Source organism: Carettochelys insculpta, chromosome 32 (assembly GCF_033958435.1).
Source record: "Carettochelys insculpta isolate YL-2023 chromosome 32, ASM3395843v1, whole genome shotgun sequence".
Taxonomy (NCBI): Eukaryota; Metazoa; Chordata; order Testudines; family Carettochelyidae; genus Carettochelys; species Carettochelys insculpta.
The window spans coordinates 8,396,845-8,468,933 of NC_134168.1; positions in this window are offsets into that span (position 1 = coordinate 8,396,845).

Consider the following 72,089-nt stretch of genomic DNA (forward strand, 5'->3'; position numbering starts at 1 on the left):
ATTTCCAGAGAAGATATGTGGACAGAGCTGGCAGCGGGCTTTGTTGCAGGGAAAGTTTCCAGGACTGGTGTTCCCGGGGTATAGACTGTGGCTCTTTGTGAGGATACTCATGAGGTTGTCAGGTTGTCTGTAGGAGAGAACAAGCATGTCACCCAGGGCCTTCTGGAGTGTGGCATCCTGATTAAGGATAGGTTGTAGGTCTTTAATAATTCGTTGCAGTGGTCTGAGTTGGGGGCTGTAGGTGATGAGCAGTGGTGTTCTGTTCTGGGCTTTTTTGGGCCGATCTTGGAGGAGCTGGTCTCTGGGTATTTGTCTGGCTCTGTCAATTTGTTTTTTTACCTCTCCTAGTGGGTAATTCAGGTTTATGAATATTTGGTAAAGTTCTTGTCGTTTACCTAGAGAGTTACCAAGAGAGTTGATGGAACCTCGATATCAAAAAATTTTTAAGTCACCGCTTTAAAAGTCCTGGCTGGGATGATTTAGTTGCTGTTGATCCTGCTTTAGGCAGGGGGCTGGACTCAATGACTTCCTGGGTTCTCTTCCAGTCCTGGCGTTCTACAATTTGCTCATCACTGAGAATAAGGTCCGGGGAGATTCCTGTCATTGAAAGCTCAGTGGTAATTTCAGTGCTCTTCAGGTCACCCAGACAGCCCCTTTAGAAACAGGAGACCATGAAATAAATTAACAAAGCACACATTGTGTAATGAAAGGGCTCAGATAAATTCAGCTGAGAGAGACCACCTCTAAATTAGTGGGCTTCACCTGTGGAGCATGTGCCATGGTCGTATTCAGGAGTGGATATTCTCATGAGAAGAGATCAGATGGAGCCCACCCAGCCAACTGTGGTCAAATTCAGAAACAGCACACACCTTACGAAAGAGCAGTTACACTCAGAGTCAGTGGATAATGAGGAGGAGGAGGAGGAGGAAGGCTGGGGAGCAGAGTGGAGAAAAGATGAAAGATGTGAGAAGAAAAAACACCAAGAACACAACAACAAAAAGAATCAAGTGTCGGGGGGAGGAGGAGGTGTGGGGCTCATCTGTCACTCTGCTGGGCGCTATGGAATGAGGGGACCAGAACTTCACCAAGTGCCAATGACCCCCATGCCCTGAAATCCAGCGCTTGGCCCCACCCCAGATAGCTACATTAGCTAAATTCTGAATGCAAGATGGACAGACAGACAGACACTCAGGCTCTCCACACACACATCGAAAATTCAGATGAAGGAACCAGTGAGGTGATTTGGCTCCCGTTGCAGAGTGGGGCACAACACTGAGGGTTGCAGTGGGAGGACGGCCGGGGGCTGAAGGCTCCTTTTCCCTACCTTGTTCAGGATGGGCGGTTCCACCTCCCAGCTGCTGCTGGTGCTGGACGTGCTGAAGGAAACAGGTGTGTTTATTACATTCACTGGCTTCTGGGACCAAGTCCCTCAGGCCAAATTTCTTGCCGTATTCCCCAGAGGAAAACAACACTGCCTCAGGCTGCAACAAACAATAGTCACTCAGAGAATCGGTTTGTAGGAAGTTGTACCATCGTCATCCTCATCTTCACCTGTATTTTCTAAATTAAAATCATTCTGAGATTCGCTCTCCTGGTAAATTATTTGACCTGTTTTGCCTACAAGGAGGACTGATTTGTCCCAGGAAGACACCCCAGAGTCAGGGCAGGGACAACCCCCAGGGCTCACGGCTGCAGTTTCCTGATGCTCAGACTCTTGTCTCAGAGCCATGATGAGAGCCCAGGAGCTCTGGCTCCCACCTGCTCTAACCATTACACCCCACTCCTCTGCCAGAGATGAGAACAGAACCCAGGAGCCCTCACTCCCAGACCCACTGCCCAGACCACAGGGACAGATTCCCACTGACCCCCGGTACAGCCAGGGCCACCCCTGCTAGGGCCCTGGCCTTGGACGGGGTAGAGCAATGAAGGCCCACGTCCCCCCTGCCACCACACGCTGGAGAGGGAGGGAACCGGTGACTTTAAGCCCCACTGTGCGCCCCTGAGTCTGGGGAGAGTGACAGAAGCAGAGATTGTCCAAGTGACCTAGGTGGTTTGGGCACCTGTTATTAACAGGAAATGGAAGCAGGTGCTCAAATCCCCTGGGCAGCTCTGAGCAGGCACCTGAGATGTGTGCGGAGCTGCTGCCGCTCTCGGGACCGGGCGGGGATCTGGGCTCAGATTCTCCTGACTCCTGCGGCTCCATCCCGCGAGCTGGGCGGAAGGACTCAGACGGGGCAGCGAGTGGTCCGGTGGCACCTGAGAGACTGACAGCAACGAACTCAGTGGGCAGAGCCCGTTTCCCAGCTGAGACGAGCCCCACGGGGGTTTTGCTCCAAAAGCTTCTCACGTGTGTGTGCGCAGGACTGATTTCCTAGGGGCGGGGGCAGCCCACCCCCCACTGAAACTCACGCCCCAAACCGCCCCCCAGCCGCTCCCACGTGGTTTCACCCCTGCCCCACCCGTAACTCCCAGAGCAGCCGGGGGGGAAGGGCCTCACCAGACTCCAGGTTGGGGCCGGAGACGTGGGACAGGGGAGGGGCAGTGGGTGTGGCTCCCCTCAGCCCCGCCCCCCACCGGGCTCGCCCCCACGGCCGTGCTGAGAGCAAAGGAAGTGTGGGGGGGTGTCTGTGTGTGTGGCTATGTCTGTGTGGGGTGTGTGTATCTGTGTCTGTGTGTCTCTGTATGTGTGTGTGTGTGTGTGTGTGTGTGTGTGCACTGCAGGCCCCACCCTGCCCCAGGGCAGACCCCCCCACACTGTGTGTGTGTGTGTATGGGGGGGGTGGGTGTGTGCGCTCGTGCACTGCAGGTCACGCCCCGCCACAGGGCAAACCCCCCCGTGCTCTGTGTGTGTGTGTGTGTGTGTGTGTGCGCGCGCGTGCACTGCAGACCCCGCCCTGCCCCAGGTCAGACCCACACCCCCGCACTGTGTGCACACTTGTAGCTGGCCCCGCTGCAGGTGGGAGCGCTCTGGCCCCAGCAGACTCCCTGCATGTCCGGCTGCCCTGACTGGCCGGCTCGCTGCTCAGCCCCCTCGTGCCCGGGAGTGTGCGGCTGTTCACACGAGCACTCAGCGCAGCGCAGAGCCACGTGGTGCCACCGAGCCCCCGGCCAGGGACTCCCCGCGAGAGGACTTGGGGTGACGGGCGCTGGTGCTGCACCTCCCGCGAGCCGCGGCTCCGGCTCACACAGATGCCCTGGGCCTGCCCCAAGTGTGGCTCGCAACGAGGAGAGACAGGGGAGGCGACGAGGGTCTCACGTCCCCCGGGTAACACTGCTGGGCCGGGGCTCACCCGCACCCTGTGTTTGTCCCTCAGGAGCCAGCAGGATGCGCAGGGGAGGTGTGACAGTGACTCTGGGTGCAATTACCACTGGTGAGCCCAGTCTCCAAACAACCCCCGGGGTTCTGGGATTGTCTGAAAAATGTAGAAAATAATGTGTGTGTGTGTATATGTATGTCTGTGTGTGTGCAAGTTTGTGTGTGTGTGTGTGTGTGTAAGGAATGTGGCAGCAGGAACACAACGCTGCTGAAGGCTGGGAGGAATGTGTCTCCCAGAGGACATCAGCATGCGAATGCAAAGGGTGCATGTCTGAGACGTTTCAGGCAAAGCCTGATGGGTAGTAAGTCAGCCATGAGATTTTTGTCTGTTGTAAACACATTGTTGTAAAATCACAATTTATGCCGACACTCAGTGTGGGAGTTGTGGGATCTCACATTCCTTCCATCAGCAAATCACAATCCTCTACTCAGTGGAGAAACATAATCCAGAAGAGTTATTTACTTCTTGCCATGGCACAAGAACTAGCCGATGACCAAATGACATTCGTAAGGAGCAGATTTACAACAACCCAAGGGAAGTGTTTCTGCACATGGCACAAAGGCAACCTGTGGGACTCTTTGCTGGAGGATGTTGTGAAAAAAATCTCTCTCCCTCTCCTTTCCTCCTTTTTCTTGTTTCTCTTAGAGCTCCCAAACGTCTTCCAAGGCTCAGACAGCCTTGTAGAGCTCTGGTCTGGACACCTTCAATGGGTCCATGATGTCAGCGGTCCCCCACTAAGCAATCTGCTCCACCACCCAGCTGCTAGGGCAAGACCAGGCCAGGCTCCAGAAAGAGCTGCTGCCAGGTTGTGGCACTCCAGGTGTGGCACAAGGAGAGGGAATAACACAACAGCGTGCGCAGACTTGCCCCAGGTGGCTGGTCCCAGCCGAGGAGACACCTGTGGGGGGCTGGTCTGTCCCCTGGAACATCATTTGTACAGATTGTCCTGCCACACAAGGGACATCAGTGCCTCTGCATCCGCCCACTCTCTAGGCTGCTCGGGGGACCCTTGGTTGACATTGGAGAACCACAAGAAGTCCTGTGGCACCTCATAGACTAACCTGTTTTACAGCATCAGATGCATGAAGCGGGTCTTTGCCCACGAAAGCTTTTGCTCCAAAATCTCTGTTAGTCAAAAGGTGCCACAGGACTTTTTGCTGTTCTCGAAGATACAGACTAACACGTCAGATCAGACAGGGGCAAGTGGCCCATTGTCAGCTTCTAATAGGAGATATTAACACCCAGGGTAGGGAAGCTGCTTTTGGAAGGGGCCAGCCACTCCCAGCCTCCCCCACAACCCAGTGCTGAGGCTGGTTCTCCACCCCCCAGAGCTGGGGTGCTCCCCCAGCTAACTTTGGGATGGGGCCCAGTGCTGCGGCCTGGCCCTGGCCCCCATGTTGCCCCCTCTTCTGCACCGGAGCTGGGGCCTGGGCCAGGAAAGCCACAGAATGCAGCTGTAGCGCGGACGCTCCCTGGGTCTGTCAGCAGAAGGCCACTGGAGCGCAGCCCCAGCCTGTCTGTCTGATGTGTGAGCTGAGCAGATCTACGTGAACAGCAGGGGTGAAAAGAACCAGGCTCAGTTCTGTTTTACAGACAGCAGACAATGCCGTGTTCCCGTGTCAGCCTTCCAGCCGGCTCTGCTCTCCGGACTGGGAATGCCAAGTGCACACACCACCTCAGAGGTGGGGACCTCGGTGTCCCTGGCAGGCGGGGGGAGAAGGTGGAGGGGGGGCACTCCCTGTCCACAGGCCCCCACCAGGGGGAGGGAGGAGGGGCTGGGCGTTGCTGGGAATGGGGAAGGGGTGCAGGCTGGTCCGTGGGCAGTCAGGGCGGTGCTGCTTGGCCCTGGCATCTCCCCAGGGTGGGGGGAACCCCTGCTGCAGTTCCTGGGGAAAAATTCCGGGTGGGGCTGCCTTCTGCAGCCCACTTTAGCTCTTGGTGTGGAGGGGCCTTTACACAGGTCGTGGGCAGTCTGGATCCTTGGTGCAGTGGGCGGGGGCAGCGCTCACGCCGCAAACGACCCCCACCCCCCATTGAAACTCACGCCCCAAACCGCCCCCCCACCGGAACTCACGCCCCAAACCGCCCGCCCACTGGAACTCATGCCACAAACCGCCCCCCAGCCGCTCCCACGTGGTTTCACCCCTGCCCCACCCGTAACTCCCAGAGCCGCCGGTGCAGCCGGGGGGGAAGGGCCGCACCAGACTCCGGGTTGGGGCCGGACACGTGGGGCGGGGGAGGGGCAGTGGGTGTGGCTCCCTGCAGCCCCGCCCCCCACCGGGCTCGCCCCCACGGCCGTGCTGGGAGCAAAGGGAGTGTGGGGGGGTGTCTGTGTGTGTGGCTATGTCTGTGTGGGGTGTGTGTATCTGTGTCTTTGTGTCTCTGCGTGTGTGTGTGTATGTGTGTGTGTGTGTGTGCACTGCAGGCCCCACCCTGCCCCAGGGCAGACCCCCCCCCCGTGCTGTGTGTGTGTGTTTGGGCGGGTGTGTGCGCGTGCACTGCAGGTCGCGCCCCGCCCCAGGGCAAACCCCCCCCGTGCTCTGTGTGTGTGTGTGTGTGTGTGCGAGTGCACTGCAGGCCCCCCCCGCCCCGCCCCAGGGCAGACCCCCTGCGCTTTGTGTGTGTCTGTGTGTGCGCGTGTGCACTGCAGGCCCCGCCCTGCCCCAGGGCTGACCCCACCCGCGCTCTGTGCGTGTGTGTGTGTGTGCGCGCGTGCACGTGTACTGCAGGCCCCGCCCCAGGGCAGACCCCCCGTGCTTTGTTTGTGTGTGTGTGTGTGTGTGTGTGCGCGCGCACGTGCATTGCAGGCCCTGCCCTGCCCCAGGGCAGACCCCCTGTGCTCTGTGTGTGTGTGTGTGTGTCTGGTGAACACTGCGGGCCCCTCCCCGCCCCAGGGCAGACCCCCTGTGCTTTGTGTGTGTGTGTGTGTGTGTGTGTGCATGCGTGCGTGTGCACTGCAGACCCCGCCCTGCCCCACGTCCGACCCACACCCCCGCGCTGTGTGCACACTCGGAGCTGGCCCCGCTGCCCGTGTGACACACGCCCTGAAGGTGGGAGCGCTCTGGCCCCAGCAGACTCCGTGCATGTCCAGCTGCCCTGACTGGCCGGCTCGCTCCTCAGCCCCCTTGTGCCCGGGAGTGTGCGGCTGTTCACACGAGCATTCAGCGCAGCGCAGAGCCACGTGGTGCCACCAACCCCCGGCCAGGGACTCCCCGCAAGAGGACTTGGGGTGACGGGCGCTGGTGCTGCACCTCCAGCGAGCCGCGGCTCCGGCTCACACAGATGCGCTGCTCCTGCCCAAGTGTGGCTCCCAACGAGGAGAGACAGGGGAGGCGACGAGGGTCTCACGTCCCCCGGGTAACACTGCTGGGCCGGGGCTCACTGCACCCTGTGTGTGTCCCTAACGAGCGGGCAGGATGCGCAGGGGAGGTGTGACAGTGACTCTGGCTGCAATTCCCGCTGGTGAGCCCAATCTCCAAACAACCCCCGGGGGTTCTCGGATTGTCTGAAAAATGTAGAAAATGTGTGTGTGTGTGTGTGTAAAAGGAATGTGGCAGGAGGAACACAACTCTGCTGAAGGCTGGGAGGAATGTGTCTCCCAGAGGACATCTGCATGAGAATGCAAAGGGTGCATGTGAGAGACCTTTCAGGCAAAGCCAGATGGGTAGCAAGTCAGCCATGAGATTTTTGTCTATTGTAAACACATTGTTGTAAAATCACAATTTATGCCAACACTCAGTGTGGGAGTTGTGGGATCTCACATTCCTTACATCAGCAAATCACAATCCTCTACTCAATGGAGAAACATAATCCAGAAGAGTTATTTACTTCTTGCCATGGCACAAGAACTAGCCGATGACCAAATGACATTCGTAAGGAGCAGATTTACAACAACCCAAGGGAAGTGTTTCTTCACATGGCACAAAGGCAACCTGTGGGACTCTTTGCTGGAGGATGTTGTGAAAAAAATCTCTCTCCCTCTCCTTTCCTCCTTTTTCTTGTTTCTCTTAGAGCTCCCAAATGTCTTCCAAGGCTCAGACAGCCTTGTAGAGCTCTGGTCTGGAGACCTTCAATGGGTCCATGATGTCAACTGTCCCCCACTAAGCAATTTGCTCCACCACCCAGCTGCTAGGGCAAGACCAGGCCAGGCTCCAGAAAGAGCTGCTGCCAGGTTGTGGCACTCCAGGCGTGGCACAAGGAGAGGGGATAACACAACAGCTTGCACAGACTTGCCCAAAGTGGCTGGTCCCAGCCGAGGAGACACCTGTGTGGGGCTGGTCTGTCCCCTGGAACATCATTTGTACAGCTTGTCCTGCCACAAAAGGGACATCAGGGCCTCTGCATCCGCCCACTCTCTAGGCTGCTCGGGGGACCCTTGGTTGACATTGGAGAAGCACAAGAAGTCCTGTGGCACCTCATAGACTAACCTGGTTTACAGCGTCAGATGCATGAAGCGGGTCTTTGCCCATGAAAGCTTTTGCTCCAAAATCTGTGTTAGTCAAAAGGTGCCACAGGACTTTTTGCTGCTCTCGAAGATACAGACTCACAGGTCAGATCAGACAGGGGCAAGTGGCCCATTGTCAGCTTCTAATAGGAGATATTAACACCCAGGGCAGGGAAGCTGCTTTTGGAAGGGGCCAGCCACTCCCAGCCTCCCCCACAACCCAGTGCTGAGGCTGGTTCTCCACCCCCCAGAGCTGGGGTGCTCCCCCAGCTAACTTTGGGATGGGGCCCAGTGCTGCGGCCTGGCCCTGGCCCCCATGTTGCCCCCTCTTCTGCACCGGAGCTGGGGCCTGGGCCAGGAAAGCCACAGAATGCAGCTGTAGCGCGGACGCTCCCTGGGTCTGTCAGCAGAAGGCCACTGGAGCGCAGCCCCAGCCCATCTGTCTGATGTGTGAGCTGATCAGATCTACGTGAACAACAGGGGTGAAAAGAACCAGGCTCAGTTCTGTTTTACACACAGCAGACAATGCCATGTTCCCGTGTCAGCCTTCCAGCTGGCTCTGCTCTCCGGACTGGGAATGCCAAGTGCACACACCCCCTCAGAGGTGGGGACCTCGGTGTCTCTGGCAGGCGGTGGGGAGAAGGTGGAGGGGGGGCACTCCCTGTCCACAGGTCCCCACCAGGGGGAGGGAGGAGGGGCTGGACGTTGCTGAGAATGGGGAAGGGGTGCAGGCTGGTCCGTGGGCAGTCAGGGCCCTGCTGCTTGGCCCTGGCATCTCCCCACGGTGGGGAGAACCCCTGCTGCAGTTCCTGGGGAGAAATTCCAGGTGGGGCTGCCTTCTGCAGCCCCACTTTAGCTCATGGAGTGGAGGGGCCTTTACACAGGTCGTGGGCAGTCTGGATCCTTGGCGCAGTGGGGGTGGAGCAGCCCATGATGCTGGTCCCAGACCCAGGTTGAACTGGAGTGTGGGTGGACAACCTCAGCCCCCCTTTGGGGATGTCAGGCCTCAGCCACAGGACTGGGGTTGGTGGCACCTGGGGGTTAGGACTGGGCCATGGTTCTCTGCCCGGGGCCGAGGTGATCCGAGGTGGCTTTCCTGGCCCAGACCCCAGCTCTGGTGCAGAACAGGGGGCAACATGGGGTCCAGGGCCAGGCCGCAGAACTGGGCCCCATCCCAATGTTAGCTGGGGGAGCTCCCCAGCTCTGGGGGTGGGGGAACCAGCTGCAGCACTGGGTTGTGAGAGTGGCCTCTGCCCAAGCTCTGGGCTAAGAGGCCGAGGAGGTTGTGCGGGCTGGGGCTGAGCCGTGGTGCTGGACACGGCCACAGAGTGATCCAAGAAAGTGGGGGTGGTTGGGGGCGTGTTGGCCAGCTGCAGTCCCTGCTCTGGTGGGAAGTGAGGTGACAATGTGTGGGTTGGCCTTGGCCAAAGGCATTGTCAGGGGGCCGTGCGCCCAGCCCAGAGCTGATCTGGGGTCCTGCCTCCAGCTCCAGGGGAGTCAGGGGGCCATGAGGGCAGGGCTGAGCCCCACCATTGAATTCCCCTGAACTCCTTGGTGAGGAGAATGTGCCATTCTGGCCAGTCTCAGCTCTCAGGGGTGCTGCGGTGGCTGGGACAGGTCCCCCCCACCCTCCATTGCAGTCCCTCCCCCTCCTCAAGATGGGGCTTGCTACCCCTGGAGCACCATGCAGCTGAGCTCAACCTCTCTCCCCAGAGCTGGGGCTGTGGTGAGTAGCTGGGGTGGCCTTGGCTCTGCTGCCTCCCCAGAGATGGGTCCACCCCCACCTCACCTCACTGGTGCTGGCTCTGGCCCCCTGTAGCCTGAATGCCCAGAGGGGAGGGACCATCCCCAGCTGTGGGGAGAGGGGACCGAGCAGCTATGCGGCCAGGGCCGTGCTGGGGCTGCCTCCACCCCAGGTCCACCCAACCGGTGGGGGTGCGGCAGTCTTGGCCCCAGCTGTGATGCCCTGGCTAGGAAGCCAATCTCGTTTGCTTGTCTGAGCCCAACGACCACTCCTTGTGATTCATCAAGGGAGTGACCAGGCACTGGGCCAGACAGCACGTCCCCAGCAACGACAGATCACAACACAGTAACTCTAACCCTGGAACCGATCCCTGCAACAAACCTCGCTGCCAGCTCTGCTCACAGATCTACCCCAGTGACACCATCACAGCACCTAACATCAACCACACCACCAGGGACTCCCTCACCTGCACAGCGACCAATAGAATATCTGCCATCATGTGCCAGCAATGCCCCACTGCCATTTACACTGGCCAGACTGGACAGTCTCTCCGTAAAAGAATAGATGGACACAGATCAGACAGCAGGAAGGGTAATGGACAGAAGCCGGTGGGAGACACTTCCATCTCCCTGGACACTCAGTGGCAGATTTAAAAGTAGCAGTCCTAAAACAAAGTCAGTTCAAAAATCAAATGGAGAGAGAAATCTCTGAGCTGCAATTTATTCGTAAATTTGACTCCATCAACCAAGGATGAAACAGAGACTGGGAGTGGCCGGCCCCTTCCAAAAGCAGCTTCTCTGCCCTGGGTGTTAATATCTCCCCATTAGACTCTGACAATGGGCCACTTACCCCTGTCTGATCTGACCTGGCTTTTCCTCTTTTGATACACACCACTGACAATGGGCCATTTCCACCCTGACTGAATAGACCTTGTCAGCTTTGGCCCTCCCTTTTACTGGGACCCCACACTTTAAATACTCCTCTGCAACCGCCCCACCCCACCCCCACTCATGCATCTGAAGCTTTTGCTCCAAAATATCTCTTAGTCTAGAAGGTGCCTGTGGGGGGAGGAACGTCCAACTCCTTGTTTCGATAGCAGTGTCACCGTTTATACCAAATAGAACCACGGTAACAGGTGAGAGAGAGAAGAGCGTCCCATAGGCCAGTGATCTTCTTCCCATACAGGAGAGGGAAGACTTCTCCTCCTCAGGCAGGGGATAACGATGTGGGTGATCCCCACTCGCCCAACCACACCAGGGTTCGAACCAGCAGGTGATAGATTAGAAAGGGGGTGGGATTCTGCCAAGCCCATCAGCCTTGCAAAATGGCGATTGAACTTTGTTGAAAATATTTAATGATTTGAGTTAAATTCACGAATCACAAATCAACTCTTCTTCCAAAGGAAGCTGCTACCGGAGCCCCCAACTCAGAGAAGCAAAGCACAGCCTGGATTGTCAGCGTGTAGGTGAGGGATTGAGCAGGGGAGTCTGGAGTGTACAGAGGATGGAGAGTACGTTGTTTAGGGTACCATGCTTGGGTTGGACATGCATCCATCAGGATCCCATGGACATCTGGGACTAGCATGAGGTGAGTGGAGCAGGGAGAAAAGGCCTTTGCTTCTCTGCGGCTGATGGGGTTATAAAGAGAGGGCCTATTCCAACACCCAATGGAACAGGGAACAGAAAAGGTGGATGGGTTAAAAAAGAGGCAAAGTGTTTGGTTTTTGCTGAAGGCAAAGGGAAAATAAGCTCAGCTGGTTTGATGAACGTAAGTGATAAACTTTAGTGGCATTGGCCAGCCCTGTTCTCCTCCTGTTTACCAGGCTGTTGCCGCAGAACATTAGCGTGCAGTGAGTGGTTTGCTTCATGGAAATCCTTCCTCAGCACAGAATTGAATCCGCATTGCTGTGCCTCGGACAACCAGAGGCGCCAGAGGACATCAACATGCAACTGAAAACAGCAGAAGTCAGACATGATATTTTTTTGCACACGCTGGCTCAGGCAAAGCCCTGGTGTCACCATGCTGACAAGAGAGGGTTACACCAGGGAACAGCTTGGCCCATGCCTCTGAAAACTCCTTGCAACTTTCTAGCAGTATTTCAGGAGCCATGACACAATTAATGTTGCTGTTAATTAATACCCAGAGGGCCTAATTGCAAACCATCCTTCCCCCGGGGAATGAGAAACTTTTCAGTCCCCTGAACTATTCTTGTGTGAGTTTAAATCCCCAGTTCCCCAGTTGTTGCAAACAGGTTAGCGAAAGGGGCTGGGAATATTAAACTGGGCTTTTACTCGTATGAATCCGGGTCCCTTTGCTCCTGTCGAAATGCTGATAAAATGTGAATAGCAATTTGGTAGCTTTGGCATATTTCCCAATGTACACGATAAGAAATGCCCCATCTATGGTTCAAGGCCCAGGACCTGAGTGAGGTCAATAGGTGGAGAACTGTTGACTCCCAATGGAGTCCGACCTGTTCCTCATCATTCCTTCGTTTAACACTCAGTCATTTTAGCCTGGGAAGGCATGAATGTGTTTCGAGTATTTATGGAAATTTACGTGCAGTGACTCATCAGCTAATTAAAACCACCAAAAAGTAGCACTAATTAAACATTCCAGCACATTCATTAATATCTACACCACATCTACCATCTTCTTTGAGAAGTTTTCCATAATTCTTTACCCCTGAGATTTTCAGATAAACCAAAGGAAATGACAAGGACAATGGTTTGTATTGTCCTGAGTGAACTTTGCCAAGATTCAAACATTCTCAGGACAATAAGAGATTAAAAAGTAATCCCACCTGTAGAATCTCAACTGATTCCTGAATGTAACCCAGCAAGCGGAACTGAAAATGAGGGTACTTTTCAGAGAACTAACACATCTCTCATTAGAGAAAATTCACAGATCCCAGAGCCCAAAAAGCCCAGTTCAATCATCCGGCTGGATCCCCTGTAGAGCACTGGCCAGTGAACTTCCCCCAAAATAATTCCTTTTGAGTCAGAGGAGAACTTGAAGCAAATCCAATCTTGTTTTAAAACTTGCCAATGATGGAGAATCCACCATGAGCTACCGGAAACTGTTTCCATGATTAACTAATCTGGGTGTTTAAATTGTCTTCATGTCTAGACTGCTAATAAGTTATTGCCTACCCTTTACTTCATTAAGCTAAATACATGTGGCTCCTTCCATTTCTGCCATAAGCCACTTATCTAGAGTATGGATAGATCTCCTAGCCTTTTCTGAGACCATTTCAGTTACCCACCATGGCTTTCAGTGAAAGGTCCCAAGCAAAAAAGGAAAGAAGGACAATCCGGGGAACTATAAACTGGTCAGCCTGACCTCAGTACCTGGGAAAATAACAGAGGGGATCCTCAAGGAATCCATTTTGGAGCACCTGAATAAGGGACAAGTGATCAAAAGTTGTCAATATGGATTAACCAATGGCAAGTTCTGTCTGACCAATTTGACTATCTTCTGTGGCTCTGTGGACATGAGGAAGTCAGATGTACCTTGACTTCAGCAAAGCTTCTGATACCGTCTCCCACAACATTCTTGCTCATAAGTTGAGCAGGTATGAATTGGATCCATGGACTATAAGATAGGTAGAAAGCGGGCCTGACGGTCAGGCCCAATGGGGAGTAGTCAATGGCTTAATATCTGGATGGTGGTTAGTTTCAAAAGGAGTGTTCCAGGGCCCAGTTCTGGGGCTGGTGTTGTTCAGAACCTTTATTAATGACCTGGATGAGGGACTGGATTGCACCCTCACAAAGTCTGTGGATGACACGAATCTTGGGAGAGAGGTAGATAAGCTGGAGAGTAGAGGTAGGATCCAGAGTGACCTGGATAAAGTGAAGAATTGGGCCAAAAGAAATCTGATGGTGTTCAACAAGGAGAAGTGCAGAGTCCTGCACCTGGAACAGAAGAATCCCAAGCATTGTTACAGGCTGGGGACCAAGTGGCTCAGCAGCAGTACAGCAGAAAGGGACGAAGGGATTATAATGGATGAAAGTCTGGAAATGACTAAACAGTGGGCCCTTGTAGCCAAGAAGGCCAATAGCATACTGGGGTGCATAGGAGGAGTATTTCAAGCAGATCTAGAGAGGTTGTTGTTCCCCTCTATTCAGAACGGGTGAGGACACATCTGGAGTATTGCATCCAGTTTTGGGCCTCCCAGTATAGAAAGGATGGGGATGTACTGGAAGGGGTTCAGCGGAGGGCAACTCAAATGATTAAGGGGCTGGAGCACATGATCAAGGAGGGTAGACTGAGGGATTTGGGTTTATTTAGTTTCCCGAAGAGAAGACTGAGGAGTGATTTAACAGCAGCCTTTAACTTCCTGAAGGGGAGGTCTGGAAGGGATGGAGAGAAATTGTTCTCAGGGGTGACAGACAGCAGAACAAAGAGTAATGGTCTGAAGTTGCAGAAGGAGAGGAGTAAGTTGGGTATTAGGAGAAACGATTTCAACAGGAGGTTGTTGAGTCACTGGAATGTGTCACAGAGGGAGCTGTGATAGTCTGTAGCTTCGAGAACCGCAAGGAGTCTTGTGGCACCTTCTAGCGTAACAGAAAATATAATAAGTAACTAACTAAAAGAACTAACGGAATCTCTGTTAGGCTGAAAGGTGCCACAAGACTCCTTCTTTCTGCACTGGAACATGTGACCTAGAGAGGTGGTGGAATCTCCAGCCCTAGAGAGTGTTTAAGTCCGGACTTGACAAGTCCTGTCTGGGATGACTTAGTTGGGGGTGATCCTGCACTGGGCCGAGGGATGGACTCAATGACCTCCTGAGGTCCCTTCCAGCTCTGTGGTTCTATGGGTCTTTGGGCAGAAGGGCTGAGGCCAGCTCCAGTCCCAGACACAACCCCAGGCCTGGTCCGTGTCATAGCCCCAGCCAGCTGGAGGGCTGATCCCCAGCTTCCCAGTGCTCTGTGGGGGGACGGGGTTGGGGGGATAGTTGGGAGCAGTTCCATGTCCCGGGGAGTAGGGAGAGCTGTGGGAGGAAGGGATGCCATGGGGGACTCCCCAACTCACCTCTCAGCTGGGTTTGTGCCCCCCACACATTGGCTGTTGCCAGGGTTGGCCCCCATTGCACCTCCTCTCCCCCACTAGAGCTGGAGCCAGGGCTAGTCAGCATCCTACCCCCTAACTTCACCACCACCCCAGGGCCAGACCCAGAGAGGTGCCCAGCCCAAGAGCCCACAGCACTTCTCCCACTCAGACCTGGGTTGAGCCCCAGTGGTTCCCTGCCTGAATCTGTGGCCAGGCCTCCTGGAGCCAGAGCCCAGCCTGCCGCTCAGCAAAGGGCTGGGACCAGCTCTATGGCCCAGCAATGGTCCCATGTCCCCCACACCCATGGCAGAGCTGGGGCTGGGTCCAGCACCCCTGAAACTGGGTCTCAGGTCATCCCAACCTCTGCAGCCTGGTGCAGGACACGTCGCAGTTTGGGCTGAAAACCAGCTGGTTCTCAGCTCAGGCTGCACAGGAGACTCCTTCTTTCTCTGTGTCACTGCTCTAAATGCAGCCCGACGTGGGACAATGCACCACATCCCCCGGTGTGTGGCTCCATCAGCATCCTGGGCAGGAGGGAGGAGCTGTAGCTGGTCTCCAAGAAGTAAAAGGTCGCGAGTTAGAAACACATGTGAGTGTGACAGAGCAGATCAGCCACACGCAGAACTGCACCGAGGCCAGTCCTGCCTGGGGTGACAATGTAGGTCGTGGGAAACCAAAGAGCGGGAACAGCAGGTGGCTCCGGGAATTGTGCCTGCCTGGGGTTTACCAAAAATACATAAAGCAAACTGGGCGAAGTGTTGAAGGCTGAGCCAATGTTTCACTGCAGCAGCTTTCCTCTCACGTGGGATTCCTGACGGGTGCGGAGTCAGTTACGCACGTGTGGAAAGAATCAGTGGAAATGTTGTGTCTGCCTCCCAGGCTGTTGCCATCACACACGCGTGTTTGTGCTGTAACAGAGACACACGGTGCTGCGGCTTTGTTCTATCGTTTCACGTGTCACTTTTCAGAAACAATGCAGCTGGTTTTCGAATGTTACCGAGATATTTCCTGCCATCACATATGACTAATGCACTCGTTTGGGCCCACTCCCCACCTGGAGTCAATGGCTGAGTCTCCATTGAAGCCAAAGGGCCAGATCTTCTACGGGTGTAATTTGGTGTGGGGCCAATTCATTGATTTACACCAGTTGCTGTTCTGAGCCTTTGTTTAATTCTCTTTGATTGGAAAATGAGCTGGCAATAATGTGTTAACACTTCTTATTTTTTATATTATACCTGAATCTATTTTCTCAGGTTATTGACACAAGTCATCCAAAGTTGAGATTTTTAAAAATGCCAGAGGACTGAAGAGTTCAAACCCCAAGGCAGATCAGTGAGGTTTGAACATCATATGGCCTGACTGTTAGGGACAAATCCAACCACGAATTTAAAAAAAAAACAAAAAGGATTAAGTCACTGACCTGCACAGTATTGCCAACCTCACATGTCCTAAAATAATGATTTGGGCCTGTAAGTATTCAGGAGATTGTTTAAATATTATTATTTAAAACATAGGGTGATCGTCTCCTTAAAATTTTCAGTTTGTTTTCAGAAGGAAGGGGCTTGTATAGACCCAGCCATCACATATCAATAAACTGGAACTGCAGCTGGCAAGGGATGTGAAAGGTAAGAAGGGCTTCTACAGGCATGTTAAAATAAGAGGGTTATCAGGGAAGGTGTGGGGCCGTTAATGGGTGAAAGAGGTAACCTCGTGACAGATGATGTAAGAAAAGCTGAAGTACTCAAAGATTTGTTTTGCCTCAGTCTTCATGGACAAGGACAGCTCCTACCATATGGTGCTCGACAATGCAGAATGGGAAGGTGGAGGGCAGCCATTGGTGGGGAAGGAATGAGTTAAGAGCGACCTAGAAAAACTAGATGTATAGAAAACCACGGATCTGGATATAATGCACCCAGGCATACTGAGGGACTTGGTCGATGTCATTGCCGAGCTTTTGGCCATTATCTTTGAAGACTTGGAGATTGGGAGAGAAGCGAGATGACTGAAAAAAGGCAAATGCAATGTCCATCTTTAAAAAAAGGAAAGAAGGACAATCCAGGGAAGTGTAGACCGGTCAGCTTGATCTCAACCCCTGGGAAAATAATGGAGGGGATCATCAAGGAATCCATTTTGGAGCACTTGGAAGAGGGGAAGTGATCAAGAGTAGTCAACAGGGATTTACCAAGGGCAAGTCCTGCCTGACCAATCTGGTTGATTTCTATGACGAGGTAACAGGCTCCATGCACATGGGAAAGTCAGTGAGTGTGATATACCTGGACTTCAGGAAAGCTTTTGCGACAGTCTCCCACAACATTCTTGCCCGTAAGTTAAGGAAGTATGGATTGGATCCATGGACTATCAGATGGATAGAAAGCTGGCTTGATGGTCTGGCCCAACGGTTAGTGGTCAGTGGTTCAATATCTGGATGGCGGTCGGTTTCAAGAGGAGTGCCCCAAGGCTCGGTTCTGGGACCGGTGTTATTCAACATCTTTGTTAATGACCTGGATGAAGGACTGGATTGCACCCTCAGCAAGTCTGCAGACAACACGAAGCTAGGGGAAGAGGTAGATAAGTTGGAGGGGAGAGACAGGATCCAGAGTGACATGGAAAAATTGCAGGATTGGGCTAAAAGAAATCTGGTGTGATTCAACAAGGAGAAGTGTAGAGTCCTGCACTTGGGATGGAAGAATCCAAAGCATTGTTATTGGCTGGGGACTGACTGGCTAAGCAGCTGTACAGTGGAGAGGGACCTGGGGGTTATGCTGGATGAAAGGTTGGATATGAGGAAACAGTGTGCCCGTGTTGCCAAGGAGGCTGATGGCATATTAGGGTGCATTAGGAGGAGTATTGCAAGCAGATCTAGACAATTGGTTGTTCCCCTCTGTTTGGAACTGGTGAGACCCAATTTGGAATATTGTATCAGTGTTGGGTCCCCTGTTACACAAAGGATGTGGAGGTGCTCGAGCAGGTTCAGAGGAGGGCAATAAAAATGATGAATGGGCTGGAGCACATGACCAATGAGGAAAGGCTGAGGGGTTGAGGATTACTTAGTTTGTAGAAGAGAAAACTGCGGGGTGATTTAAAAGCAGCCTTTAACTTCCTGAAGGGGAGGTCTAAATAGGATGGAGTGAAACTGTTCTCAGTAGTGACAGATGGCAGAAAAAGGAGAAATGGTCTGAAGTTACAGAAGGAGAGGAGTAGGCTGGATATTAAGAAAAATGACTTCACCAGGAGGGTGGTGAAGCACTGGAATGCATTACCTAGACAGGTTGTGAATTCTCCATCTCTAGAGCTTTTTATCTCCTGGCTTGACAAGGTCCTGGCTGTGATGACTTAGTTTGGGTTGATCCTGCTTGAAGCAGGCGGCTGGACTAGGTGACCTCCTGAGGTTCCTTCCAGCCCTAGGATTCTGTGACTCCTATTCATTTGAGTTTATTCATTGCTCTTTCTTTGAACCAGAGGGAGAAATTGGGTTTTATTGGCTTTGACCACTTTGGCCCGACATCTTTTGTTGACATTGTCGGTATCTGTATTGATATCGGAGTTGATTTAGATGGACTTATTTTAATGTTCCCTAGACCCTGAAAAGCTGCAGGAACAGGCAGGAAATTAAACATGGCAGACACTGAGACTCCCAGTCCCACACAATCTGCCATAGTTCTGTTTCCCCGGCTGCAGATCTGCATAGTATAATACCCAGTCCAAGCTCTACACTTGTTAGGATGTAACGTTTTTCACCTCCTTCGAGAAGCTGATGTATAACAGAGGGTCCTGACCAGAGGATGAATATCAGTGCCAACAGTGGGAGGGGAAGAGCCCAGAATAACACAAAAGAGGTTTAGCTCCTTGTCAAATTCAGACACAATTTTACATGTGACTGAAGCAGAGTGCTTCAGCTGTACGTGTATCTGGAAAAACATCGGAATTTTCATGGGGAATGTCTCTTACGGTGACAAGTTTTTTATGAAGAAATGTGTATAAAATGCATTGCAGATCAATTGTATTAAAGTAGCAGAGTAACAGAAAGAAAGAAAGAAAGAAAAGGGGTAAAGCTCTTATCAAGGACGCAAATGGTCCTTTTCCCCTTACGTAGAAAATTAAAAAAAAAAAATAGAAAAAGTAAATTCCAAAATATTGAAACAGCAAAAGAGGAAAAAGTATCCCTTTAAAGTGCTGAGCTCTGTGCTCCTGGTTTGAAATGGTATCACCAGCACCGTCACCATGTCAAAACTGATCCCCACTCTGTTACCCTGAGAGCAGAACATGGGGGCCCACAATATTCCATTAACGTACTGCGCTTCTCTAGCTTTCTGCTTAAAAGCCCTCCAAGATCAGAGATTCCCTGACCCTGGGAGGTACCTGCCACCCCCCAAGTGAGAAAAATCCCATTTAAAAACCCAGGAAGACAAACTTGGGATGTCTGCCCCTGGGAAAACACCAAGCTCTGAACCCCCAGTTAAAAGAGAACACAAGAAATTCAGCTACAACCTCATAGGTGACCTTTCAGTATTTGCCATAATTATATGCAGACTCTTCTTGAGGACACAGGGACCAAATGATTGCCTTAAAAATGGTAATTTATTAACAAAACAAAAGATGAAATATGCCAACAAAGTGATAACACACACCTGCGAGTTGTTATAAAACAACTGTAAAAAAACGGGGAGATAAACACAGAGAAAATCACTTCTGTAGGATTCTGTTGAAAAGTTACAACGAACGGGAGGTCGCACCAACCCACCTGAGAAGTCCCACACCAAGGCCAAAATAAATGATAACCCGACTAAACATTTCCTTTCACCTTTCATATCTGTGTGCCCAGATCTCGCTCTGGCCTGGATATTTACTGGGTTCATTAGTCCCTGCTCAGGCTTAAACATCTCCATCTTCCTCTCCCGGCCACACACAAAAGAGGAGACCCCACTGCAGGTAACTGCTTCAGATCAAAAGATCCCTCTCTGTTTCCATGGGCTCACCCAGCAGCTGGCCAACAGAGAACCCCCCTCCCTGGTTTTACCCCAATACAGACGTTCACTCATGACAATTGGTTTCTGAAAGCAGCCACTTTATGAATCCCTTTGCGCAGGGACTGTTGGACCTCCTTGTTCCTAAGGCAGTAGATGACAGGGTTGATCAAGGGAGTCAGGACAATGTAGAAGACAGAGAACGTTTTGTGTAGGGCCTTGGGCGTGTTGGCTGTTGGAACCACATAGACACTGATCACGCACACATAGAAAACGGTCATCACAATGAGATGAGAGGAGCAGGTGGAAAAGGCCTTTTGCCTCCCGGTGGTGGATGGGATTCTCAGGATGGCAGCGATGGTACAACTGTAGAACGTCAGAGTCAGCAGCAGGGGGACAAGTGACCCTATGGCAGCAACAACAGTTGTCAGCAGTTTCACAGAGCCGGTGTCCACACAGGACAGCTTTATGATGGGTGCATAATCACAAAAGAAATGGTCAATTTCTTTGGAACCACAGAATGGCATTTCCCACAAGAAAGTGTTTGCTACTATGGAGAACCCAAAGCTGATTATCCAGGACCCTGCCACTAGCTGGCCACACACCCGGCCGTTCATCAGAGCAGGGTAACGCAGGGGATGGCATATCGCTAAATACCGGTCATAAGACATGACTGCCAGCTGCACAATTTCTACAGTGGACAAACAACCAAAGAAACACAATTGCACAATACAAGCCTTTACGGGAATGGGTGTGTCCCTAGTCAGGAGACTGGCCAGCAGCCTGGGCAACAAGGTGGAGGTGTAAACGATCTCCAGGAAGGACAAGTTCCCAATGAAATAGTACATGGGGGTGTGGAGGTGCTGATCACACACGACCAGCGCAATGATGAGGCCATTCCCAGCCACAGTTGCAATGTAGATCACTAGAAAAAGCAGGAAGAGAAGGGGCTGCAGCTCAGGGCCATTCCCAAATCCCAAGAGGATGAATTCCACGATGACTGTTTGATTTCTTCCTTCTGCTTTCTCCATGGTGCATATCTGCAAAAAGAAAACCAGGAAGTACTGACGGAGCGCGCACGGTCAGGCTGTGCTGTCAGCTGTACTGGCAGAAACCTCACCTCACAACTTCTCTCCACTGCAACAACAAAGTTGGCAAGAGTCAAAGGAAGACACATGCTGAGCTTCCAATGTGGTCAGAACAAGAGCACAGGAACCCAGTGAATTACACCCGTCTCCCTTCTCTCTCCCTCAACCTCTGCTGCACTTGAAATCCCCCGGTGGGGCTGGGATTCTGACACATCTTTCTGGTATCTCTGCCGCAGTGAGACTTGGAGAAGACAAAACTCAGAAATCGTTGGCTGGCAAACGAGAGCTATTCCGAGTTCAAACACGGGCATTGGAAATAGCTTCTTCCTGGTCCTGTCATCTCTCCAAATGCAGAGGACATGTGACAAACCCCCCACTGGGCAGTGGAAGCTATTTTGAGTTACCCACTAGCCCTGCAGCTGGGAGGTTAAGTTCCCAGCTTGGGCAGATGAGCAAATGAGGGGTTGACAATAGCAGCGGTGAGAACAGGGCAGCACAAGCGGCAGTGTGGGACAGGCACTGTGTCCCTATCTGAGCTCTCAGATTGGCTTGGGCTTGGGCACATCGCCTGTGCGGCCAAGGCTACGCTGCTATTTTTAGCCCAGGTGCTCAGTCTGCCTTTGGGTCAACTGAAGCTGGGAATTTCATGGTCCAGGTGAAGTACAAGTCGAATCTCTATAATCCCAAACTCTCTCAGTCGGCAAAATCCATAACCCGGCGTGATTTTATGGAGCTGGATGACCCCTGGTCGTGGTTGTAGCCAGGTTTCCTGTGGTCCCATCCATTTCCTTCCAGCCACCTGTCCTGGGTCTCAGTGCTCAGTGCTGTTATTTAACTGTAATTTACCCCTACGTGTCTTCTAAGAGCCCCGGAAGCAAAGGAAGTGTTGGTAACGTGCTAGACAATATTGACCTGCCGTGGTCTGGCAAATTCTCTCATTCAGCACCGGACAGTTCCCAAAGGTGCCGGCCAAGAAAGATTCAACCTGTATAGGCATCCCCCCTATGACATACACCAAAAGACTCAACAGCCTGTGGTTTGCATGAAAGTCTGTCCAGCTGTCCTCCGTCATGTATATACGTTTGTGTTAGTTTGTCTGTCTTTGAGGGTGTCTGTTTGTCTGTGTGTCTGTCTCAGCTTCTTGCTCATCTCACTTACAGCAGGATAAGTTGCACGAGCCTCCTTTCATGTACATGAGCACAGGTGATGTTGACATCTAACCACATATGAAGAAATAAAGTGTGATAAAAATGAAAATTCCTCAAGAGAGAAATAAAATGAAAATAGACCCAGAGAAAACAGGAGGGAGAAATAAAAGGAGATAAAATAGAGAGAAAGAGAGTGAGCGTGTGCGTTTGTGTGAGAGGGAGATTGTTATATCTCCAAATGCTATGAACAAGAAAATAGATACGTGTTTAAAGAGAAGTAGCCGAGCCATGATGTTAATACAAAGGTATCAGAGCCTGCAAATCTGCAATCTCCTGCTTGTTTTTTCCCTGTATTGCTTGTTGATAAGTCCTTATCACCTGCTTTTGTCAATGACTTACGATGCAGCTGATCAAGCTCTGGGTTCCCCACGGGCGGAAAAGGATCACCGAGAGAAGGGCAAATAGAAATCTAGAAAACACACACACACACACACACACACACACAGAAGAAAGAGCATTGTATTTGTTGGAACAATTCTACAAGCAACCAAACACATGTGGTGAATAATTGAGTGCACACACAGATCGCAAATAAACTGGAGTGATTCATGGAGAATAGCTGGGATGGAAATCACTCTTGCCCGGAGCTGGGAATGGGTGAGAGGAAATGGATCACTTGGGTTGTGTCTACAATACAAAAATAAATTCAAAGTTGCTTACTTTGTAACTTTGTAAGCTACTTTGAAGTAGACCATCTAGACACACCCTACTTTGAATTTGGAATGAAGTAGGGACTTGAAAGTTGGGCTCCCTACTTCAAAGTTAACTTTGAAGTCACGGAAAATGTGTGTAGACTCTCTGCTGGCTACTTCAATGTTGTGCCCAACTTCAAAGTTAGGTTTGAAGTTAGTTCCTAGTGTAGATGAACCCTTGATGATCACCTGGTCTATTCATTCCTTCCGGGGCACCGAGCATTGGCCACTGTCAGAAGAAAGGACACTGCAGTGTATGGACCTTGGGTCTGATCCTCGATGTTCTAAACTGGAGATCCGTGTGTTCCTCCATATTCTTCATGTTTTGCCATGAACTACTGAACTTTTTCTCCTTCCCCTGGGGCTGGACAAGCAGTGATGTTCTTTCAGACTTGGCACATGCTGGAGCAGGTCTTCATCTTTTCTAAATCTGATTACTTCGTTGTCACTGTGCTGTGTTACCTTTTTCATCCATCATCTAGTGCCAGCTGCACCCTCGTCCTCACCCTTCCTTCAGATATTCTGAGCTAAGATTATAACCTTTGCCAAATATTTTCAAGTTATTCCTACCATTGGTAGTCCTCACTGCCCACAGGAAATGAAGCTCTGCGCTCCTACTGCCTGGCTGGGCTTTATCGCTCATCTTGGGCTATTTTGTTGTCATTCCCTTGCATGGAAAAGAACTGCTTCCACACTGAAAATAACAGAGTCCAAAGAATTCTTGATCCAAAAGACAAAGCAATAGAAGAAAGGGAAAGTTTCATCTGAATGGAAATTAATGCAGAGAGACCTTTTGATCTCAAAAGAAATCGCTGTCCATGGGATAAGTATCGCAGAGGGAGCCGTGTTAGTCTGTAGCTTTGAGAACAACAACCAGTCTTGTGGCACCTTATAGACTAACAGATATTTTGGAGCAGAAGCTTTCGTGGGCAAAGACCCATTTCATCACATGCCACAGAACAGGTCTTTGCCCACGAAAGCTTATGCTGCAAAACATCTGTTAGTCTATAAGGTGCCACAAGACATCTTGTTGCTGATGGGATGTGTGAGCTGAGCACAGCTCCTGGAACAACAGAAAACAAGGACCACTGGCAGGTCTATTTTACAAAAAGAGGAAACCTGAAATACTCACAAGGAGAAACCAATTGTGAGATAAATCTCCCAGTTCAGTCTGAATTCTTTGGTGCCAAACGGAGGCTAAGAAGACCCCTGAGCTGCCACAGGACCAAAATTCCAGTCCTCTTTTGTGTTCGCTCAGGCAGGGACACGCCCAGCTGCACTTACACACAGAGTCTCTGAGCAGCTCTGGTGGTAACCAAGAAAGGAAAAGCTCCAGCTCCCTGCCTAGGAACTGCGACTGCCCTGCCCGGCCCTGCTCAAAGCACCGACCCAGAGGAGCTTGTAACCGGCTTTGCCTCTCCCTCTGCGTGCAGAGGATTAGCCACAGGTGTGTGACCAGGCTGGGATTCTGCCCTCGATATTCCATGTAGAGACACACGGCTCAGGTTAAACTACACCCACATTCATTAGCTACTAACGGTTGATTTTCTGGGCGAGCAAACAGATTGAAGCAGGTTAACGGGCAAACCCACCAAGAGGCACAGTGAGCATAAGGCCACAGTTAGATGGATTAGGGATTAGCAGGTTCTCACCCTGGCTGCTGATAACAGGAAACTGGCAGAATGGCCAGGAATGAGCTGCAGCTGATTTACGGTTTGGGTTTCTCAGGTGCCCACAGACAGGCTGAGATCCCTTCAGTCGGGTCCAGCCCTTCCCCCCAGTTAAGCCTTTTTTCTCAGCTCGTTCCAGGAGTGCTCTTGTGTGGGCCGTGAAGAGGAAGTGAGGAGCTGAGTCCCTCCCTTTTATAGCTTCAGCTCAGGGCAGGAACGCTTTGTTTCCAGTCTTGGGTCTCAGACCAGCGGGTGGAAAAACACCGATTTCCTAACACGTCGCCCAGAGTTCTGGGATCTCATCACCTGCCCCTGTAGACTCTCAGCTGCTGTTATTTACCGGCTCTGTGGGGAGTTGCCGGGAAGAATCAACCCGGGGGTAGGAGCTTCTCCTAAGGCCCATCGTGTTCCCTAAAGCTGTGGGGGCTGCCCCAGCGTCTGAGTGTAGGTCTGTGGGGTCCAGGGCTGATCTGTAACACTGGGCACAACGTCGCTGTGTCCTGAAGGCCTCAGGGGCTGGGTCAAGTCCCCATCTGGTCCCAGTCCCAATCCCAGAACCGGCTGTTAGGGGTAGAGGCTGGTGCCAGGCCAGCTCCCCACCACAGCCCCAGATACTGAGGGGGGCTTTGCCCCAGGAGCAATGCACTCAGGGACGGTGGGACTGGGCTCTGGGGACAGGTGGACAGGCTGAGGCTGGTCCCCTACCAGTGATGGGCGGTGGTACAATGGCCTGAGCCCCTGCTGTGGGGAGCTCTGGGGCTCCAGCTGCAGCCTGGCCTGTGGGTGTGGGAGGGGGACAGGATCCCTCTGCCTGGCCCAGGCACATGTGTCAAAGCCACCAAATTACTCTTCACTCTTTGCCAGCATTTAGACAGGGGGCAAAGACCCACTTTCTCAGATGTACGTCGTGGAGATTCCAGAGGTCTAATTATACAGTTTCCCGGAAAAGGGGGAGTCCGGCATCGACGAGGTGAATTCAGTCACAGGGAGGGTGCGGACCCCTTCCAGAAGCTAATGTGGAGGTTTGAACATCAAGAGAGGAGAAGCTGTTTTTGTGGTTGACCAGCCACTCCCCGTCCCTGTTCAATTTGTTGTTCACGGTGCCAAATTTTCAGATGAATTGGAGCTCGGCAGTTGCTCTTTGGAGTCTGTTTTGAAGTTTGGTTGTTGTAGGACTGCGACTTTTAAATCTGTGACTGAGTGTTCAGGGAGACTGAAGTGTGCTCTGGGCAGGCTTGTGTGTGTTACTCGTCCTGATGTCTGATCTGTGTCCATTTATTCTTTTGGATACAGACTGACCAGGTTGGCCAATGGATATGGCAGAGGGGCATTGCTGGCACATAATGGCCTATATTACATGAGTAGATGCGCAGATGAATGAGCACCTGACGGTGTGGTTGATGTGATTGGGTCCTGTGATGGTGTCGGGGTTGGAGATGTGGAGGCAGAGGTGGCAGCGAGGTTTTTTGTAGGGACTGGTTCCAGATTTAGAGTTACTGTGGTGTGGTCGATAGTTGCCGGTGAGGATTTGTTCCAGGTTGGCAGGCTGTCGGTAGGCGAGGACTGGCCTGCCTCCCAAGCTCTGTGAGAGAGAAGGATCATTGTCCAGGATGGGTGGTAGATCACCGGTGATGCGCTGGAGAGGTTTTAGCTGGGGGCTGTGTGTGGTGGCCCGTGAAATTCTGTTATGTTCCTTGTTGGGCCTGTCGTGTATCTTGTGGCTTCTGGATACCCGTCTGGCTCTGTCGATCTGTTTCTGCACTTCCTTAGCTGGGGGTTATAGTTTTGGAAAGGTTGGGAAAGGGCTTGTGGGAGTTTGCCTCAGTCTGAAGGATTGGAGCAAATGCGGCTGTACCTCAGTGCTTTGCTGTGTACAATGGATCGTGGGGTGTACCCTGGATGGAAGCTGGAGGCACGTCGGTCAGACATGGAGGTGAAAGAGCTGCTTGGAGACCCCTCCCCCACTCCTCAGCCAGAGCCAGGAGACAAATCAATGCGCACTGACAAAGAAAGAGCAGTTCAGTAGCACTTTAAGGACTAATTAAATAATGTATTAATTGATGAGCTTCAGATCTGAAGAAATGGGTCTGTCCCACAAAGCTCATCACCTCAGACATTATTTAGCTAGTCCTTAAAGTGCTACTGGACGGCTTTTTTGTGTTGATCATGTATAGACTAGCACGGCTGTCTCTCTGTTACAGTGCGCACTGCTGTCACATTTGAGGGAGAACCCAGCCCCAAAAGGGGTTGTGCCACTGCCTGTCCTTCAACACTGGTGTCCTGAATGCGCTGCAAAAAATAAAATAAAATAACACACCACAGGCAGCATCCTGAGTATGTGTGTGCTGAGATTTCTGTGTTGTCCCAGACTTGCCGTCTGGTCACTCAGTGGGTGGGCTTCCCATGGTCTTTTTGGGCAGGCAGTGCCTTCCCTGGCCTATGTTACCTACTGTCCACGTTCACCCTGGTCCCTGTCACTCAATTATCCGTTGCACGAATGATCCCTGCCTCTTGCCTTAGCCTAACATTTCTCAAAAGCAGTGCTCTGCTCTGTTCAGCCCTGGTGTAGACCATTCAGAAGTATAACATGGGATATTTACTCCTGTAAAGGGACAAAAAGCCCAGGCTATGACTTTGACTGCCATGGACCAACTCTTCCCCTCTGAAAGCGTCGTGAGTTGGGTTTAGAAGAACAGTAGAACAGTATCAGAGAGGTCGCCGTGTTGGTCTGTAGCTTTGAGAACAACAGGAAGTCTTGTGGCACCGTATACACTAACTGATACTATGGAGCAGAAGCTTTCATGGGCAAAGACCCACTTTGTCAGATGCGGTAGAATATTCAGTAGAATAATAGAGTCCTAAGCTGTGTCTACACGTGCACGCTACTTCGAAGTAGCGGCACTAACTTCGAAATAGCGCCCGTCGCGGCTACACGCGTTGGGAGCTATTTCGAAGTTAACTTCGACGTTAGGCGGCGAGACGTCGAAGTCGCTAACCTCATGAGGGGATCGGAATAGCGCCCTACTTCGACGTTCAACGTCGAAGTAGAGACTGTGTAGACGATCCGTGTCCCGCAACGTCGAAATTGCCGGGTCCTCCATGGCGGCCATCAGCTGGGGGGTTGAGAGATGCTCTCTCTCCAGCCCCTGCGGGGCTCTATGGTCACCATGGGCAGCAGCCCTTAGCCCAGGGCTTCTGGCTGCTGCTGCGGCAGCTGGGGATCCATGCTGCAGGCACAGGGTCTGCAACCAGTTGTCGGCTCTGTGGATCTTGTGGTGTTTAGTGCAACTGTGTCTGGGAGGGGCCTTTTAAGGGAGCGGCTTGCTGTTGAGTCCGCCCTGTGACTCTGTCTGCAGCTGTGCCTGGCACCCTTATTTCGAAGTGTGCTACTTTGGCGTGTAGACGTTCCCTCGCAGCGCCTATTTCGATGTGGTGCCGCGCAATGTCGAAGTTGAACATCGATGTTGCCAGCCCTGGAGGATGTGTAGACGTTATTCATCGAAATAGGCTTGCTACATCGAAATAAGCTATTTCGATGTTGGCTTCACGTGTAGACATAGCCCTAGAGTCCTAGAGCTTGATGAGAAATCAGGAATTCATCAAGTCCAGCCCCGTGCTCCAAGCAGGACCAACCCTGACTTACAAAATTCTTGCGCATAAGTTAAGGAAGTATGGATTGGATACAGGGACTGTAAGGTGGATAGAAAGCTGGCCAGGTGGTCAGGCCCAAAAGGCAGTGATCAATGGCTCAATGTCTGTTTCATGATGGATTTCTAGTGGATGGCCCCATGGATCAGTTCTGGGGCTGATAGCTTTCAACATCTTTACTAATAATCTGGAAGAGCGGATGGATTGCACCCTCAGCACATTTACGGGTGACACCAAGTGAGGGGAAGGGGCAGGGTGAGTCCACATCTGGAGTATTGGATCCAGTTCTGGCCCCACAGTATAGAAAGGATGTGAATACATTGGATCGGGTCCCTCAGAGAGCAACCAAAATGATGAGGGGACTGGAACACGTGAGCTGTGAGGAGAGACTGAGGGATCTGGGTGTACTGAAGTTGCAGAAGAGAAGAGTGACGGGGGATTTGGCAGCAGCCTCCAACTTCCTAAAGGGGGCTTGAAAGAAGATGGAGAGAGGCTGTTCTCAGTAGTGAGATGGCAGAAAAAGGGACAAAAGTGGGAGGTTCATGTTAGATGTTAGGAAAACTATTTCACCAGGAGAGTGGGGCGCCACTGTGATGTATTGCCGAGAAAGGTGGTGAAATCTCCACCCCTTAGATGTTTTTAAGTCCCAGCTTCACAAAGTCCTGGCTGGGATGATTTAATAAGTGTTGGTCCAAACAGGACTGGGCTAGATGACCTCCTGATGTCCCCTACAGCCCTAGGAGTCTTTGATTCTCTGACTAAATCATCCACCCAGGGCTTTGTCAGCCAGAACTTAAAGACCTCTGGGGATGGAGATTCCACCACCTCTCTAGGTCACACATTCCAGTGGTTCACCAGCCTCCGAGGGAAATAGTTTTTTTTTCCCTTATATCCAACCTGCACCTTCAACATTGCAATTTGAGACCATTGCTTCATGTTCTGTCATCTGTCTCCACCAAAAACAGCCTCTCTCCATCCTCTTTATACTCCAAGTTCAAGTATTTGAAGGGTGCTATCAATTCTCCCCTCAGTCTTCTCTTCTGGAGACGAAATAAGTCGAAATCCCACAGCATTACCTCATAAATCATGTGCTGCAGCCCCCTGGTCATTTTGGTTGCCCTCTGATGGACTCTCTGGACTGTGTCCACATACCTTTTGTAATAGGAGGGGACCCACAATTAGACATAATATTCAAGATGTAGCCTTGACAGTGTCAAATAAAAGAGAATAATCTCTTGCCTAGGTCTGCGGGCATTGTGCCTAATAAAGAGCCCAGTATGCCATTAGCCTTCTTGTTTCTAAGCTCTCTCTGAAAGGAAGGTTGAGAATGTGAGGAACCCCCACGTGAAGCCATCCCAAGTACATCTTCCTGGGTGAAGGGATTTTTTTTTCCACTTAGGTGGTGGCAGCTACTGCCCAGGGACAGGAAATCTGTGACACTGGGGAGTTTTTTGGGGATTTTTATGAAGAGCATTGCAGGAAAGTTATTTTGTAAGGTTTTGTGGGACCCCAATTTCTGCAATCAGAGTGTCAGAGTGGGGAGGCAGGCCTGACACAAATACCAAAATAGCTGCCCAAGTCTAAGAAATGCATCCATTGGTTTGAAACGCTTTCGGAGGGAGCGGATGTGCTATTCCAACATCCCTGAACACATTATTGCAGTGGGAGTACAGGGATGCCTTGACAAAGGGCTTTATTTTGGTATGTGGCACCAGTGAGACAGAGTCACATGCCGATACAGCCTGTTTTCAGGTGAGGTTGTCTTGTAGACACAGCTTGTGAGAATGAGCTTATCACCCATTTTGGAAAGACCAGAAAGACAGGCAGAAGTGATGGACTCAGGCAGTATCAGGGTATTTTGGAGTGGCATTTGATAAGTTTGTACACCCAAAGCCTTTGACTTTCAAATGCATTTGGGAGCCACATTCACTTCTGATCCTTAAAACTCATAGCCAAGATACACAATGGAACTTGTCCATGGTGGCTCAGATAGTGTTTTCTGGTAGGTCATCAATGTATTGCAGTTTTCCAAGGAAGTCAGTGGTGTCTCGGAGATAGCTGGGAGTGCTGGTAGCATAGGGTCTGAGGAAAGAGTCCACATAACCCGACAGTCCTTCAATGAGAGTGCCAATGCCTGAGATGATGGTACGTCGAGGATTTCCAGGTTTGTGGATCTTGGGTAGTAGGTAGAATATCCCCGGATGGGGCTCTAGAGGTGTTTTAGTATAAATCTGTTCTTGTGCTTGTGTAGGGAGTGTCCTGAGCAGATGGTGTAGTTTCTTAGTGTATTCCTCAGTTATCTGAGAAAACACTATCCTAGCCACCATGGATGTAGAGGCTCTCTATACCAACACCCCACACAAAGATGGAATAAATGCTGTCTGGAACAGAATCCCTGATGATGCTACAGCACATCTGATGGCTGAGCTATATAACTTTATCCTCACACACAACTTCTTCAGATTTGGCGACTATGTATACCTTCAAATCAGCAGCACAGCTATGGGTACCCGCATGGCCCCTCAATATGCCAATATTTTCATGGCTGACCTGGAACAGCGCTTCCTTTGCTCTTGTCCACTAACACCCCGTCTCTACTTATGCTACATTGATGACATCTTCATCATCTGGACCCATGGGAAGGAGACTCTGGAGGAATTCCACTGGGACTTCAACAACTTTCACCCCAACATCAACCTCAGCTGGGAACAGTCCACACAGGAGATCCACTTCCTGGACACCACGGTGCTAATACACAATGGCCACCTCAATACCACCCTGTACTGTAAACCCACTGACCGCTATGCCTACCTTCATGCCTCCAGCTTCCATCCCAGACACACCACATGATCCATTGTCTACAGCCAAGCACTAAGATATAACCGCATTTACTCCAACCCCTCCGACAGAGACAAACACCTACAGGATCTCTACCAAGCATTCTTGAAACTGCAATACCCACCTGAGGAAGTGAAAAAACAGATCAACAGAGCCAGACGTGTGCCACGAAGCCTCTTTCTACAGAACAAGCCCAAGAGAGAAACCAACAGAACACCGCTAGCCATCACCTACAGTCCTCAGCTAAAACCTCTACAGCTCATCATCAGGGATTTACAACCCATCCTGGACAATGATCCCCCACTTTCACAGGCCTTGGGAGGCAGATCAATCCTTGCCCGCGGACAACCTGCCAACCTGAAGCCAATCCTAACCAGCAACTATACACCGCACCACAGTCACTCGAACTCAGGGACCCATCCATGCAACAAACCTCGTTGCCAGCTCTGCCCACATATCTACACCAGCTACACCATTACAGGGCCTAACCAGATCAGCCACACCATCGTGGGTTCATTCAGCTGCACATCTACCAATATAATTTATGCCATCATGTGCCAGCAATGCCCCTCGGCTATATACATCGGACAAACTGGACAGTCTCTATGTAAAAGATTAAACACACACAAATCAGATATCAGAAATGGCAATATACAAAAACCCGTAGGAGAGCACTTCAGTCTCCCAGGCCACACAGTAGCAGACTTAAAAGTAGCTGTCCTACAGCAAAGAAATTTCAGGACCAGACTCCAAAGAGAAATTTCTGAGCTACAATTCATCTGCAAATTTGACACCCTCAGCTCAGGCTTAAACAAAGACTGTGAATGGCTGGCTAAATGCAAAAGCAGCTTCCCCTCCCTTGGTGTTCACACCTCCAGATCAACTGCTGGTAGTAAGCCTCACCCCTGCTGACTGAGCTAACCTTGTTATCCCCACCCTTGCTCTGGCTTATTTATACCTGGCCCTGCAGATTTCCAAGACCAGCATCTGATGAAGTGAGTCTGTGCTCACGAAAGCTCATGCTCAAAACTTTTCTGTTAGTCTATAAGGTGCCACAGGACCCTTCGTTGCTGTTACAGTTAGGACTGACTCCCTGGGAGTTTTTAAACTCTCCCCACCACCAGTTTCATGACAATTGATACATTGTCAAAGCACCTTTCGCTCTTCTCTTCAGCAGCACACACCCGACTTCCCAGAGCAGAGAAGATCCATTATCCCCATTGTACAGATGGAGAAACTGGGGCAAAGAAAGGGGCGGAGCCTTGCCTGAAGTCACCAAGCTGGAAAGTGGTAGGCCCAGGCCCAATGATTGTCAGTCCAGGGCTGGACATACTCCCCTCGATCAGGAGCAGCCACATTAGTGCCCCTCTGAGCATGTTAGTCTTTAAGGTGCCACAGGACTTCTTGTTGTTTCTGAAGATACAGACTCAGTCGGCCTCTCTCTGACACTTCTCTCTGAGCATGGGGTCTTTAGGCTCTAGAGGCTGTTGACTTTGAGTAAAGGGCCCTGGGGGAAGCAGAAAACTTTCCGAGCAGGGGAGCAGGGCTGATAAAGTGCCTGGAGTGGGTCTGTCCAGCTTAGAGCCCAGGCAGCTGACAAGGGATCTGAGGGGCATTTAGCAAAGGGCGAAAGGTGCAGAAACACGTGGCTGGTGGAGTGGGATTCCCCCATTCCCACAATACAACCGCTGCTGGCGCTGTGCAGTGGGGTCGCTCCGCCTGTGGGCCTGGGGACTCGCCTGGTTCCCATTCCCATGGCAGGACCTGCTGTCAGGGCAGTTCAGTCCCTAGAGTGAAGGAAGCAGCCACAGTCCTGCTCTGTAAAACCAGAATGAAATTCAAATCAATGGTTTTGTTCCCTCTAAACACGTCCTGTCCCAAACTGGGTTTGTTCTTACAGTACCAGAGAGAAAGCCGTGCTTGTCCATTTAACGGTAATATTTAATATTTTGTGGTAACTATGAAAGGGTGTAAAAGTCCCTCAGCGACTGTCCATCTAAACCCAACTCACAGCCCTTTCAGAGAGGACGAGTTCAATTGTGTAGATTGGCTGTGAGTTTTAAGGATCAGAAGTGAATGTGGCTCCCGAATGCATTTGAAAGTCAAAGGCTTTGGGTGTACAAACTTATCAAATGCCACTGCAAAATACCCTGATACTGCCTGAGTCCCTCACTTCTGCCTGTCTTCCTGGTCTTTCCAAATGGGTGATAAGCTCATTCTCACAGGCTGTGTCTACTAGACAACCTCACCTGAAAACAGGTGGTATTAGCATGTGGCTGTGTCTCACTGGCGCCACGTGCCAAAATAAAGCCCTATGTCAAGGCATCCCTGTACTCCCACTGCAATAACGTGTTCAGGGATGTCGGAATAGCACGTCCGCTCGCTCCAAAAACGTTTCAAGACAATGGATGCGCTTCTTAGACCTGGGCAGCTATTTTGGTGCACGTGTCAGGCCTGTCCCCCACTCTGACACTCTGATTGCAGGAATTGGGGTCCCACAAAACCTTACAAAATAACTTTCCTGCAATGCTCTCCTTAAAAAAAAAATATCCCCAAGGTCCCAGATTTGCTGTCCCTGGGCAGTAGCTGCCACCACCTAAGTGGAAAAAAAAATCCCTTCACCCAGGAAGACGCACTTGGGATGGCTTCACGTGGAGGTTCCTCACATTCTCAACCTTCCTTTCAGAGAGAGCTTAGAAACAAGAAGGCTAATGGCATACTGGGCTCTTTATTAGGGACAATGCCAGCAGAGCTAGGGAAGAGATTATTCCCCTTTATTTGACACTGGTGAGGCCACATCTAGAATATTGTGTCTAATTCTGGGCCCCTTCCATTACAAAAAGTATGTGGACACAGTCCAGAGAGTCCAGCAGAGGGCAACCAAAATGATCAGGGGCTGGAGGACATGATTGTTAGTCAATGGCTGAGTAATGAGTGGTCTGTGAGCCTTATTACATCCAAGTCTTTAACTGCTAGGACCAGCAGTCCCTTCGCAGCAGGCAGCCAGGGTGGCTGACAGGTGCCCCAAAGATTGGTGCAGAGAGCTTATTCCACCCGAGTCTTTAACTGCTAGGACACACTGTCCCTTCGCAGTGGGCTGCCAGGGAGGCTGACAGGTGCCCCAGGAGTCTGTCCTGTGGAGGCGACACGACTCAGCTCTCAGCTTTTACTGCACCTTACCAGTGACCAGGCTGATATAGGCAAACTGTCTAAGGTTCTTTGTTTGTGTTCAGCCGAGTTACAGTAACTGGAAGGAGTCAGGCTGAAAGCTTAAATGGTTACTATTTCTTAAAAGCAGAAACAAGAATCTTCATGGTTACAAGGTTATTGCTCTACCTTCTTAACTACAAGTAGGGTGATACATATTACATGCCAGTTAGATTACAAGTGAAAAGTTACCCATTTGAGGACCAGACGCCTCAGCCTAAAGAGCTCTTACTATTAAATGTGCACAAAAGTACATTGCAGGTATAATTCTCACCCCTGCGTCCTTCGACTCCGGCGTAGCCAATGTCCTTCACCGAATCCCTCAGGAAGAACAATACGAGGAGGGCGTCCCCTGGGACCTCAGGAGGCAAAGACCGAACTGGCAGGTATAGGTAATTGAAGCTCACTTAGAGTGGGCTGCTGGGCCCCTCTTTATACCCCTTGGGTCACGTACGCTGTTCCTTATCTAAAGGTGCCAGTTGTGCTGGTTCGTCTTTGAGATGCCAGTTCTTACAAGGCAGTTGCAATTTAATTTACAGTTGTAAGATGGAGATAACTAAATCATTAAGAGAGGACATTCTTTTCATATGGGTGGGAGATTCCTCTTCTGGGATGATGTGTGGGTGTATCAATTATCAGTACAAGCCAAGGGCAGATTGAGGCCCTGTGGTCATCGGCTGGACCATTAGCCTTCTTATCTGTGTTCTTCCATCCAGGGTCATGATGAGACAGAACATCTATGTTTTCAAACATTCTAAGACTGTGCTGTTTCCTTCTGCTTTGTGCTCACAGGCACCTAAGAGGGGCAAGATGGAGTCGAGCAGGCGGATTCTGTCTGGCTACAATGATTTACGAGGCAATGCTGTGGGATTTAGACTTATTTAGTCTCCAGAAGAGAAGACTGAGGGGAGAATTGATAGCACCCCTCAAACACTTGAAGTTGGAGTATAAGGACGATGGCAAGAGGCTGTTTTCAGTGGAGACAGATGACAGAACATGTAGCAATGGTCTCAAATTGTAATGTCGGAGGTGTAGGTTGGATATTAGGAAAAAAAAACTATTTCTCTAGGAGGCTGGTGAAGCACTGGAATGTGTTACCTAGAGAGATGGTGGAACCTCCATCCCTAGAGGTCTTTAAGTTCTGGCTGACAAAGCCCTGGATGGGATGATTTAGTCATAGAATCACAGAATCCTAGGTCTGTAAGTGACATCAGGAGGTTATTGAGTCCAGTCCTTTTTGGACCAACCCTTATTGAATCACCCCAGCGAGGACTTTGTCAAGCTGGGACTTAAAAACCTCTAAGGGGTGGAGATTTCACCACCTTTCGAGGCAATACATGACAGTGGTTCCCCACCTTTCTGGTGAAATAGTTTTCCTAATATCTAACATGCACCTCCCACTCTTGTCCCTTGTTCTGCCATCTCACTACTGAGAACAGCCTCTCTCCATGTTCTTTAGAGCCCCCTTCAGGAAGTTGAAAGCTGCTGCCACATCCCGCCTCACTCTTTCCTTCTGCCACTTCAATACACCCAGATCCCTCAGCCTCTCCTCATAGGTCATGTGTTCCAGTCCCCTCATCATTTTGGCTGCTCTCTGCGGTACCTAATCCAGTGAATCCACATCCTTTCTATACTGTGGGCTCAGGACTAGATGCAGTGCTCCAGATGTGGACTCACCCTCCCCTCTTCCCCGACCTTAGTATCACCCGCAAATGTGGTGAGGGTGCAATCCATCCCCTCTTCCAGACCATTAGTAAAGATGGTGAAAACTATCAGCCCCAAAACTGATCCGTGGGGAAATCAACTAGAAACCGATCACCAAACAGACATTGAGACATTGATCGCGACCTTTTGGGCCCGACCGCCTGGCCAGCTTCCTATCCACCTTACAGTCCCTGTATCCAATCCATACTTCCTTAACTTATGCGCAAGAATTTTGTAAGTCAGGGTTGGTCCTGCATGGAGCACGGGGCTGGACTTGATGACATCCTGATTTCTCGTCCAGCTCTAGGAGTCTATGACTCAATTATTCAACTGACTATTCTTCTGCATCTGATGAAGCCGGTCTTTGCCCATGAAAACTTAGGCTCCAAAATATCGGGTTGGTGTATATGGTGCCACAAGACTTCCTGTTGTTCTCAAAGCTACAGACTAGCACAGTTACCTCTCTGATATTATTCTACTGTTCTTCTAAACCCAAATCACGGCCTTTTTGAAGTGGAAGAGTTGGTCCATGTCAGTCAAAGTCATAGCCTGGGCTTTTTGTCTCTTTACAGGAACAAATGTCCCATGCTGTGCTTCTGAATGGTCTACACCAGGGCTGAACAGAGCAGAGCACTGCTTTTGAGAAATGTTAGGCCTAGACAAGAGGCAGGGATCATTCGTGCAACAGATTAGTGAGTGACAGGGACCAGGGTGAACGTGGGCAGTAGGTAACATAGGCCAGGGAAGGCACTGCCTGCCCAAAAAGACCATGGGAAGCCCACCCACTCACTGACCAGACGGCAAGGCTGGAACAACACAGAAAACTCAGCACACACATACTCAGGACGCTGCCTGTGGTGTGTTAATACATTATTTTATTTTATTTTATTTTTTAGCAGCGCATTCAGGACACCAGTGTTGAAGGACAGGCAGGGGCAAAACCCCTTTTGTAGCTGGGTTCCCCCTCAAATGTGACAGCAGCGCGCACTGTAACAGAGAGACAGCCGTGCTAGTCTATATACGATCAACACAAAAAAGCCGTCCAGGAGCACTTTAAGGACTAGCAAAATAATGTCTGAGGTGATGAGCTTCGTGGAACAGACCCACTTCTTCAGATCTGAAGCTCATCACCTCAGACATTATTTTGTTAGTCCTTAAAGTGCTACCGGACTGCTCTTTTTTTGCCAGTGCGCATTGATTCGTCTCCTGGCTCTGGATGAGGAGTGGGGAGGGGTCTCCAAGCAGCTCTTACACCTTCATGTCTTACCAATGTGCTTCCAGCTTCCATCCAGGGTACACCCCACGATCCATTGCACACAGCAAAGCACTAAGGTACAGCCGCATTTGCTGCAATCCTTCAGACTGAGGCAAACTCCCACAAGCCCTTTCCCAAGCTTTCCAAAAACTACAACCCCCAGCTAAGGAAGTGCAGAAACAGATCGACAGAGCCAGACGGGTATCCAGAAGCCACAAGATACACGACAGGCCCAACAAGGAACATAACAGAATTTCACTGGCCACCACACACAGCCCCCAGCTAAAACCTCTCCAGCGCATCACCGGTGATCTACCACCCATCCTGGACAATGATCCTTCTCTCTCACAGAGCTTGGGAGGCAGGCCAGTCCTCGCCTACCGACAGCCTGCCAACCTGGAACAAATCCTCACCGGCAACTATCGACCACACCACAGGAACTCTAAATCTGGAACCAGTCCCTGCAACAAACCTCGCTGGCACCTCTGCCGACATATCTCCACCCCCAACACCATCACAGGACCCAACACATCAACCACACCATCAGGTGCTCATTCATCTGCGCATCTACTCATGTAATACAGGCCCTTATGTGCCAGCAATGCCCCTCTGCCATGTCCATTGGCCAAACTGGCCAGTCTGTGCACAAAAGAATAAATGGACACAGATCAGACATCAGGACGAGTAACGCACACAAGCCTGCCCAGAGCACACTTCAGTCTCCCTGAACACTCAGTCACAGATTTAAAAGTCACAGTCCTAGAACAAAAAAAACTTCAAAACAGACTCCAAAGAGCAACTGCCGAGCTCCAATTCATCTGAAGATTTGACACCCTGAACAAAGAATTGAAGAGAGATGGGGAGTGGCTGGTCAACCACAGAAACAGCTTCTCCTCTCTTGATGTTCACAACTCCACATTAGCTTCTGGACGGGGTCCGCACCCTCCCTATGACTGAATTCACCTCGTCGATGCCAGACTCCCCCTTTTCCGGGAACCTGCATAATTAGACCTCTGGAATCTCCACGACACACATCTGAGAAAGTGGGTCTTTGCCCCCTGTCTAAATGCTGGCAAAGAGTGAAGAGTAATTTGGTGGCTTTGACACATGTGCCTGGGCCAGGCAGAGGGATCCTGTCCCCCTCCCACACCCACAGGCCAGGCTGCAGCTGGAGCCCCAGAGCTCCCCACAGCAGGGGCTCAGGCCATTGTACCATGGCCCCATCACTGGTAGTGGACCAGCCTCAGCCTGTCCACCCCTCCCCAGAGCCCAGTCCCACCATCCCTGAGTGCTTCGCTCCTGGGGCAAAGCCCCCATCAGTGTCTGGGGCTGTGGTGGGGAGCTGGCCTGGCACCAGCCTCTACCCTTAACAGCCGGTTCTGGGATTGGGATTGGGACCAGATAGGGACTTGACCCGGCCCCTGAGGACTTCAGGACACAGCGACGTTGTGCCCAGTGCTACAGATCAGCCCTGGACACCACAGACCTACCCTCAGACGCTGGGGCAGCCCCCACATCTTTAGGGAACATGATGGGCCTTAGGAGAAGCTCCTACCCCCCGGGTGAGCCTTCCCGGCAACTCCTCACAGAGCCTGTAAATAACAGCAGCTGTGAGTCTACAGAAGCAAGCGATGAGATCCCAGACCTCTGGGCGCCATATCAGCAAATCGGTGTTTTTCCACCCGCTGGTCTGAGACCCAAGACTGGAAACAAAGCGTTCCTGCCCTGCGCTGAAGCTATAAAAGGGAGGGACTCAGCTCCTCACTTCCTCTTCACGGCCCACACAAGAAGACTCCTGGAAAGAGCTGAGAAAAAAGGCTTAACTGGGGGGAAGGGCTGGACCCGACTGAAGGGATCTCAGCCTGTCTGTGGGCACCTGAGAAACCCAAACCGCAAATCAGCTGCAGCTCATTCCTGGCCATTCTGCCAGTTTCCTGGTATCAGCAGCCAGGGTGAGAACCTGCTAATCCCTGATCCATCTAACTGGGGCCTTACGCTCAATGTGCCGCTTTGTGTGTTTGCCCGTGAACCTGCTTCGATCTGTTTGCTGGCCCAGAAAATCAACCGTTAGTAGCAAGTGAATGTGTGTGTAGTTTAACCTGAGCCGTGTGTCTTTGCATGGAATATCGAGGGCAGAATCCCAGCCTGGTCACACACCTGTGGCTAATCCTCTGCACGCAGAGGGGGAGGCAAAGCCGGTTACAAGCTCCTCTGGGTCGGTGCTTTGAGCAGGGCCGGGCAGGGCAGTCGCAGTTCCTAGGCAGGGAGCTGGAGCTTTTCCTTTCTTGGTTACCACCAGAGCTGCTCAGAGACTCTGTGTGTAAGTGCAGCTGGGCGTGTCCCTGCCTGAGCGAACACAAAAGAGGACTGGAATTTTGGTCCTGTGGCAGCTCAGGGGTCTTCTTAGCCTCCGTTTGGCACCAAAGAATTCAGACTGAACTGGGAGATTTATCTCACAATTGGTTTCTCCTTGTGAGTATTTCAGTTTTCCTCTTTTTGTAAAATAGACCTGCCAGTGGTCCTTGTTTTCTGTTATTCTAGGAGCTCTGCTCAGCTCATACATCCCATCAGCAACAAGATGTCTTGTGGCACCTTATAGACTGACAGATGTTTTGGAGCATGAGCTTTTGTGGGCAAAGACCTGTTCTGTGGCTTGTGATGAAATGGATCTTTGCCCACGAAAGCTTCTGCTCCAAAATCTCTGTTAGTCAAAAAGGTGCCACAAGACTGGTTGTTGTTCTCAAAGCTACAGACTAACACGGCTCCCTCTGCGATACTTATCCCATGGACAGCGATTTCCTTTCAGATCAAAAGGTCCCTCTGCATTAATTTCCATTCAGATGAGACTTTCCCCTTCTTCTGTTTCTTTGTCTTAGGGATGAGGAATTCTTTGGACTCTGTTATGTTCAGTGTGGAAGCAGTTCTTTTCCATGCAAGGGAACAACAACAACATCACCCAAGATGAGCAATAAAGCCCAGCCAGGCAGTAGGAGCGCAGGGCTCCATTTCCTGTGGGCAGTCAGGACTAGCAATGGGAGGAATAACTGGAAAATATATGACAAAAGTTATAATCTTAGCCCAGAATATCTGAAGGAAGGGTGAGGACGAGGGTGCAGCTGGCACTAGATGATGGATGGAAAAGGTAACACAGCACAGTGACAATGAAGTCATCAGATTTAGAAAAGATGAAGACCTGCTCCAGCATGTGCCAAGTCTGAAAGAACATCACTGCTTGTCCAGCCCCAGGGGAAGGAGAAAAAAGTTCAGTAGTTTATGGCAAAACATGCAGAATAAGGAGGGACACACGGATATCCAGTTTAGAACATCGAGGATCAGACCCAAGGTCCATATACTCCAGTGTCCTTTCTTCTGACAGTGGCCAATGCTCGGTGCCCCAGAAGGAATGAATAGACCAGGTGATCATCAAGGGTTCATCTACGCTAGGAACTAACTTCAAACCTAACTTTGAAGTTGGGCACAACATTGAAGTAGCCAGTGGAGATTCTGCACACATTTTCCATGACTTCAAAGCTAACTTTGAAGTAGGGAGCCCAACTTTCAAGTCCCTACTTCATTCCAAATTCAAAGTAGGATGTGTCTAGATGGTCTACTTCAAAGTAGCTTACAAAGTTACAAAGTAAGCAACTTTGAATTTATTTTTGTATTGTCGACACAACCCAAGTGATCCATTTCCTCTCACCCATTCCCAGCTCCGGGCAAGAGTGATTTCCATCCCAGCTGTTCTCCATGAATCACTCCAGTTTATTTGCGATCTGTGTGTGCACTCAATTATTCACCACATGTGTTTGGTTGCTTGTACAATTGTTCCAAGAAATACAATGCTCTTTCTTCTGTGTGTGTGTGTGTGTGTGTGTGTGTGTGTGTTTTCCAGATTTCTATTTGCACTTCTCTCAGTGATCCTTTTCCACTCGTAGGGAAGCCAGAACTGGATCAGGTGCATCATAAGTCAGTGACTATAGCAGGCGATAAGGACCTATCAACAAGTGATACAGGGAAAAATCAAGCAGGAGATTGCAGATTTACGCGCTCTGATACCTTTGCATTAACATCACGGCTCAGCTACTTCTCTTTAAACACATATCTATTTTCTTGTTCATAGCATTTGGAGATATAACAACCTCCCTCTCACACAAACGCACATGCTCACTCTCTTTCTCTCTATTTTATCTCCTTGTGTTGCTCCCTCCTGTTTTCTCTGGGTCTATTTTCATTGTATTTCTCTCTTGAGGAATTTTCCTTTTTATCACACTTTATTTCTTCGTATGTGGTTAGATGTCAACATCACTTGTGCTCATGTACATGAAAGGAGGCTCATGCAACTTATCCTGCTGTAAGTGAGAGGAGCAAGAAGCTGAGACAGACGCACAGACAAACAGACAGACAGACACCCTCAAAGACAGACAAACTAACACAAACGTATATACATGACAGAGGACAGCTGGACAGACTTTCATGCAAACCACAGGCTGTTGAGTCTTTTGGTGTATGTCATAGAGGGATTTCTACACAGGTTGAATCTTTCTCAGCCGGCACCTTTGGGAACTGTCCGGTGCCAAATGAGAGAATTTGCCAGACCACGGCAGGTCAATATTGTCTAGCACGTTACCAACACTTCCTCTGCTTCCGGGGCTCTTAGAAGACACGTAGGGGTAAATTACAGTTAAATAACAGCACTGAGCACTGAGACCCAGGACTGGTGGCTGGAAGGAAATGGATGGGACCACAGGAAACCTGGCTACAACCACGACAAGGGGTCGTCCAGCTCCATAAAATCACGCCGGGTGATGGATTTTGATGACTGAGAGAGTTTGGGATTATAGAGGTTCAACCTGCACTTCACTTGGGCCATGAAATTCCCATCTCCAGATGACCCAAACGCAAAATGAGCACCTGGGCTAAAAATAGCAGTGTAGCCTTGGCCACACAGGCGATGTGCCCAAGCCCAAGCCGATCTGAGCACTCAGATAGGGACACAGTGCCTGTCCCACGCTGCTGCTTGTGCTGCCCTGTTCTCACCGCTGCTATTGTCAACCCCTCGTTTGCTCATCTGCCCAAGCTGGGAACTTAACCTCCCGGCTGCAGGGCTAGTGGGTAACTCAAAATAGCTTCCACTGCCCAGTGGGGGGGGTTTCATATGTCCTCTGCATTTGGAGAGATGACAGGACCACGACGAAGCTATTTCCAATGCCCGTGTTTGAACGCGGAATAGCTCTCGTTTGCAAGCCAACGATTTCTGAGTTTTGTCTTCTCCAAGTCTCACTGTGGCACAGATACCAGAAAGATGTGTCAGAATCCCAGCCCCACCATGGGATTTCAAGTGCAGCAGAGGTTGAGGGAGAGAGAAGGGAGATGGGTGTAATTCAATGGGTTCCTGTGCTCTTGTTCTGACCACATTGGAAGCTCAGCCTGTGTTTTCCTTCGACTCTTGCCAACTTCATTGTTGCAGTGGAGAGAAGCTGTGATGTGAGGTTTCTGCCAGTACAGCTGACAGCACAGCCTGACCATGCGCGCTCCATCAGTACTTCCTGGTTTTCTTTTTGCAGATACGCACTATGGAGAAAGCAGAAGGAAGAAATCAAACAGTCATCGTGGAATTCATCCTCTTGGGATTTGGGAATGGCCCTGAGCTGCAGCCCCTTCTCTTCCTGCTGTTTCTGGTGACCTACATTGCAACTGTGGCTGGGAATGGTCTCATCATTGCGCTGGTCGTGTGTGATCAGCACCTCCACACCCCCATGTACTATTTCATAGGGAACTTGTCCTTCCTGGAGATCGTTTACACCTCCACCTTCTTGCCCAGGCTGCTGGCCAGTCTCCTGACTCGGGACACACCCATTCCTGTTAAGGCTTGTATTGTGCAATTGTGTTTCTTTGGTTGCTTCTCTACTGTAGAAACTGTGCTGCTGGCGCTCATGTCTTACGACCGGTATTTAGCGATATGCCATCCCCTGCGTTACCCTGCTCTGATGAACGGCCGGGTTTGTGGCCAGCTCGTGGCAGGGTCCTGGATAATCAGCTTTGGGTTCTCCATAATAGCAAACACGTTCTTGTGGGAAATGTCATTCTGTGGTTCCAAAGAAATTGACCATTTCTTTTGTGATTATGCACCCATCATAAAGCTGTCCTGTGAGGACACCGGCTCTGTGAAACTGCTGACATCTGTTGCTGCTGCCATAGGGGCACTTGTGCCCTTGCTGCTGACTCTGACACTCTACAGTTGTACCATCACTGCCATCCTGAGAATCCCATCCACCACCGGGAGGCAAAAGGCCTTTTCCACCTGCTCCTCTCACCTCATTGTGCTGACCGTTTTCTACGTGTGCGTGATCAGTGTCTATGTGGTTCCAACAGCCACCATGCCCAAGGCCCTTCACAAAACGTTCTCTGTCTTCTACATAGTCCTGACTCCCTTGATCAACCCTATCATCTACTGCCTTAGGAACAAGGAGGTCCAACAGTCCCTGCGCAAAGGGATTCATAAAGTGGTTGCTTTCAGAAACCAACTGTCATGAGTGAACATCTGTATTGGGGTAAAACCAGAGAGGGGGGTTCTCTGTTGGGCAGCTGCCAGGTGGGCCCATGGGAAGAGAGAGGGATCTTTTGATCTGAAGCAGTTACCTGCAGTGGGGGCTCTTTCTCTGTATGTGGCCAGGAGAGGAGGAGAGAGATGTTTAAGCCTGAGCAGGGCTTAATGAAACCAGTAAATATCCAGGCCATTGTGAGATCTGGGGATACAGATATGAAAGGTGAAAGGAAATATTTAGTGAGGTTGTCATTTCTGTTGGCCTTGGAGTGGGACTTCTCAGGTGGGTTGGTGCCCCCCACATACCTCATAACTTTTCAACACAATCCCAGGGAAGTGATTTTCTCTGTGTTTATCTCCCCGCTTTTTTAAAGTTCCTTTTTAACAACCAGCACGTGTGTGTGATCACTTTGTTTGTATATTTCATCTTTTGTTTTGTGAATAAATTACCATTTTTAAGGCAATGATTTGATCCCTGTATCCTCAAGAAGAGTCTGCATATAATCATGGCAAAGACTGAAAGGTCACCTATGAGGTTGTAGCTGAAATTTTTATGCTCTCTTTTAATTCGGGGTTCAGAGCTTGGTGTTATCCCAGGGGGAGGCATCGCAAGTTTGTCTTCCCTGGTCTTAAAATGGGCTTGTTCTCACTTGGGGGGTGGCAGGTACCTCCCAGGGTCAGGGAATCTCTGACCTTGGAGGGCTGTTAAGCAGAAAGCCAGAGAAGCGCAGTACGTTAATGGAATATTATGGGCCCCCAGCCTCTGCCCTCAGGGTGTCAGAGTGGGGATCAGTTTTGACATGGTGACGGTGCTGGTGATACCATTTCGAACCAGGAGCACAGAGTTCAGGACTTTAAAGGGACACTTTTTCCTCTTTTGCTGTTTCAATATTTTGGAATTTACTTTTTCTTTTCTTTTTTTTTTTAGTTTCTTCCTAAGGGGAAAAGGACCATTTGCATCCTTGATAAGAGCTTTACCCCCTTTTCTTTCTTTCTGTTACTCTGCTACTTTAATACAATTGATCCGCAATACATTTTACACACATTTCTTCATAAAAAACTTGTCACCATAAGAGATATTCCCCATGAAAATTCGATGTTTCTCCAGATACACATACAGCCGAAGCACTCTGCTTCAGTCACATGTGAAATTGTGTCTGAATTCGACAAGGAGCTTAACATCTTTTGTGTTATTCTGGGCTCTTCCCCTCCCGCTGTTGGCACTGAAATTCATCCTCTGGTCAGGGCCTTCTGTTACACATCAGCTTCTCAAAAGGAGGTGAAAAACATTACATCCTAACAAGTGTAGAGCTTGGACTGGGTATTATACTATGCAGATCTGCAGCCACGGAAACAGAGCTATGGCAGATTGTGTGGGACTGGGAGTCTCAGTGTTTGCCATGTTTAATTTCCTGCCTGTTCCTGCAGCTTTTCAGGGTCTAGGGAACATTAAAATAACTCCATCTAAATCAACTCCGATATCAATACAGATACCGACAACGTCAACAAAAGATAGAATCACAGAATCATAGAAGAGTAGGACTGAAAGGAACCTCGACAGGCCATCGAGTCCAGCCCCCTGACCTCATGGCAGGACCAAGCACTTTCTAGACCATCCCTGAAAGCCATCTATCTAACCTCTTCTTAAATAGCTCCAGTGATGGAGATTCCACCACCTCCCTTGGCAATTCGTTCCAGTGTTTGATCACCCTGACAGTTAGGAACTTTTTCCTAATGTCCAACCTGAACCTCCCCTGCTGCAGTTTCAGTCCATTGCCTCTTGTTCTATCCTCAGAGGCAAGGAAGAACAAGTTCCCTCCCTCTGCCTTATGACACCCTTTTAGGTACCTGAAAACTGCTATCATGTCCCCCCTCAATCTTCTCTTTTCCAAACTAAACAAGCCCAATTCTTTCAGTCTTTCTTCATAGGTCATGTTCTCGAGACCTTTGATCATTCTCGTTGCTCTCCTCTGGACCCTCTCCAATTTCTCCACATCCTTCCTGAACTGCAGTGCCCAGAACTGGACACAATACTCCATCTGAGGCCTAACCAGCAGAGAGTAGAGCGGGAGAATGACTTCTCGTGTTTTGTTCACAGCACACCTGTTAATGCATCCTAGAATCATGTTTGCTTTTTTTGCAACAGCATCACACTGCTGACTCATATTTAACTTATGGTCCACTATAACCCCTAGATCCCTTTCTGCTGTACTCATTCCTAGGCAGTCCTTTCCCATTCTGTATGTGTGACACTGATTGTTCCTTCCTAAGTGGAGCACTTTGCATTTGTCCTTATTAAACTTCATCCTGTTTACTTCAGCCCATTTCTCCAGTTTATCCAGATCCTGTTGAATTATGACCCTATCTTCCAAAGAAATTGCAACCCCTCCCAGCTTGATATCATCTGCAAACTTAATAAGTGTACTTTCTATGTCAATATCTAAATCGTTAATGAAGATATTGAACAGAACCGGTCCTAAAACAGACCCCTGCGGAACCCCGCTAGTTATACTTTTCCAGCAGGATTGAAAGCCATTAATAACTACTCTCTGGGTACGGTTATCCAGCCAGTTGTTCACCCACCTTATAGTAGCCCCATCCAAGTTGTATTTGCGTAGTTTATTGATAAGTATATTATGTGAGACCGTGTCAAATGCTTTACTGAAGTCTAGGTATACCACATCCACCGCTTCTCCCTTATCCACAAGGCTCGTTATTCTATCAAAGAAAGCTGTTAGATTGGTTTGACATGATCTGTTTTTAACAAAACCATGCTGGCTGTTCCCTAGCACCTTACCACCTTCCTATTGCTTCCAGATGATTTCTTTAATTACCTGCTCCATTGTCTTTCCTGGCACAGAAGTTAAGCTGACTGGCCTGTAGTTTCCTGGGTTATTCTTGTTCCCCTTTTTATAAATGGGTACTATATTTGCCCTTTTCCACTCTTCTGGAATCTCTCCCGTCTCCCACGATTTACCAAAAATGATTGCTAAAGGCTCAGATACCTCTTCTATCAGCTCCTTGAGGATTCTAGGATGCATTTCATCAGACCCTGGTGATTTGCAGATATCTAATTTTTCTAAGTAAATTTTCATTTGTTCTTTTCGTATTTCAACTTCTAAACCTACCCCTTTTTCTCTAGCATTCTCTATGTCAGGCATTCCTTCAGATATCTCAGTGAAGACCGAAACAAAGAAATCATTAAACATCTCTGCCATTTCCAAATTCCCTGTTACTGTTTCTCCCTCATCACTGACCAATGGCCCTACCTTCTCGTTGGTCTTCCTCTTGTTACCAATGTATTTGTAAAAGGCCTTCTTGTTTCCCCTTACGCCTGTGGCTAGTTTGAGCTCATCTTGTGCCATAGCCTTTCTAATCTTGCTCCTGCATGCTCGTGCTGTTTGCCTATATTCGTCCTTTGTAATTTGTCCTAGTTTCCATTTCTTATACGATTCCTTTTTTAGTTTGAGATCATGCAAGATCTCCTGGTTAAGCCAAGGCAGTCTTCTGCCATGTTTTCTATCTTTCCTATGCAGCGAGATAGCTTGCTTTTGGGCCCTTAATAATGTCCCTTTGAAAAACTGCCAACTCTCCTCAGCCGTTTTTCCCCTCAGTTTAGCTTCTCATGGGACCTTACCTACCAGCAGCCTGAGTTTACCAAAATCTGCCTTCCTGAAATCCATTATCTCTATTGTACTATTTTCCCTTCTACCCTTCCTTAGAATTGTGAACTCTGTGATTTCATGATCACTTTCACCCAAGCATCCTTCCACTTTCAAATTCTCAATAATTTCCTCCCTATTTGTTAAAATTAAATCTAGAACAGCTTCCCCCCGGTAGCTTTTTCAACCTTTTGGAATAAAAAAGTTGTCTGCAATGGAATCCAAGAATTTATTGGACAGTCTGTCCCCTGCTGTATTAGTTTCCCAACATATACCTGGATAGTTGAAGTCCCCCATCACCACTAAATTCTGGGCCCTGGATGATTTTGTTAGCCGTTTAAAGAAAGCCTCATCCACCTCTTCCACCTGGCTAGGGGGCCTGTAGTAGATGCCTAGTAGGACCTCATCCTTGTGTTTTACTCCTCTGAGTCTAAGCCAGAGACTTTCAACCCGTCCATCTCCTACGTCCATCTCCACCTCTGTCCAAGTGTGTACATTTTTAATATACAAGGCAACACGTCCTCCCTTCTTTCCCTGTCTGTCCTTACTAAGCAGGCTGTACCCTTCAATACCAACATTCCAATCATGAGTATTGTCCCACCAAGTTTCTGTGATGCCAACGATATCATAGTTGTATTCATTTATTGGTACTTTCAATTCTTCTTGTTTATTTATTTATTTATTTATTTATCTTGTTTATTTATTTATCATTACTGTGAGGTGTAATGCTGAGCAGGTCAAGAGTGACTACAGAGCTCTGGGGGCATGGGTGAAGGGGTTTGGGGCGCAGGTGGTATTCTCTTTAATCCTTCCTGTTGCGGGTAGGGGCCTGGGCAGAGATAGGTGCATCCTCGAGGTGAATGCCTGGCTGCGTGGATGGTGTCGCTGGGAAGGCTTTGGATTCTTCGACCATGGGATGCTATTTCAGGAAGGACTGCTAGGCAGAGATGGCATTCACCTTTCGAGGAGGGGAAAGACCATATTCGGACACAGACTTGCTAACCTGGTGAGGAGGGCTTTCAACTAGGTTTGCCGGGGACAGGGGAGCAAAGCCCGCAGGTAAGTGGAGAACATGGAAGCCTGGGAGATGGGTCGGAAGTAGGAGGGAGCATGGGCAACAATGTCAGAGTAAAAAGAGGGCCAGGAAAAAACTGGGGGGAAGTTCAAATCAATATCTAAGATGCCTATATACCAATGCAAGAAGTATGGGTAATAAGCAGGAAGAACTGGAAGTGCTAATAAATAAATACAACTATGATATCATTGGCATCACAGAAACTTGGTGGGATAATACACATGATTGGAAAGTTGGTATTGAGGGCTACAGCCTGGTTAGGAAAGACAGACAGGGAAAAAAGGGGGGAGGTGTTGCCTTATAAAAAAAATGTACACATTGGACTGAGGTGGAGATGGACATAGGAGATGGACGTGTTGAGAGTCTGTGGGTTAGTTTAAGAGGGGTAAAAAACAAGGGTGATGTCCTGTTAGGAGTCTACTACAGGCCACCTAACCAGGTGGAAGAGGTGGATGGTGCTTTTTTTAAACAACTAACAAAATCATCCAGAGCCCAGGATTTGGTGGTGATGGGGGACTTTAACTATCCAGATATATGCTGGGACACTAATACAGCGGGGCACAGACTATCCAATAAGTTCTTCGACTGCATTGGAGACAATTTTTTATTCCAAAAAGTTGAAAAAGCCACCAGGGGAGAAACTGTTCTGGATTTGATTTTAACAAATAAGGAGGACTTGGTCGAGAATTGAAGGTGAGAGGCTGCTTGGGTGAAAGTGATCATGAAATCATAAAATTCACAATTCTAAGGACTGGTAGGAGGGAAAACAGCAAAATAGAGATGATGGATTTCAGGAAGGCAGATTTTGGTAAACTCAGAGAGCTGGTAGGTAAGATCCCATGGGAGGAAAAACTGAGGGGAAAAACAACTGAGGAGAGTTGGCAGTTTTTCAAAGAAACATTATTAAGGGCCCAAAAACAAGCTATTCCCCTATGTTGGAAAGATCGTAAATATGGGCAAAGACCGCCTTGGCTTAACAAGGAGATCCTGCATGATCTCAGACTAAAAAAGGAATCCTGTAAGAAAATGGACACTAGGACAAATGACAAAGAATGAACATAGGCAAATAACACAGGAATGCAGGAGTAAAATTAGAAAGGTTAAGGCACAAAATGAGCTCCAACTAGCTACAGGCATAAAGGGTAACAAGAAGGCCTTTTACAAATATATTAGAAACAAGAGGAAGACCAAGGACAGGGTAGGGCCATTGCTCAGTGAGGAGGGAGAAACAGTCACGGGGAATTTGGAAATGGCAGAGATGTTTAATGATTTCTTTGTTTCGGTCTTCACTGAGAAATCTGAAGGAATGCCTGACATAGAGAATGCTGGTGAAAAAGGGGTAGGTTTAGAAGTTGAAATACGAAAAGAACAAATGAAAATTTACTTAGAAAAATTAGATGTCTGCAAGTCACCAGGGCCTGATGAAATGCATCCTAGAATCCTCAAGGAGCTGACAGAAGAGGTAGCTGAGCCGTTAGCTCTCATTTTTGGAAAGTCATGGGAGACAGGAGAGATTCCAGAAGACTGGAAGAGGGCAAATAGAGTGCCCATCTACAAAAAGGGGAACACAAACAACCAGGAAATTACAGGCCAGTCAGCTTAACTTCTGTGCCAGGAAAGATAATGGAGCAGGTAGTTAAGGAAGTCATCTGCAAGCACTTGGAAGGCAGTAAAGTGATAGGGAACAGCCAGCACGGTTTTGTAAAAAACAAATCATGTCAAACCAACCTGATGGATTTTTTTGACATGATTACGAGACTCGTAGATAAGGGAGAAGCAGTGGACGTGGTATACCTCGACTTTAGTAAAGCATTTGATACGGTCTCGCATAATATTCTTATCGACAAACTAGGCAAGTCCAACTTAAATGGGGCTGCAATAAGGTGGGTGCATAACTGGCTGGCTAATCGTACCCAGAGCGTAGTTGTTAATGGTGCTCAATCCAGCTGGAAAAGCATAACAAGTGGGGTTCCTCAGGGGTCTGTTTTGGGACCAGTTCTGTTCAACATCTTCATTAATGATTTGGATATTGGCATAGAAAGTACGCTTATTAAGTTTGCAGATGATACCAAGCTGGGAGGGGTTGCAACTACCTTGGAGGATAGGGTCATAATTCAGAATGATCTAGATAAATTGGAGAAATGGTCTGAAGTAAACAGGATGAAGTTTAATAAAGATAAATGTAAGGTGCTGCACTTAGGAAGGAATAATCTGTTTCACACATACAGAATGGGAAAAGACTGTCTAGGAAGGAGTACAGCAGAAAGGGAACTAGGGGTTCTAGTAGATCACAAGTTAAATATGAGTCAACAGCGTGATGCTGTTGCAAAAAAAGCAAACATGATTCTGGGATGCATTAGCAGGTGTGTTGTGAACAAGACACGAGAAATCATTCTTCCGCTCTACTCTGCGCTGGTTAGGCCTCAGCTGGAATACTGTGTCCAGTTCTGGGCACCCCAATTCAAGAAAGATGTGGAGAAATTAGAGAAGGTCCAGAGAAGAGCAGCTAGAATGATAAAAGGTCTGGAGAACATGACTTATGAAGAAAGGCTGAAAGAATTGGGCTTGTTTAGCTTGGAAAAAAGAAGATTGAGGGGGGACATGATAGCGGTTTTCAGATATCTTAAAGGGTGTCATAAGGAGGAGGGAGAAAACTTGTTCTTCTTGGCCTCTGAGGAGAGAACAAGAGGCAATGGACTTAAGCTGCAGCAAGGGAAGTTTAGGTTGGACATTAGGAAAAAGTTCCTAACTGTCAGGGTGGTCAAGTACTGGAATAAGTTGCCAAGGGAGGTTGTGGAATCTCTCTCGCTGGAGATATTTAAGAACAGATTAGATAGATGTCTGTCAAGGATGATGTAGGTTGTGGTCGGTCCTGCCGTTGGGGCGGGGGACTGGACTTGATGGCCTCTCGAGGCCCCTTCTGGTCCTAGTGTTCTATGATTCTATGATTTCCCATACTTCTTGCATTTGTACATAAGCATCTCAGACATTGATTTGGTCTTGCCTCCCAGTTTTGCCCTGGCCCTCTTTTTACTCTCCCAGTGTAGCCCATACTCTCTCCCATTTCAAGTTCATCTCCCAGGTATCCATGCTCTCCACTTACCTGCAAGCTTTGCTCCCCTGCCCCCGTCGAACCTAGATGTTGGGCCAAAATGGTCACAGCCAATAAAACCCAGTTTCTCTCTCTGATTCAAGCAAAGAGCAGTGAATGAACTCAAATCAATGGGAATCACAGGGCTAGAAGTTACCTCAGGAGTTTACCTTGTCTAGCCGCCTGCTTCAAGCAGGAACAACCCAAACTAAGTCATCCCAGCCAGGACCTTGTCAAGCCAGGACTTAAGCTCTAGAGATGGAGAATTCACAGCCTCTCTAGGTAATGCATTCTAATGCTTCACCACCCTCCTGCTGAAGTAGTTTTTCTTAATATCCAGCCTACTCCTCTCCTTCTGTAACTTCAGACCATTGCTCCCTTTTCTGCCATCTGTCACTACTGAGAACAGTTTTTCTCCATCCTCTTTAGACTTCCCCTTCAGGAAGTTGAAGGCTGCCCATTAAATCACCCCACAATTTTCTCTTCTACAAACTAAATAAGCCCAAATCCCTCAGCCTTTCTCAATAGGTCATGTGCTCCAGCCCTCCTCTGAACCTGCTCCAGTACGTCCACATCCTTTTTATACTGGGGGACCCAACTCTGGGTCTCACCAGTGCCAAATAGAGGGGAACAACCAATTATCTAGATCTGCTTGCAATACTTCTCCTAATGCACCCTAATTTGCTGTTAGCCTTCTTGGCAACACGGGCACACTGTTTCCTCATATCCAACCTTTCATCCAGCATAACCCCTAGGTCCCTCTCCGCTGTACAGCTGCTTAGCCAGTCAGTCCCCAGCCTATAACAATGCTTTGGATTCTTCCATCCCAAGTGCAGGACTCTACACTTTCCCTTGTTGAACCACACCAGATTTCTTTTGGCCCAATCCTCCAATTTATCCAGGTCCCTCTGGATCCTGTCTCTCCCCTCCAACTTATCTACCTCTTCCCCTAGCTTCATGTTGTCTGCAAACTTGCTGAGGGTGCAATCCAGTCCTTCATCCAAGTCATTAATAAACATGTTGAATAACACCGGTCCCAGAACCGAGCCTTGGGGCACTCCTCTTGAAACCGACTGCCATCCAGATATTGAACCACTGACCACTAACTGCTGGGCCAGACCATCAAGCCAGCTTTCTATCCATCTTATAGTCCATGGATCCAATCCATACTTCCTTAACTTACGGGCAAGAATGTTGTGGGAGACTGTAGCAAAAGCATTACTGACGTCAAGTTATACCTGATTCACTGACTTCCCCATGTCCACAGAGCCTGTTACCTCCTCTTAGAAGTCAACCAGATTGGTCAGGCAGGACTTGCCCTTGGTGAATCTGTGTTGACTACTTTTGATCACTTTCCCCTCTTCCAAGTGCTTCAAAATGGATTCCTTGATTATCCCCTCCATAATTTTCCCAGGGATTGAGATCAAGCTGACCGGTCTACACTTCCCTGGATTATCCTTATTTCCTTTTTTTAAAGATGGGCATTACATTTGCCTTTTTCCAATCATCTGGTTTCTCTCCCAATCTCCAAGTCTTCAAAGATAATGGCCAAAAGCTTGACAATGACATCTGCCAAGTCCCTCAGTACCCTGGGGTGCATTAAATCCAGACCCATGGTTCTTCTGTACATCTCATTTTTCTAGATAGCTCTTAACTCATTCCTTCCCCACCGATGGCTGCCCTCCACCTTCCCATTCTGCATTGTCGAGCACCGTATGGTAGGAGCTGTCCTTGTCCATGAAGACTGAGGCAAAAAAAATCTTTGAGCTCTTCAACTTTTCTTACATCATCTGTCACTAGGTTACCTCTTTCACCCATTAACGGCCCCACACCTTCCCTGATAACCCTCTTATTTTAACATGCCTGTAGAAGCCCTTCTTACCTTTCACATCCCTTGCCACCTGCAGTTCCAGTTTATTGATACCTTATGGCTGGGTCAACACAAGCCCCTTCCTTTTCAAAAACAAACTGAAAATTTTAAATAGAAGATCACCCTATTTTTTCATACAATATGAAGACAATCTCCTGAATACTTACAGGCCCAAATCATTATTTTAGGACATGTGAGGTTGGCAATACTGTGCAGGTCAGTGACTTAATCCTTTTCTTTAAAAAAAAAATATTAGTGGTTGGATTTGTCCCTCACAGTCAGGCCATATGATGTTCAAACCTCACTGATCTGCCTTGGGGTTTGAAGTCTTCAGCCCTCTGGCATTTTTGAAAATCTCAACTTTGGATGACTTGGGTCAATAACCTGAGAAAATAGATTCAGGTGTAATATACAAAATAAGAAGTGTTAACACATTCTCGCCAGCTCGTTTTCCAATCGAAGAGAATTAAATAAAGGATCAGAACAGCAACTGGTGTAAATCAATGAATTAGCCCCACACCAATTTACAACCGTAGAAGATCTGACCCTTCGGCTTCAATGGAGACTCAGCCATTGACTCAAGCTGGGGATTGGGCCCAGAGTGCATTAGTCATATACAATGACAGGACTGGCCTCGGTGCAGTTCTGCTTGTGGCTGATCTGCTCTGTCACACTCACATGTGCTTGTAACTCGTGAACTTTTACTTCTTGGAGACCAGCTACAGCTCCTCCCTCCTGCCCAGGATGCTGATGGCGCCACACACCGGGGGATGTGGTGCATTGTCCCACGCCGGGCTGCATTTAGAGCAGTGACACAGAGAAAGAAGGAGTCTCCTGTGCAGCCTGAGCTGAGAGCCAGCTGGCTTTCAGCCCAAACTGCGACGTCACCTGCACCAGGCTGCAGAGGTTGGGATGACCTGAGACCCAGTTTCAGGGGCGCTGGCCCCAGCCCCAGCTCTGCCATGGGTGCGGGGGACATGGGACCATTGCTGGGCCATAGAGCTGGTCCCAGCCCTTTGCTGAGCGGCAGGCTGGGCTCTGGCTCCAGGAGGCCTGGCCACAGATTCAGGCAGGGAACCACTGGGGCTCAACCCAGGTCTGAGTGGGAGAAGTGCCATGGGCTCTTGGGCTGGGCACCTCTCTGGGTCTGGCCCTGGGGTGGTGGTGAAGTTAGGGGGTAGGATGCTGACTAGCCCTGGCTCCAGCTCTAGTGGGGGAGAGGAGGTGCAATGGGGGCCAACCCTGGCAACAGCCAACGTGTGGGGGGCACAAACCCAGCTGAGAGGTGAGTTGGGGAGTCCCCCATGGCATCCCTTCCTCCCACAGCTCTCCCTACTCCCTGGGACATGGAACTGCTCCCAACTATCCCCCCACCGTCCCCCCGCAGAGCACTGGGAAGCTGGGGATGAGCCCTCCAGCTGGCTGGGGCTATGACATGGACCAGGCCTGGGGTTGTATCTGGGACTGGAGCTGGCCTCAGCCCTTCTCCCCATAGAGCCACAGAGCTGGAAGGGACCTCAGGAGGTCATTGAGTCCATCCCTCTGCCCAGCACAGGATCACCCCCAACTAAGTCATCCCAGCCAGGACTTGTCAAGCCGGGACTTACACACTCTCTAGGGCTGGAGATTCCACCACCTCTCTAGGTCACATGTTCTAGTGCAGCAAGAAGGAGTCTTGTGGCACCTTCTAGCCTAACAGAGATTCCGTTAGTTCTTTTAGTTAGTTACTTATTATATTTTCTGTTACGCTAGAAGGTGCCACAAGACTCCTTGTGGTTCTCGAAGCTACAGACTAACACAGCTCCCTCTGTGATACATTCCAGAGCTTCACCACCCTCGTGTTGAAATCGTTTCTCCTAATATCCAACTTACTCCTCTCCTTCTGTAACTTCAGACCATCACCCTTTGTTCTGCTGACTGTCACCCCTGAGAACAATTTCTCTCCATCCCTTCCAGAGCTCCCCTTCAGGAAGTTAAAGTCTGCTGTTAATCACTCCTCAGTCTTCTCTTCTGGAAACTAAATAAACCCAAATCCCTCACCCTACCCTCATTGATCACGTGCTCCAGCCCCTTCATCATTTGAGTTGCCCTCCGCTGAACCCCTTCCAGTACATCCACATCCTTTCTATACTGGGGGACCCAAAACTGGACGCAATGCTCCAGATGTGTCCTCACCCATTCTGAATAGAGGGGAACAACAACCTCTCTAGATCTGCTTGAAATGCTCCTCCTATGCACCCCAGTATGCTATTGGCCTTCTTGGCTACAAGGGTCCACTGTTTAGTCATTTCCAGCCTTTCATCCATCATAATCCCTTCGTCCCTTTCTGCTGTACTGCTGCTGAGCCACTTGGTCCCCAGTCTGTAACAATGCTTGGGATTTTTCTCTCCCAGGTGCAGGACTCTGCACTTCTCCTTGCTGAACACCATCAGATTTCTTTTGGCCCAATTCTTCACTTTATCCAGGTCACTCTGGATCCTACCTCTACTCTCCAGCTTATCTGCCTCTCTCCCAAGCTTGGTGTCATCCACAGACTTTGTGAGGGTGCAATCCAGTCCCTCATCCAGGTCATTAATAAAGGTGCTGAACAACACCAGCCCCGGAACTGGGCCCTGGAACACTCCTTTTGAAACTAACCATCATCCAGATATTAAGCCATTGACTACTCCCCATTGGGCCTGACTGTCAGGCCCGCTTTCTACCTATCTTATAGTCCATGGATCCAATTCATACCTGCTCAACTTATGAGCAAGAATGTTGTGGGAGACAGTATCAGAAGCTTTGCTGAAGTCAAGGTACATCACATCCACTGACTTCCTCATGTCCACAGAGCCACAGAAGATAGTCAAATTGGTCAGACAGAGCTTGCCATTGGTTAATCCATGTTGACAACTTTTGATCACTTGTCCCTTATTCAGGTGCTCCAAAATGGATTCCTTGAGGATCCCCTCCATTATTTTCCCAGGTACTGAGGTCAGGCTGACCAGTCTATAGTTCCCTGAATTGTCCTTCTTTCCTTTTTTGCTTGGGACCTTTCACTGAAAGCCATGGTGGGTAACTGAAATGGTCTCAGAAAAGGCTAGGAGATCTATCCATACTCCAGATAAGTGGCTTATGGCAGAAATGGAAGGAGCCACATGTATTCAGCTTAATGAAGTAAAGGGTAGGCAGTAACTTATTAGCAGTCTAGACATGAAGACAATTTAAACACCCAGATTAGTTAATCATGGAAACAGTTTCCGGTAGCTCATGGTGGATTCTCCATCATTGGCAAGTTTTAAAACAAGATTGGATTTGCTTCAAGTTCTCCTCTGACTCAAAAGGAATTATTTTGGGGGAAGTTCACTGGCCAATGCTCTACAGGGGATCCAGCCGGATGATTGAACTGGGCCTTTTTGGCTCTGGGATCTGTGAATTTTCTCTAATGAGAGATGTGTTAGTTCTCTGAAAAGTATCCTCATTTTCAGTTCCACTTGCTGGGTTACATTCAGGAATCAGTTGAGATTCTACAGGTGGGATTACTTTTTAATCTCTTATTGTCCTTAGAATGTTTGAATCGAGGCAAAGTTCACTCAGGACAATACAAACCATTGTCCTTGTCATCTCCTTTGGTTTATCTGAAAATCTCAGGGGTAAAGAATTATGGAAAACTTCTCAAAGAAGATGGTAGATGTGGTATAGATATTAATGAATGTGCTGGAATGTTTAATTAGTGCTACTTTTTGGTGGTTTTAATTAGCTGATGAGTCACTGCACGTAAATTTCCATAAATACTCGAAACACATTCATGCCTTCCCAGGCTAAAATGACTGAATGTTAAACGAAGGAATGATGAGGAACAGGTCGGACTCCATTGGGAGTCAACAGTTCTCCACCTATTGACCTCACTCAGGTCCTGGGCCTTGAACCATAGATGGGGCATTTCTTATCGTGTACATTGGGAAATATGCTAAAGCTACCGAATTGCCATTCACATTTTATCAGCATTTGGACAGGAGCAAAGGGACCCGGATTCATACGAGTAAAAGCCCAGTATAATTTTCCCAGCCCCTTTAGCTAACCTGTTTGCAACAACTGGGGAATTGGGGATTTAAACTCACACAAGAATAGTTCAGTAGACTGAAAAGTTTCTCATTCCCCGGGGGAAGGATGGTTTGCAATTAGGCCCTCTGGGTATTAATTAACAGTAACATTAATTGTGTCATGGCTCCTGAAATACTGCTAGAAAGTTGCAAGGAGTTTTCAGAGCCATGGGCCAAGCTGTTCCCTGGTGTAACCCCTCCTTTTGTCAGCGTGGTGACACCAGGGCTTTGCCTGAGCCAGCGTGTGCAAAAAAATATCATGTCTGACTTCTGCTGTTTTCAGTTGCATGTTGATGTCCTCTGGCGCCTCTGGTCGTCCCAGGCACAGCGATGCGGATTCAATTCTGTGCTGAGGAAGGATTTCCATGAAGCAAACCGCTCACTGCATGCTAATGTTCTGCGGCAACAGCCTGGTAAACAAGAGGAGAACAGGGCTGGCCAATGCCACTGAAGTTTATCCCTTTCATTCATTAAACCAGCCAAGCTTATTTTCCCTTTGCCTTCAGTAAAAACCAAACACTTTGCCTCTTTTTTAACCCATCTACCTTTTCTGTTCCCTGTTCCATTGGGTGTTGGAATAGGCCCTCCCTTTATAACCCCATTAGCCGCAGGGAAGCAAAGGCCTTTTCTCCCTGCTCCACTCAGCTCATGCTAGTCCCAGATATCCATGGGATCCTGATGGATGCATGTCCAACCCAAACATGGTACCCTAAACAACATACTCTCCATCCTCTGTATGCTCCAGACTCCCCTGCTCAGTCCCTCACCTTCACCCTGACAATCCAGGCTGTGCTTTGCTTCTCTGAGTTGGGGGCTCCGGTAGCAGCTTCCTTTGGAAGAAGAGTTGATTTGTAATTCATGAATTTAACTCAAATCATTAAATATTTTCAACAAAATTCAATCCCCATTTTGCAAGGCTGACGGGCTTGGCAGAGCCCCGCCCCCTTTCTAATCTGTCATCTGCCGGTTTGAACCCTGGTGTGGTTTGGGGAAGTGGGGATCACCCAACACCATTATCGCCTACCTCGGGGGGGAGAAGTCTTCCTTCTCCCCTATGGGAAGAAGATCACTGGCCTATGGGACGCTCTTCTCTCTCTCACCTGTTACCGTGGTTCTATTTGGTATAAACGGTGACACTGCTATCGAAACAAGGAGTTGGATGCTCCTCCCCCCACAGGCACCTTCTAGACTAAGAGATATTTTGGAGCAAAAGCTTCAGATTCATGAGTGGGGGTGAGGTGGGGGGTTGCAGAGGGGGATTTAAAGAGTGGGGTCCCAGTAAAAGGGAGGGCCAGAGCTGACATGGTCTATTCAGTCAGGGTGGAAATGGCCCATTGTCAGTGGTGTGTATCAAAAGAGGACAAACCAGGTCAGATCAGACTGGGGCAAGTGGCCCATTGTCAGAGTCTAATGGGGAGATATTAACACCCAGGGCAGAGAAGCTGCTTTCGGAAGGGGCTGGCCACTCCCAGTCTCTGTTTCATGGAGTCAAATTCATGGACTCTGTTGATGGAGTCAAATTTACGAATAAATTGCAGCTCAGAGATTTCTCTCTCCATTTGATTTGTGAAATGACTTTGTTTTAGGACTGCTACTTTTAAATCTGCCACTGAGTGTCCAGGGAGATGGAAGTGTCTCCCACCGGCTTCTGTCCATTACCCTTCCTTTTGTCTGATCTGTGTCCATCTATTCTTTTACGGAGAGACTGTCCAGTCTGGCCAGTGTAAATGGCAGTGGGGCATTGCTGGCACACGATGGCAGATATTCTATTGGTCGCTGTGCAGGTGAGGGAGTCCCTGGTGGTGTGGTTGATGTTAGGTGCTGTGATGGTGTCACTGGGGTAGATCTGTGAGCAGAGCTGGCAGCGAGGTTTGTTGCAGGGATCGGTTCCAGGGTTAGAGTTACTGTGTTGTGATCTGTCGCTGCTGGGGACGTGCTGTCTGGCCCAGTGCCTGGTGACTCCCTTGATGAATCACAAGGAGTGGTCGTTGGGCTCAGACAAGCAAACGAGATTGGCTTCCTCGCCAGTGCATCACAGCTGGGGACAAGACTGCCGCACCCCCACCGGCTGGGTGGACCTGGGGTGGGAGCAGCCCCAGCACAGCCCCGGCTGCACAGCTGCTCGGTCCCCTCTCCCCACAGCTGGGGCTGGTCCCTCCCCTCTGGGCGTTCAGGCTACAGGGGGTCAGAGACAGCACCAGTGAGGTGAGGTGGGGACGGACCCATCTCTGGAGAGGCAGCAGAGCCAAAGCCACCCCAGGTACTCACCACAGCCCCAGCTCTGGGGAGAGAGGTTGAGCTCAGCTGCATGGTGCTCCGGGGTAGCAAGCCCCATCTTCAGGAGGGGGAGGGACTGCAATGGAGGTGGGGGGGACTTGTCCCAGCCACCGCAGCACCCCTGAGAGCTGAGACTGGCCAGAATGGCACATTCTCCTCACCAAGGAGTTCAGGGGAATTCAGTGGTGGGGATCAGCCCTGCCCTCATGGCCCCCTGGCTCCCCTGGAGCTGGAGGCAGAACCCCATATCAGCTCTGGGCTGGGCGCATGGCCCCCTGACACGGCCTTTGGCCAGGGTCAACCCACACGTCGTCACCTCACTTCCCACCAGAGCAGGGACTGCAGCTGGCCAACACGCCCCCAACCACCCCCACTTTCTTGGATCACTCTGTGGCCGTGTCCAGCACCACGGCTCAGCCTCAGCCCTCACAACCTCCCCGGCCTCTTAGCCCAGACCTGGGGCAGAGGCCACTCCCACAACCCAGTGCTGCAGCTGGTTTCCCCCGTCCCCCAGAGCTGGGGAGCTCCCCCAGCTAACATTAGGATGGGGCCCAGTTCTGCGGCCTGGCCCTGGACCCCATGTTGCCCCCTCTTCTGCACCAGAGCTGGGGTCTGGGCCAGGAAAGCCACCTCGGATCACCTCGGCCCCGGGCAGAGAACCATGGCCCAGTCCTAACCCACAGGTGCCGCCAACCCTAGTCCTGTGGCTGAGGCCTGACATCCCCAAAGGGGGGCTGAGGTTGTCCACCCACACTCCAGTTCAACCTGGGCCTGGGACCAGCATCATGGGCTGCTCCACCCCCACTGCACCAAGGATCCAGACTGCCCACGACCTGTGTAAAGGCCCCTCCACACCAAGAGCTAAAGTGGGCTGCAGAAGGCAGCCCCACCCGGAATTTCTCCCCAGGAACTGCAGCAGGGGTTCCCCCCACCCTGGGGAGATGCCAGGGCCAAGCAGCACCGCCCTGACTGCCCACGGACCAGCCTGCACCCCTTCCCCATTCCCAGCAATGTCCAGCCCCTCCTCCCTCCCCCTGGTGGGGACCTGTGGACAGGGAGTGCCCCCCCTCCACCTTCTCCCCCCGCCTGCCAGGGACACCGAGGTCCCCACCTCTGAGGTGGTGTGTGCACTTGGCATTCCCAGTCCAGAGAGCAGAGCCAGCTGGAAGGCTGACACGGGAACATGGCATTGTCTGCTGTCTGTAAAACAGAACTGAGCCTGGTTCTTTTCACCCCTGCTGTTCACGTAGATCTGCTCAGCTCACACATCAGACAGACAGGCTGGGGCTGCGCTCCAGTGGCCTTCTGCTGACAGACCCAGGGAGCGTCCGCGCTACAGCTGCATTCTGTGGCTTTACTGGCCCAGGCCCCAGCTCCGGTGCAGAAGAGGGGGCAACATGGGGGCCAGGGCCAGGCCGCAGCACTGGGCCCCATCCCAAAGTTAGCTGGGGGAGCACCCCAGCTCTGGGGGGTGGAGAACCAGCCTCAGCACTGGGTTGTGGGGGGAGGCTGGGAGTGGCTGGCCCCTTCCAAAAGCAGCTTCCCTGCCCTGGGTGTTAATATCTCCTATTAGAAGCTGACAATGGGCCACTTGCCCCTGTCTGATCTGACGTGTTAGTCTGTATCTTCGAGAACAGCAAAAAGTCCTGTGGCACCTTTTGACTAACAGAGATTTTGGAGCAAAAGCTTTCGTGGGCAAAGACCCGCTTCATGCATCTGATGCTGTAAAACAGGTTAGTCTATGAGGTGCCACAGGACTTCTTGTGGTTCTCCAATGTCAACCAAGGGTCCCCCGAGCAGCCTAGAGAGTGGGCGGATGCAGAGGCACTGATGTCCCTTGTGTGGCAGGACAATCTGTACAAATGATGTTCCAGGGGACAGACCAGCCCCCCACAGGTGTCTCCTCGGCTGGGACCAGCCACCTGGGGCAAGTCTGCGCACGCTGTTGTGTTATTCCCTCTCCTTGTGCCACACCTGGAGTGCCACAACCTGGCAGCAGCTCTTTCTGGAGCCTGGCCTGGTCTTGCCCTAGCAGCTGGGTGGTGGAGCAGATTGCTTAGTGGGGGACCGCTGACATCATGGACCCATTGAAGGTGTCCAGACCAGAGCTCTACAAGGCTGTCTGAGCCTTGGAAGACGTTTGGGAGCTCTAAGAGAAACAAGAAAAAGGAGGAAAGGAGAGGGAGAGAGATTTTTTTCACAACATCCTCCAGCAAAGAGTCCCACAGGTTGCCTTTTTGCCATGTGCAGAAACACTTCCCTTGGGTTGTTGTAAATCTGCTCCTTACGAATGTCATTTGGTCATCGGCTAGTTCTTGTGCCATGGCAAGAAGTAAATAACTCTTCTGGATTATGTTTCTCCACTGAGTAGAGGATTGTGATTTGCTGATGGAAGGAATGTGAGATCCCACAACTCCCACACTGAGTGTCGGCATAAATTGTGATTTTACAACAATGTGTTTACAACAGACAAAAATCTCATGGCTGACTTACTACCCATCAGGCTTTGCCTGAAACGTCTCAGACATGCACCCTTTGCATTCGCATGCTGATGTCCTCTGGGAGACACATTCCTCCCAGCCTTCAGCAGCGTTGTGTTCCTGCTGCCACATTCCTTACACACACACATACACACACAAACTTGCACACACACAGACATACATATACACACACACACATTATTTTCTACATTTTTCAGACAATCCCAGAACCCCGGGGGTTGTTTGGAGACTGGGCTCACCAGTGGTAATTGCACCCAGAGTCACTGTCACACCTCCCCTGCGCATCCTGCCGGCTCCTGAGGGACACACACAGGGTGCGGGTGAGCCCCGGCCCAGCAGTGTTACCCGGGGGACGTGAGACCCTCGTCGCCTCCCCTGTCTCTCCTCATTGCGAGCCACACTTGGGGCAGGCCCAGGGCATCTGTGTGAGCCGGAGCCGCGGCTCGCGGGAGGTGCAGCACCAGCGCCCGTCACCCCAAGTCCTCTCGCGGGGAGTCCCTGGCCGGGGGCTTGGTGGCACCACGTGGCTCTGCGCTGCGCTGAGTGCTCGTGTGAACAGCCGCACACTCCCGGGCACGAGGGGGTTGAGGAGCGAGCCGGCCAGTCAGGGCAGCCGGACATGCAGGGAGTCTGCTGGGGCCAGAGCGCTCCCACCTGCAGCGGGGCCAGCTACAAGTGTGCACACAGTGCGGGGGTGTGGGTCTGACCTGGGGCAGGGCGGGGTCTGCAGTGCACGCGCGCGCACACACACACACACACACACACACAGAGCACGGGGGGGTTTGCCCTGTGGCGGGGCGTGACCTGCAGTGCACGAGCGCACACACCCCCCCCCCATACACACACACACACAGTGTGGGGGGGTCTGCCCTGGGGCAGGGTGGGGCCTGCAGTGCACACACACACACACACACACACACACACACACATACAGAGACACACAGACACAGATACACACACCCCACACAGACATAGCCCCACACACAGACACCCCCCCACACTTCCTTTGCTCCCAGCACGGCCGTGGGGGCGAGCCCGGTGGGGGGCGGGGCTGAGGGGAGCCACACCCACTGCCCCTCCCCTGTCCCACGTGTCCGGCCCCAACCTGGAGTCTGGTGCGGCCCTTCCCCCCCGGCTGCTCTGGGAGTTACGGGTGGGGCAGGGGTGAAACCACGTGGGAGCGGCTGGGGGGCGGTTTGGGGCGTGAGTTCCGGTGGGGGGGCAGTTAGGGGCGTGAGTTTCAGTGGGGGTGGGGGTCCTTTGGGGCGTGAGCGCTGCCCCCGCCCCTAGGAAATCAGTCCTGCACACACACACATGAGCAGCTTTTGGAGCAAAACCCCCGTGGGGCTCGTCTCAGCTGGGAAACGGGCTCTGCCCACTGAGTTCGTCGCTGTCAGTCTCTCAGGTGCCACCGGACCACTTGCTGCCCGGTCTGAGTCCTTCCGCCCAGCTCGCGGGATGGAGCCGCAGGAGTCAGGAGAATCTGAGCCCAGATCCCCGCCCGGCCCCGAGAGCGGCAGCAGCTCCGCACACATCTCAGGTGCCCGCTCAGAGCTGCCCAGGGGATTTGAGCACCTGCTTCCATTTCCTGTTAATAACAGGTGCCCAAACCACCTAGGTCACTTGGACAATCTCTGCTTCTGTCACTCTCCCCAGACTCAGGGGCGCACAGTGGGGCTTAAAGTCACCGGTTCCCTCCCTCTCCAGCGTGTGGTGGCAGGGGGGACGTGGGCCTTCATTGCTCTACCCCGTCCAAGGCCAGGGCCCTAGCAGGGGTGGCCCTGGCTGTACCGGGGGTCAGTGGGAATCTGTCCCTGTGGTTTGGGTAGTGGGTCTGGGAGTGAGGACTCCTGGGTTCTGTTCTCATCTCTGGCAGAGGAGTGGGGTGTAATGGTTAGAGCAGGTGGGAGCCAGAGCTCCTGGGCTCTCATCATGGCTCTGAGACAACAGTCTGAGCATCAGGAACCTGCAGCCATGAGCCCTGGGGGTTATCCCTGCCCTGACTCTGGGGTGTCTTCCTGGGACAAATGAGTCCTCCTTGTAGGCAAAACAGGTCAAATAATTTACCAGGAGAGCGAATCTCAGAATGATTTTAATTTAGAAAATACAGGTGAAGATGAGGGTGACGATGGTACAACTTCCTACAAACCGATTCTCTGAGTGACTATTGTTTGTTGCAGCCTGAGGCAGTGTTGTTTTCCTCTGGGGAATACAGCAAGAAATTTGGCCTGAGGGACTTGGTCCCAGAAGCCAGTGAATGTAATAAACACACCTGTTTCCTTCAGCACGTCCAGCACCAGCAGCAGCTGGGAGGTGGAACTGCCCATCCTGAACAAGGTAGGGAAAAGGAGCCTTCAGCCCCCGGCCGTCCTCCCACTGCAACCCTCAGTGTTGTGCCCCACTCCGCAACGGGAGCCAAATCACCTCACTGGTTCCTTCATCTGAATTTTCGATGTGTGTGTGGAGAGCCTGAGTGTCTGTCTGTCTGTCCATCTTGCATTCAGAATTTAGCTAATGTAGCTATCTGGGGTGGGGCCAAGCGCTGGATTTCAGGGCATGGGGTCATTGGCACTTGGTGAAGTTCTGGTCCCCTCATTCCATAGCGCCCAGCAGAGTGACAGATGAGCCCCACACCTCCTCCTCCCCCCGACACTTGATTCTTTTTGTTGTTGTGTTCTTGGTGTTTTTTCTTCTCACATCTTTCATCTTTTCTCCACTCTGCTCCCCAGCCTTCCTCCTCCTCCTCCTCCTCATTATCCACTGACTCTGAGTGTAACTGCTCTTTCGTAAGGTGTGTGCTGTTTCTGAATTTGACCACAGTTGGCTGGGTGGGCTCCATCTGATCTCTTCTCATGAGAATATCCACTCCTGAATACGACCATGGCACATGCTCCACAGGTGAAGCCCACTAATTTAGAGGTGGTCTCTCTCAGCTGAATTTATCTGAGCCCTTTCATTACACAATGTGTGCTTTGTTAATTTATTTCATGGTCTCCTGTTTCTAAAGGGGCTGTCTGGGTGACCTGAAGAGCACTGAAATTACCACTGAGCTTTCAATGACAGGAATCTCCCCGGACCTTATTCTCAGTGATGAGCAAATTGTAGAACGCCAGGACTGGAAGAGAACCCAGGAAGTCATTGAGTCCAGCCCCCTGCCTAAAGCAGGATGAACAGCAACTAAATCATCCCAGCCAGGACTTTTAAAGCGGTGACTTAAAAATATTTTGATATCGAGGTTCCATCAACTCTCTTGGTAACTCTCTAGGTAAATGACAAGAACTTTACCAAATATTCATAAACCTGAATTACCCACTAGGAGAAGTAAAAAAACAAATTGACAGAGCCAGACAAATATCCAGAGACCAGCTCCTCCAAGATCAGCCCAAAAAAGCCCAGAACAGAACACCACTGCTCATCACCTACAGCCCCCAACTCAGACCACTGCAACGAATTATTAAAGACCTACAACCTATCCTTAATCAGGATGCCACACTCCAGAAGGCCCTGGGTGACATGCTTGTTCTCTCCTACAGACAACCTCCCAACCTCATGAGTATCCTCACAAAGAGCCACAGTCTATACCCCGGGAACACCAGTCCTAGAAACTTTCCCTGCAACAAAGCCCGCTGCCAGCTCTGTCCACATATCTTCTCTGGAAATACCATCACTGGACCTAACCAGGTTACTCACAGAATCACGGGCACTTTCTCATGCTCCTCTACTAACATCATATATGCCATCATGTGCCAGCAATGCCCAGATGCTTTGTATATTGGACAGACTTCTCACTCCCTTAGACAAAGGGTCAACGGGCACAAAACAGACATCAAAACACTCCAGATCCACAAACCAGTTTGTCAACATTTTAATGGAATGGGCCCTTCTGTCAATGACCTCAAGGTACGTGTGTTACTGAAGAAGAATTATCGCACCGTTCAGGAAAGAGAAACTGTGAGCTGGCTTCTATATTCAAATTGGGCACATTAACACATGGTTTAAATCGTGATGGGAACTTCCCGAGTCACTATAGGGGCTTGTCTGCATACTTGGCTCATTCTAATTCTTGATCTTCGCCCCCACCCCTCCACTCTCTAATTTGCTCACCTTGATTATCTTTTTCTGATTTGTCCTCCTTGCTTACTGTTTTTGGTTCTCTGTGTCTTAAATATTGAGTCTCTTCTGGTCTGGCTATGGTCTGAAGAAGTGGGTTTGTCCCACGAAAGCTCACCTAATAAACTATTTTGCTCATCTTTAAAGTGCTACTTGACTGCTTTTTGTTTTGATAGTGTATAGACTAGCACGGCTTCCTCTCTGTTACTTCTCTAGGTAACGCATTTCTGTGCTTCCCCCCCCTGCTGGGGAAATAGTTATTCCTAATATCCAACCTAGACTTCCCCCCACTGTAACTTAAAACCCTTGTTCCTCATTCTACCATCTGTCACAGCCTCTCTCCACCCTCTTTAGAGCCCCTCTTCAGGAAGTTGAAGGCTGCTATCAAATCCCCACCTCACTCTTCTCTTCTGTAAATTAAATAAGGCCAAATAATGAAATCATTCCATTTGTTTAGAGCCTGTCCGAATGTCAACTCAGAAATAAAAACAGAAACCAAAATCCATTCTGGAAATAGAATTAATCTATGTGGATGTTTTCCATCTGTAAACACTGAGAAAACGTGTTGGATGTTTGAGTTCATATAGACTCTTGTGAACTGTAATTTGGGTTTTTGCTGCTTCAACTTTTCACATTGATTCAGTGTGAAAACACACACCGGCATTTCCCACGGGATGGAAATTCCATTTCCCAGCCAGCTCTGCATTTAGTGTCATGGTCGTGCTGAGGAAAGTCCTTCGTAACATCAGTGAAGGTTCCTCAAAGGAGCTCTTTAGAGAGACACAAGAATTCTCACCGCTTCTGTATGTTTAGAAAATATCATTCACAGCTGTTTGAAAAGGTTCTGTGATGGGCACTGGGCGTAGCTCAGCCCCACCCTTTCCTTTGCTCCTGTGATTTCATGTTCTCTCTTTGTTCTCTTGGAGAGCGTGTGGCATTGAGAGTCAGAAGAACACAGTCTCCAGTTCTGGGCATTCCCACTCAGTGTGTCTCTTCTGTCACTCTGGTTCCTGCTTACGAGCTCACTGTTATTTGCTGCAGTCCTGTGAGAGCCCCATACTAAAGAAGTTAAGTGCAGGCAGAATCCATTTCTTATATTTCATTTTTAATTCAACTGTCACTTCATGGTCACACACGCAATTATGAAGTTCTTTTTCAACAAATGAGCCTGAAGTAAAACATGTAGGAAATGTCTCCTGCATCATCGGATCTTTCTTGTAAAATTCCTTGTGTTACCATCGTATGCGAAAGCTTCACAAGTGGTGTAACTCATAAACTCATTGGATTATAGAACATTAGAACTGGGAGGGACCTGAAGAGGTCGTGCGTCCAGTCCCCTGTACTGCACAGACCGTCCCTGTTAGATGTCTGTCTAACCTGCTCTTAAACAACCCCAGGGATGGAGATTCCACAGCCCCTCCAGGTAATTTATTCCAGCGTTAACCACCCTGACTGCTGGGAAATTTTTCCTAATGTCCGACCTAAACCTCCCTTGCTGCAGTTTAAGCCCATTCCTCTTTGTCCTCAGTGCAGCTCCTTTTACACCCCTGGCGTTGTTACGATTTACACCACGTATGGAGCTGGCCCTGGGTCTTGTCTCGTATGTGGACACAAACCAACGTATTGCAGAACTGTCTGTGAGGGAGGCAGGAATGATTTGGGTGGTTCACTAACACTGAAGGAAGAATAACGCTGTGCAGGGCAAAAAGGCCAAAGTCCCCCACTGCTTTCAGATTCCAGGGGGCTTCTCCATCGGAAAATGGTTTCCAGCGTGTTTAGGCTCCCCAGTGTCCGTTTGCTGGTGTGAGGTGTCACTGCAGGGGAATCCGGGCACTGGTGTGATTATTCGTATCACTAACATACGAGTGAGAGGAGAATGTGCCCTCGTTTGACACTTTCACCCCCAGACTCTGCACCGACCCCCACACCGCACCCTCCGTCTGGCACCCTCCTTCCCCTGCCCTGAGCTGCCCCAACCCTCCCAGACCCTGCACAGACTGCATCACACCCCAGCAAGGACCCCCCCGCCCAAACACCTGCCCTAACGCCCCCCCAACCCTTTGTCCTGAGCCCCCTCACCTCACTCCACCTTTGCCCTGAGACCCCCCACAGCAAACCCTGCTGTGATTTCTGCACCTCCAGCTCCTGCCCTCACCCCCGACCCTCCCAACCTGCAAACACTCCGCCCTATCCCATCCCTGCCCTCATAGACCCTTCCCTGTTGATAATCATCTCCCTGGTGTACAATCACCCAGCACCTCCCACCCCCTGCCCTGAGTCCCCCCAACCCCCTGACTTCTGCACCCCCATCCCCTGTCCTTCACCACCACACACAACGAGGCCTCCCCCGCAACCCCCTGCCCTCACTGCAGCACCCTCTGCCCCCTGCCCTGGTCCCTCAACCCTCCCAGCTTCTGCTCCTCTTCCGCCACCACCCACCCCTACCCCTCCACCCTCCCCCACCCCAACACTCCCTCCCCCACAGCCTTCAGACACCCACCTCCACCCCCACTGACATATCTTACACAGCCCATGGGGAGCCCCCAAGGGCCAGGGATGGTCATACAAGAGTACCTCAAACACACAGCTGTTACCTTCACCCCTGGGCTGCGCCAGGCTGATTTACAACAATGGGCTCAACCTACCGCACCATTCCTTCTCACCACGCCTTTCAGACCAGCGAGACAGCAGAGACGCAGAGCAGGAAATGCACTTTCCCACTGGAAGTGACACAACTTAAACAGCGCCACATTCACTGAGGGAATTAGACCCCCGTCAGGTCCAGCTCCGTCCCATTCACACAGAACGGCCCAATCGAGAGCTGTTGGAAATGCAACAAACAGACAACATGGACTGGAAACACAGAGACAGAGACAAGCGGCTCTTCCATGAGATGAAAATGAAGAACTCCGGAAAACACATCTTCACATGGACGGGAGAAGTCAACATCTCAACCCAGTGACAGTGAGGAGCCTGGAGCCACCTGACTTCAAAGAGACAGAAGAAGACAGTCAACCCCTCGAGCACATGAACCAAATGTCCCTGACTCTGCTTAAAGCCCTGAGCAAGGTTGGGTCAGTCGCTGTTATTTACAGAGAAATTTCAGCAGGTGTTAGTCAGAAGGGTCCCAACAGGAAGGAAACCAGGACTAATGTTTTAATTTGCAGTCACATTTCTGATGTGCCTCAGACCCAGTCTCTTTGTCCCCCTACAGATGACCTCTTCCAAGGGCGACCCTGGAGGGAACCAGACCATCTCTGGTGTGTTCATTCTAGTGGGGTTCTCGTACCTTAACGAGCTGCAAATCCTTCTGTTTGTGGTGCTTCTGGTCATCTACCTGCTCACCCTGATGGGGAACCTGCTCGTTATCCTGCTGATAAAGCTGAGCCCCTCCCTCCACATCCCCATGTATTTCTTCCTGGTGAACCTGTCTGCCTCGGAAATCTGCTTCACCAGCAGTGTCATCCCTCAGCTGCTGGCTCACCTCCTGGTGGAGGAAAAGACCATCTCCATTGCAGCTTGTGCAGCAGGGCTCTACATCTACAACATCATGGGCCTCACACAATGCTGCCTCCTCGCAGCCATGGCCTACGACCGCTACGTGGCCATATGTCACCCCCTGCACTACACAACCCTCATGAGCAGCCGGGTGTGTGCTCTGCTCGCAGGGGCTGCATGGGCTGCTGGCATCTCGGTGGGAGTTCCTGTGAACACGTGGCTCTTCAGCCTGCCCTTGTGTGGCTCCAACCGCATCCAACACTTCTTCTGTGATGCTCCACCAATATTTAAAATGGCATGTGCCGACATGTCACAGTTTAAGGTTGTAGGACTCATGGTGTCAGTTGTGTTTGCCCTGTGCCCTTTCCTGTTGATACTCATGTCCTACGTCTGCATTATCTCCACCATCCTCAAGCTGCCGTCGGCAGAGGGAAGGTGTAAAGCCTTCTCCACCTGCTCCTCCCACCTCACTGTGGTGACTGTGTTCTATGGAACGTCCCTCATCACCTACCTGGCACCCAAGCCTGGCTCCACAACAGAGAGTGACGTATTGACTTCCCTATTGAACACAATCGTCTCTCCAGTGTTGAACCCCGTAATTTACACTCTGAGGAACAAAGAGGTGAAAGGAGCCTTGAGAAAAACTGTACAGAGGAGCAGCTTTTCTCACCACTCGAGAAACTAGAGAATGAGAAGTCGAGTTAGTCAAAATTGGGTGCTGGGGGTCCTGGTGAATGGAAATTCATGAACATTTTATTGAATTTCTCACAACTCTCAACTTCTTTGTTCTTTTGAAAGACTTTGTCCTGTCTGGAAAATGGAAGAGAGACTTTTGTTGCTAATTTACCCCAAAATTTAAAATGTCTTTAGTTTTTGAAATTCAAAAGGCAGAACGGTTTCCTCGGATTTATAATTCATTGGAACCTCCCCGCCCTCCGCAAAGGAAAAGGTTGAGTCAAAGTATGGTCCTGATTTTTGACTTTCAAAACTGGAAAAGTCAAAGGAAAAGAGAGCTTTCAAGGAGAGATGTTTCATTCCAGGTCCACCTCCGCCGGCCGTGTCTTTCCCAGCTCAGACAATGTGAAGCTCTTTTCCTTACTACCCCCTTGCTCCTGATGATACCATGTGGGATGCTGACAGGGAGAGGGTTGGGGGCTGTCCTGATACTGCAGGAGGATGTGAGAAGGGGTTGGTTGTACGTCCAGATCCACCAGCAATGTATTAGAAGCAAGTGCAAGGCCAAGGACAGGGCAGGCTCCTTGCGCAGTGAGGAAGGAGGAATAATACCAACAAAAATTGGAAATGGCAGAGCTGCTTCATGACCTCTTTGTTTCAGTCTTTACCAAGGAGTCTGCTGGAGAAATGGCGAACATGGGGAGTCCCAGCGGGGAGGGGGTAGGTTTGGAAGATAAAATAAAGAAAGCGCAAGTTAAAAATGACCTAGAAATGTTCAATGTCAGCAAGTCACAAGGACCTGATGAAATGCTTCCCAGAATACTGGCAGAGCTGAAAGAGGAGGTATCTGAGCCTTTCGCTATCATCTTTGGAAAGTCCTGGAAGTTGGGAGAGAGGCCAGGGACACCATTCCTACCCTTGGCTAATAGCCTCTTATGGATGTAACCTCCACGAATTTATCTCGCTCTTTCTTAAATTCTGTTACAGTCCCAGCCTTCACAGTCTGCTCTGGCAAGGAGTTCCACAGGTTAACTATGTGCCAAGTGAAGAAGAACTTTCTTTCCTTAGTTTTAAACCTGCTACCCATTAATTTCATTTGGTGTCCTCTAGTTCTTGTATTATAGGCACAAGTAAATAACTTCTCCTTCTTCACCCTCCCCACACCTGCTGTAACTTTACAGACCTCTATTATGTTCCCCCTCAGCCTCCTGTTTTCTAAACTGAAAAGTTCCAATCTTTTTAGCCTCTCCTGATAGGGAACCTGTTCAAAGCCCCTAATCATTTTAGTTGCCGTTTTTGGAACCTTTTCTGATGCCAAAATATCTTTTTTAGGTGAGAAGACCACCTCTGTGCGCAGTATTCAAGAGGTGGGCGTAGCATAGATTTATATAGGGGCAGTAAGATACTCCTTGTCTTATTTTCTATCCCTTTTTTAAGAATACCTAACATCCTTTTTGCCTTTTTGACGGCCTCTGCACCCTGCGTGGAGGTTTTCAGGGAACTGTCCAGGATAACTCCAAGATCTCTTTCCTGATTAGTTATAGCTAAATTAGCCCCCATCGTACTGTGGGTACAGCTGGGGTTATGTTTTCCAATGTGCGTTACCTTCCACTTATCCACATTAAATTTCATTTGCCATTTTGTTGCCCAGTCACTCAGTTTGATGAGATCTTTTTGAAGTTCTTCACAGTCGGCCTTTGTCTTGACGATCTTGAACAGTTTCGTGTCATCTGCACACTGAGCCACCTCACTGCTCACCCCCTTCTCCAGACCATTTACGAATAAATTGAACAGAATTGGTCCTAGGACTGACCCTTGGGGGACACCACGAGTTGCCCATCTCCATTCGGAAAATTCACCATTTACACCTACCCTT